Raw genomic sequence first — 70,425 nt, 5'->3', positions numbered from 1 at the left:
GCTTTCGTGGGCTAAACCCACTTCATTAGATGCAGCATCTGATGAAGTGGGTTTAGCCCACAAAAGCTTATGCCCAGATAAATTTGTTAGTCTCTAAGGTGCCACAAGTCCTCCTCGTTCTTTCTTTCTAATCCCAGTTTATGTGTCTGCATGAAGTCTCCTAGCAGGTCACAAATGCATCTTTGCTGCTGCTGGGATTCCCTGAATGGCTGGAGCACCCATGGGGAAAAATTGGAGGGTGCTCAGCACCCACCAGCAGCTCCCCACCCTGCCCCCCCACTCTAGCTCACCTCTGCCTCCACTCCGCCTCCTCCCTTGAGCACGCTGCTGGGTCCTGCTTCTCCCCCCTCCCTCCCAGCGCTTGCGCCACAAAACAGCTGTTTTGCGCGGCAAGCCTGGGCGGGAGGGGGGAGAAGCAGGACCCAGCGGCGCGTTTCGGGGAGGGATCCAATAGGGGCAGGGAGGAGCAGAGTTGGGGTGGGGGGGACACGAGCACCCACCGGGGCCGACAAAAGTTGGCACCTGTGGTCCCATGTTTCTACTGTGACTTTTAATTTGGAATTTTTAATTCTACATTTTTCTTTGTACTTTCATAGCAAATGTTTATTCTGTGGGATCATGTGACTTCCCGTCAGGCTGATTTCCTGGCCTGGTGTCAAAACTCCTTCATTTGCACCAATGGGGATTGCCGTTCTCCACTGTTATTTTGCCTTTCAGTCCAGCCCTTAGTGTTTTTTCACACGTCACTGCTTGTGTGTGGAACTTGGTTCCCAAATATTCACTAAGGGCCGTATACAATCTCTCAGTGAAACCTATCCTTGCAACAAAGCCCCTTGCCAGCTGTGTCCACATATCTATTCAGGGGACACCATCATAGGGCCTAATCACATCAGCCACACTATCAGAGCCTCATTCACCTGCACATCTGCCAATGTGATATATGCCATCATGTGCCAGCAACGCCCCTCTGCCATGTACATTGGTCAAACTGGACAGTCTCTACGTAAAAGAATAAATGGACACAAATCAGACTTCAAGAATTATAACATTCAAAAACCAGTTGGAGAACACTTCAATCTCTCTGGTCACTCGATTACAGACCTAAAAGTCACAATTCTTCAACAAAAAAACTTCAAAAACAGACTCCAACGAGAGACTGCTGAATGGGAATTAATTTGCAAACTGGACACCATTAAATTAGGCTTGAATAAAGACTGGGAGTGGATGTGTCATTACACAAAGTAAAACTATTTCCCTTGTTTATTTCCCCCCCTACTGTTCCTCACACGTTCTTGTCAACTGCTGGAAATGGCCCACCTTGATTATCACTACACAAAGTTTTTTTTCTCGCCTACTAGTAATCGCTCACCTTACCTGATCACTCTGGTTACAGTGTGTACGGTGTGACACCCATTGTTTCATGTTCTCTGTGTATATAAATCTCCCCACTGTATTTTCCACTGCATGCATCCGATGAAGTGAGCTGTAGCTCACGAAAGCTTATGCTCAAATAAATTGGTTAGTCTCTAAGGTGCCACAAGTCCTCCTTTTCTTTCTGTTACTAGAACGCCCCGGAGCTGCTGGGGGGTCCCTCCTCCAGCCTACAGTGCTGATCTAATTTGGTAGGGAAGACAAGCCCTCATAGGGAGAGGAGCAGGCAGCCATCTTTGCTTACAGGAGGTAGTGTGGCCGAGCGGTCTAAGGCGCTGGATTAAGGCTCCAGTCTCTTTGGAGGCGTGGGTTCGAATCCCACCACTGCCATCTCTTTGGCCACCTTGACCTTCCCGTGGATACAGAATGGAGCTTCAGTCCCGATTTTCAGGGCTTCTTGATCCTTTAAACCCAGACCTTCCTCATCAGTTATTTCTCTCTCCTCATTTAGGCATCCCTTTCTTTTAAAACTGACAGCCAGCACCCGAATACTGCAGCACCATTCATGTCACTAGCTAAGTCCCGCACTGGATATTCTACCTTTATTGGGATACAGACAGCTGGGCTTGAAGGGGAGTTTGACTTTTGGGGGATAGGGGATTTTTCTAGGGGGGGAGGAACAGAAAGGAAATGGTGAGAGATGGGGAGAAAAGTTCATTTCAGTTCTTGTCACTACACATGGGGCATTTATTTTCGCTGAAAAGGCCCTGCTCACTGCTCCTGTGGAGGGTCTAGGCCTGGGTGTGTCCCCTCCACCCTCCTCTCCTCTTCTCCCAGGGCCCCTTAAAAACTTCGGTGCCGTTTAGATGTTTAAGAAATGCAGGCATGAGCGGCACTCCCTGCTGCCAAGATTTTGCACTCGCACGAATCTGCTTTGAAACTGGCCTTGGAGACCCCCCGCAGCATTAGTGAGCGTTTTCAGTGTCACTTGACCGAAGGCTTTCTAGGAATCGTTGGGGGATAAACCATCGGAAAAGAAAATTAATAGAATTCCCTTCCCAGAACAGTCTTGGGGAGCTTGATATCCTGGGTGTCTGAAAACAGATGTCCCAGTACCTGGTGGCTGACAGTGGTACAAACACCTTAGATTTCACTGTCTAGATAAGATCTCCGCTTTATATCAGTGACAGACGCGCAGGACTGGACGGGATCGCCAGAGGTCACCTAGTCCAGGCCCCTGAACTCATCCAGACCAGGGGTCTCCAACATTTTTATGCCCAAGATCACTTTTTGAATTTAAGGGCAAACCAGGATCTACCCTGCCCCTTCCCCGAGGCCCCCGCCCCTTCCCTGAAACCCCACCCCGCTCACTCCATCCCCCGCTTCCATCACTCGCTCTCCCCCACCCTCACTCACTTTCACTAGGCTGGGGTCGGGGTTGGAGAGGGGGTGCGGGCTCTGTGTTGGGGCTGAGGGGTTTGCAATGTGGGAGGGGACTCCGGGCTGAGCCTGGGGCAGGGGGTTGGAGTGAGGGGGTGCAAGCTCTGGGAGGGAGTTTGAATGCAGGAGGGGGCTCCGGGCTGCAGCAGAGTCTTGGGGTGCAGGAGGGGGTAAGGGCTGGGGCAGGGGGATTCAGGGTGCAAGACGAGGTATGGGGTGATGGCTCTGGGAGGGGGGTCAGGGATGGGGCAGGGGGGTTCAGGGTGCAGGAGGAGGTATGGGGTGCTGGCTCCGGGAGGGGGGTTCAGGAATGGGGCAGAGGGTTGGGGTGCAGGAGGGGGTATGGGGTACTGGTTCCGGGAGGCGGGGGTCAGGGATGGGGAAGGGGGGTAGGGGCACAGGAGGGGGTATGGGGTGCTTGCTCCGGGGGGGGGTCGGGGCCGGGGCACGAGGGTTTGGGGCGCAGGAGGGGGTATGGGGTGCTGGCTCCCGGAGGGGGGGGTCGGGACTGGGGCTGGGGGGTTCGGGGCGCAGGAGGGGGTATGGGGTGCTGGCTCGGAGAGGAGGGGGGTCGGGGCTGGGGCAGGGGGGTTCGGGGCACAGGAGGGGGTATGGGGTGCTGGCTCTGGGAGGCGGGGGTCAGGGACAGGGAACAGATGGCCAGGATCCCCTGGGGGACTAACATGAAGGGGAAGGGAGTCCAGGAGAGCTGGCTGTATTTCAAGGAATCCCTGTTGAGGTTACAGGGACAAACCATCCCGATGAGTCGAAAGAATAGTAAATATGGCAGGCGACCAGCTTGGCTTAATGGTGAAATCCTAGCGGATCTTAAACATAAAAAAGAAGCTTACAAGAAGTGGAAGGTTGGACATATGACCAGGGAAGAGTATAAAAATATTGCTCGGGCATGTAGGAAAGATATCAGGAGGGCCAAATCGCACCTGGAGCTGCAGCTAGCAAGAGATGTCAAGAGTAACAAGAAGGGTTTCTTCAGGTATGTTGGCAAGAAGAAGAAAGCCAAGGAAAGTGTGGGCCCCTTACTGAATGAGGGAGGCAACCTAGTGACAGAGGATGTGGAAAAAGCTAATGTACTCAATGCTTTTTTTGCCTCTGTTTTCACTAACAAGGTCAGCTCCCAGACTGCTGTGCTGGGCATCACAAAATGGGGAAGAGATGGCCAGCCCTCTGTAGAGATAGAGGTGGTTAGGGACTATTTAGAAAAGCTGGACGTGCACAAGTCCATGGGGCCGGACGAATTGCATCCGAGAGTGCTGAAGGAATTGGCGGCTGTGATTGCAGAGCCCTTGGCCATTATCTTTGAAAACTCGTGGCGAACGGGGGAAGTCCCGGATGACTGGAAAAAGGCTAATGTAGTGCCCATCTTTAAAAAAGGGAAGAAGGAGGATCCTGGGAACTACAGGCCAGTCAGCCTCACCTCAGTCCCTGGAAAAATCATGGAGCAGGTCCTCAAAGAATCAATCCTGAAGCACTTAGAGGAGAGGAAAGTGATCAGGAACAGTCAGCATGGATTCACCAAGGGAAGGTCATGCCTGACTAATCTAATCGCCTTTTATGATGAGATTACTGGTTCTGTGGATGAAGGGAAGGCAGTGGATGTATTGTTTCTTGACTTTAGCAAAGCTTTTGACACGGTCTCCCACAGCATTCTTGTCAGCAAGTTAAGGAAGTATGGGCTGGATGAATGCACTATAAGGTGGCTAGAAAGCTGGCTAGATTGTCGGGCTCAACGGGTAGTGATCAATGGCTCCATGTCTAGTTGGCAGCCGGTGTCAAGTGGAGTGCCCCAGGGGTCGGTCCTGGGGCCGGTTTTGTTCAATATCTTCATAAATGATCTGGAGGATGGTGTGGATTGCACTCTCAGCAAATTTGCGGATGATACTAAACTGGGAGGAGTGGTAGATACGCTGGAGGGGAGGGATAGGATACAGAAGGACCTAGACAAATTGGAGGATTGGGCCAAAAGAAATCTAATGAGGTTCAATAAGGATAAGTGCAGGGTCCTGCACTTAGGATGGAAGAATCCAATGCACCGCTACAGACTAGGGACCGAATGGCTCGGCAGCAGTTCTGCGGAAAAGGACCTAGGGGTGACAGTAGACGAGAAGCTGGATATGAGTCAGCAGTGTGCCCTTGTTGCCAAGAAGGCCAATGGCATTTTGGGATGTATAAGTAGGGGCATAGCGAGCAGATCGAGGGACGTGATCGTTCCCCTCTATTCGACACTGGTGAGGCCTCATCTGGAGTACTGTGTCCAGTTTTGGGCCCCACACTACAAGAAGGATGTGGATAAATTGGAAAGAGTCCAGCGAAGGGCAACAAAAATGATTAGGGGTCTAGAGCACATGACTTATGAGGAGAGGCTGAGGGAGCTGGGATTATTTAGTCTGCAGAAGAGAAGAGTGAGGGGGGATTTGATAGCTGCTTTCAACTACCTGAAAGGGGGTTCCAAAGAGGATGGCTCTAGACTGTTCTCAATGGTAACAGATGACAGAACGAGGAGTAATGGTCTCAAGTTGCAATGGGGGAGGTTTAGATTGGATATTAGGAAAAACTTTTTCACTAAGAGGGTGGTGAAACACTGGAATGCGTTACCTAGGGAGGTGGTAGAATCTCCTTCCTTAGAGGTTTTTAAGGTCAGGCTTGACAAAGCCCTGGCTGGGATGATTTAACTGGGACTTGGTCCTGCTTTGAGCAGGGGGTTGGACTAGATGACCTTCTGGGGTCCCTTCCAACCCTGATATTCTATGATTCTATGATTCTATGATTCTATGACGGGGCAGGGGGGTTCGGGGCGCAGGAGGGGGTATGGGGTGCTGGCTCGGGGAGGAGGAGGGGGTCGGGGCTGGGGCAGGGGGGTTCGGGGCACAGGATGGGGTATGGGGTGCTGGCTCGGGGAGGAGGAGGGGGTCGGGGCTGGGGCAGAGGGGTTCAGGGCACAGGAGGGGGTGTGGGGTGCTGGCTCCGGGAGGGGGGGGTCGGGGCTTGGGCAGGGGGGTTCAGGACGCAGGAGGGGGTATGGGGTGCTGGCTCCGGGAGGGGGGGGTCGGGGCTTGGGCAGGGGGGTTCGGGGCGCAGGAGGGGGTATGGGGTGCTGGCTCGGGGAGGAGGAGGGGGTCAGGGCTGGGGTGGGGGGCTCAGGGCACAGGAGGGGGTATGGGGTGCTGGCTCTGGGAGGCAGGGGTCAGGGACAGGGTAGGGGGGTTCGGGGCGCAGGAGGGGGTATGGGGTGCTGGCTCGGGGAGAAGGGGGGGTCGGGGCTGGGGCAGGGGGGTTCGGGGCAGAGGAGGAGGTATGGGGTGCTGGCTCCGGGTGGGGGTCGGGGCTGGGGCAGGGGGGTTCGGTGAGCAGGAGGGGGTATGGGGTGCTAGCTCCGGGAGGGGGGGGTCGGGGCTTGGGCAGGGGGGTTCGGGGCGCAGGAGGGGGTATGGGGTGCTGGCTCGGGGAGAAGGGGGGGTCGGGGCTGGGGCAGGGGGGTTCGGGGCACAGGAGGGGGTATGGGATGCTGGCTCCGGGAGGGGGGGGTCGGGGACGGGGCAGAGGGGTTCGGGGCACAGGAGGGGGTATGGGGTGCTGGCTCGGGGAGAAGGGGGGGTCGGGGCTGGGACCGGTGGGTTCGGGGCGCAGGAGGGGGTATGGGGTGCTGGCTCCGGGAGACCAGGCAGCACTTCCCTCAGGCGACTCCAAGTCGACGGTGCAGCGAGGCTCGGCCGGGCTCCCTGCCTGCCCTGACCCCATGCCGCTCCCGGATAGGACCATTGCACCCCTGTGGGGCAGGGGCCATGTGGCTCCGCACGCTGCCCCTCTCTGCAGGCACCGCCCCCGCAGCTCCCATTGGCTAGGAATGGGGAACTGTGGCCAATGGGAGCTGTGGGGGCGGTGCCTGCAGGCAGGAGCGGCGCGCAGAGATCCCTGCCCCCACCCCCGGGCCAGTTCTGGGAGCGGCGTGAGGGGAGCCCCGCTGCCCCCCAGAGATGGCCATGGCCTGGCAGAGTCTCTCGGATCGAGCGGTTGGTGCACACTGGAGTGGACTGATCGGTACTCCTCGCCTTCCTGAATGCAAGGTGAGCTTCCACAGGGTCATGGAAAGTCAGAGCCAAAAGGACACGTTGGGTTTTTGAACATAGGCGGCGGTTCTAGTCCCCTTTGCTCCCGCCTGGGAGCCAGTGCCGCGTGCTGGACGTTCTCATCCTCGGGTCCTTCGTGATTTTGCAGCATTTAAATAAAATCTACTGAGTTCTACCCCTTCGTATGTTTCCTTTCATCGTGCTGAAGATAAACTTGGACTTTAATGGCTGTTTCATGCAAAATATAAAGGTCTAAAATGCTTGGCGGTTCCACTCGTTACCCTGTATAACCATGGTCCTAAGCGTTCAGGGCATGACCAATTTTTGTCTGTGTGAAACCATTAACACTGTCTTCGGAAGCTGTCAATTGTTCTCCCATGCTGCCGTGATTTCAGTTAGCTGAATGGCAGCCTCGGGAAGCAAACCGCCAGGCAATAGGAAATCATTTATCTCACGTAGCGACAGCTGATATTATATAAAACAGCAGAAACAGGAACGTGACAATGCATAGAGAGGAAAGTCTCAGTCCTTACCCACGGTTACTAGGTATCTAGCTGCCTCAGCTGAAGCTGAAGCTCAAATCTTTTGGCTTGGACTGATTATCCGTCCCGTTATTTGGACAGTGTCCTTTTTTAGCACTTCATTTTCCTTGAAGTTAACAAGGCTGGAAAGCATGGGGTGAGCTGGGGGTGATACGTGCAGTGAAGGGGACAGGAGCAGAAAGACAAGTCTATTAAAAACGTAAGCAGTGTCAGGATGAGCTCCACCCTGACATCTGGTGGTGTGGTGTGGCAAGTTGTGGAAAAGAACTTCAGGGGCCGATCTCATTTGCATAGGCACACTCACCCCTCCTAGAATGAGGCCATAGCTGCCCAAATGGTCACTTTGGCTGCTGTGGGATCCCCAGTGTCTCTGTTATTGGGGCAGGAAGAATAAATTGTTATTACCCTGATTATGGGAACTGTGCTTGGAACTGTACTTGGCCTTTTGTTATGATGGAGGGACTCACCATCAACTAAGTAGCACTCGCTAGGCAAGGGTCATGGGTTCCAAAACTTTGTGAATTGAGAGAGGCTGGGGACAAGTAGTAATACTTGGTGGGATGGGCTCCTGGGTGAGGGCCTTACATGCTAATTGCACTTCCTTCTTTTTCCACTGTGGAATATCAGAGCTAATTTTGATTTCATTAGGAGCCTAGTTACAGGTTGCTGAGCTCACTTTGGGCTAATAGTGCACCAGCACTGAGGCTCCCCTACTACAAGCTGAATTCACCAAAGAGCAGAACTGACTAAGAGCTGAAATCACTGAGTGTTGTGTTAAGTAGTGGGGGAGCTTGAAGATATCTTGTGGAGCAGTTTGTGGGACAGCTGGAGTGCCTTGTGGACAGGCTGGTGGAGCAGTTTGTGGGATGGCTGGAGCTGCTTGTGGGCCGCGGAGCGGAGCCAAGCGAAGCAGTTCGTGGGGCAGCTGGTGGAGCGGACCGAAGGCCTATGGACCTGTGGGGCGGTCAGCTTCCGATCATGTTAGGTGCCCCTTACCTCTCTCCCCTCCACATCTCCACCCAGGTTGGGAGGTAAAGCTCTGCAGATAAACTTTCGAACTCTGGGGCTGCCCTGACCACTGACAGAGACTTTTGGGGTCATTGGACTTTTGGGACTTTGGGTGATTTGGGGTTGCTGGACTCAAGAACCAAAGGGAAAGGGCATGCCCCAATTTGCTTGGGGTGGGTTCTTTGCTCATGGGTTGTGTTACGAATCCTGTTGGTGGTGTTTCCCCAACATAATGCCACATTGTTTCTCTCTGTTATTAAAAAGCTTTTTGCTACACTCAGACTATGTGCTTGCGAGAGGGGAAGTATTGCCTCTTGGAGGCGCCCAGCGGGGGTGGTATATATTTGTCCCAGGTCACTGGGTGGGGGCTCGAGCCGGTTTGCATTGTGTTATTGGAATGAATCCCCTAGATATTGAACCCGGCCCTTGTTGCTGCCAACTCTGACGGGCAGAAGGGTTACAAAACCATAGGGTTAAGTTAGATTCCATAGGACGTGAGAGTTTAAGTTTCAATGACAGCTTCAAGAAGGTATAGAGCAGGCTTCTGTTCCCAAACTGAAGTTAATCCCCTCGGCCTGGCCCAGACTGTATCATTCCTTACTCTCCACCCCCACTAGGTCCTGGTCACTCAGCCCTCTTCTCCTGAGTCCAATGTTTCTGCCGGCAGCCATCACTGCAGCTTCACTTCAGAACACTCCACCGATAGAATATCCCAAGCAAAAACGATGAGTTCCAGAGAAACAAAAAGGAGAAACCGCTCTGCAGTTGGGTTTTACTTTGGTATGTCTTCTGGGCACTTGGAGAATATTTGTGTGACAAAGTGGGGCTGTTCTTAATGGTTCCTCTGAATAGTGTGGGGGTGCCTCAGTTTCCCCTATGCAGTTCTTAAGTATCTAGGGGGTGGGGTAAGGGTGTATGATTCTTGCAGAGCCCTAGAGGGCAGGTGTGTGCAGGGGTCTGGACTCAGAGAATGGCCGACACCCTGTTTCCTGGCCACTGATGGCCTGGCCCTTCCCCCCTGCAAGGTGAGAGCTAAAGGGTTGGAGAACAAAGGAATCAGGTGACCTCCTGGCCCGGGAAAGGGACAAAGCCCAGAGGAGGAGGGGCTGGAGGGAGTTTCAGTTTGGGGCTGGCTGGGACATGGAGTGAAGTGCAGATGGGGTTGTCTGGCTCACTGCCCCCCAAAATGGACCCAGGTGAGGGGTCCCGTTCTCTGCACCTACAAGCTCTGTTTTACACCATGTTCCTGTCATCTAATAAACCTCTCTTTTACTGGCTGGCTGAGAGTCAGGTCTCACTGCGGAGTTGGGGTGCAGGACCCTCTGGCTTCCCCAAGACCCCGCCTGGGCGGACTCGCTGGGGGAAACGCACGGAGGGGCAGGGGATGCTGAATGCTCCGAGGTCAGACCCAGGAAGGTGGAAGCTGTGTGAGCTGTGTGTCCTGCAGACAGGCTGCTCACAGAAAGGAGACTTCCCCAGAGTCTGCCTGGCTTCATGGGGAGCAGTTCCAGAGCATCGCCCGGGGACTCCGTGACAACTGGTGGCAGTGGTGGGATGTACTGTGCCCCGTGGATGGTGCTTCCTGCAGTAAGTGACTGGGGAGCAGTAAAACGAAGGGGGATTGACGAGGACCAGGCATGCTGAAGATTCAGAGAGAGACTGTTTCAGGGGGCAGTTAACCCCTGGAAGTGTGACCAGCGAGAAGGACTGTGCAGTAATGGGGTCCCCCTGGGGACTGCGATGAGCAGTCTCAGGGGCGGAGGAGCCTGCGGCGTGGCCCTGGAAGAGAGAAGGACTTTTGCAGTAACAGGGTCCCCCCGGGGGATTGCAGTGAGCGGTCCAACAGGCGGAGGAGTCTGCAGCTCGACCCTGGCAAAGAGGTGGTGACCTCGAGAAGGGCTGGCACACTGGGGGTTCTCCCTGGAAACCATGGGGAGCTGAGAGCACACAGGCCTGTGAGTCCACAACAACTGGGGAAGAGCGGAGTGATGGCCTGTCACCGTCTCCTTAAGAAGGACATTGTAACCCTGTGCAGAAAGAGAGGGTTTCACATTGGAAAGTTCACCGAAGCACAGTTCATCGTGCAGCTGGAGGAGGATGACCGCTCTAAGGAACAGATTCCTGACCCCAAATGGGGCTATGGCAGGATCTGGGAGCAGCTGGAGTGGGAGCCAGGCATCCCCAAGACTCCTGTCCCCAACCAGACGGGGGTCTTCACGATCGGGTTCCCCATAGGGGGATCGAAGACGGACGGGATTGGAGCTGAGTGCGAGAGAGCAAGAGGACTGTGAGAGACAGCGAGATCCCGAGAAAGAGCTGCAGAAGCAGCAGCAGCATGAACTGGGGGTGGTGGAGCGGAGAGGCATAGGGGACCTCCCAGGGGTGAGTGGGGATAGACCCCGGGGGGCCAGTTCCGCAGGGAACCTCGAGACTAAATTGCTGCCCCTGGTTAAGGGGGGGGGATGTGGATGCCCACCTCACTGCCTTTAAGCAGGCTGGAGATTTGAACCAGGGGGACCCTGCGGAAAAGCCCCGGTGTCTAGCTCCCTTGCTGGGTCCCAAGGTTGTAGACTCCATCAGCCAGATGGGTGGGGAGGTGGACAGGCTCCCACTCTTGGTCCCAGCCTATATGTCTGTGTGGAGTTTCCTGGGCTCAGGCCCCTCAGACCCCCAGTGGGAGCGGAAGGTGATGGTCAATGGGGAGACATTCCTGGGGTGGCGAGATCCTGGGACAGAGAGAACTGGTGTCAGGCCCTGGGTGGTGCAGCCTCAGAGGCTGAGGGGCTGGGTGAGGGTCCCAGGGATGAAGCCCCTCGCCCTGCCTATGGCCCAGATCCCTGTGCAGACCCAGGAGGGGTGGGGCTGGCTGGCCGTTGGGGTTCTCCAGGATATCGGTTGTAAGACCCCATTGTGGGGTGACTGTGTCTCTTTGGGACAGGATCCAGGCCCTGCTCCTGTAATGGCCAAGGGTTTGAATTTGAATCCAGGGAACCAATTGGCGGAGAGGGAAATGATCAATGAAAATGCAGATGACCTGTCTGGCAGCGGGGAGGAGCTACTAGGCTTAGGCTACCTGCCTGCCTGTAACCAGACCCCTGGGGCGGGGTGGGACAGAGAGATGCACCCCACCCCCCTTGCACACTGGAGAGGGGCTCACACTGGCTCTGATGCAGTGAGGAAAGCAGCGAGCTCGCTGCCTACCCCACTGGGACAGCAAGGGCAGCACTGAGCACAGTGGGAGCTGAGACCCCAGCTGAGTGCAGGGAGACACAGGCAGGGCAGGGGATCTGTTGGGAGTGGTAAGGTGCTTGGTAAGGAAAGTTTAGATGAGCCTAGGCAGCCTTGTGAGCTGATGGCTGTGTCTAGTCAGCAGTGGGGGAAGGCGAGGAGAGTGGAAGATGAGTGTCCCTGGACCTTACCTGTTAGCTGGGTGGAGAATTGGGACAGTGAAGGAAATGTGCCTGTGTCTGTCAGGGGTATTGACTTGCCTATGGAGGGAGCTACTCTGATCTCCAAGCAGTTGTCTGTGACCAGCCTTGTGTGCTGGGACAAGGGGAATGAGATCCCAAGCTGTGTGTCTGGGAAAGGAGAAAGTGTGTCCGGCTCTTCTTTGTCTGTGGAGCAGACAGAAGGGGCCTTTCAGCCTGTGATGGTTGAGGGTAGTGCAGTTGTCTCAGAGTTGGTTCTGGATTCAGCTAAAGCCCAGGAAGGGAATGGCCCTAAGTTTGTGTCTGCTCGGGAGAATGGCACCGTAACTAGATCGAATCCAGTTAGTGTCTATGTAAAACCCCAGAGCCCAGACAATTCTGGTGCTTGTATTTTGCCTGTTGCTAGTGTGTTGTTGGGAAAGGGTGCAGCAACTCTGTCTAATCAGGGTGAGATCCTAGCCAGGGCACAAGGAGAGCAGAAAGGTGATGTGATCGTGTTACCTACTGAGGGTGTGGAAACCTGTCGCAAGAAGGAACAGATTCCTGAACTTGTGTGTGGCAAAGGGAAGGAGAATGCATCTGACATTTTATCTAGGAAGTCTGTAAGTTTGCCTGAAAGGGGATGGTGTAGGAATCCGCCTGATGGGCCAGAGGTAATTCTGGATGTAAGCGAGACCCAGAAAGAGTCCGTTGTTGCTCAGGAAAGTGTTCCTCTAGAGCAAGCCCTAGGTAAAGAGGGTAAGAGCAGAATTTCTGTGAGGGGTGAATTGTTGCATAGAAAAGCCCTAGGGAAAGGAATCCTCATGGAGTCTTTGCAAGCAGTTTACTGCAACTGAAGGGTGTGAAAGTGATTTAATCAAGAAAGTTTCAGTTCCTAACAGCCAGAAATTTTCTGTTGTCAATGGATCCAATAACTTTCCTGTTGAAAGATCCAGTGTGGATAGCTTTGAGAAGGTCTCAGATGGAGTGAACACTGTTAAGAAAGTTAAACAGTCCTATAACTAAGTGGCTGTGTTTGGCCAGCTTGTTGGGGAGAAGACCCAATCCCAGTTTGACCCCCTGGGGTTTTCGGGTGGCCAAAGGGCACGGGCCCCATAAACCTTCCCACATGCAGCCTGCGAGTTCTATCGACGACCCCCGACCTAGGGGAGGGCGTGAAACTGGAAGGGCCTGGTATAACTCCTACCAAGGAATGGGAGAGATGCTGGGGCATCCATGGGAACGTTGGTGGCTTCGAACTTCCCCAGGTCACCGGCTAAAGTGACCCCGCTCAGTTCGATCTCAAAGGGGGGAGAGATGTGACAAAGTGGGACTGTTCTTAATGGTTCCTCTGAATAGTGTGGGGGTGCCTCAGTTTCCCCTATGCAGTTCTTAAGTATCTAGGGGGTGGGGTAAGGGTGTATGATTCTTGCAGAGCCCTAGAGGGCAGGTGTGTGCAGGGGTCTGGACACAGAGAATGGCCGACACCCTGTTTCCTGGCCACTGATGGCCTGGCCCTTCCCCCCTGCAAGGTGAGAGCTAAAGGGTTGGAGAACAAAGGAATCAGGTGACCTCCTGGCCCGGGAAAGGGACAAAGCCCAGAGGAGGAGGGGCTGGAGGGAGTTTCAGTTTGGGGCTGGCTGGGACATGGAGTGAAGTGCAGATGGGGTTGTCTGGCTCACTGCCCCCCAAAATGGACCCAGGTGAGGGGTCCCGTTCTCTGCACCTACAAGCTCTGTTTTACACCATGTTCCTGTCATCTAATAAACCTCTCTTTTACTGGCTGGCTGAGAGTCAGGTCTCACTGCGGAGTTGGGGTGCAGGACCCTCTGGCTTCCCCAAGACCCCGCCTGGGTGGACTCGCTGGGGGAAACACACGGAAGGGCAGAGGAGGCTGAATGCTCCGAGGGCAGACCCAGGAAGGTGGAAGCTGTGTGAGCTGTGTGTCCTGCAGACAGGCTGCTCACAGAAAGGAGACTTCCCCAGAGTCCTGCCTGGCTTCATGGGGAGCAGTTCCAGAGCATCGCCCGGGGACTCCGTGACAATTTGTACGACCATCCTTTCACCACCCAGCCTCCTGCTCTCCATGACTTGCACCAGACCCCTCTGTTCCACTGGTTGGTTTAATGGTTTGGCAGGCCTTACCGGAAACAAGCAGTTGCTGCTTATTGTCAATAAGCCACCACCATACTGGCCTTTCTAGGGCTGGAATGTAACAAGTTATATAGCAGGCCTCATAAGCGATGGCCCCGCTTCCCGCAGCTCCCGTTGGCCGGGAACGGCGAACCGCGGCCACTGGGAGCTGCGGGGGGCCGTGCCTGCGGACGGTCAACGTCAGCAAAATTTCTCGCACCCCACAATCCGATTACCCTGATGGGCCGCAGGTTGCCCACCCCTGGTGTATAGTAGATGTTTGAAATGAGGCCTTTCAAACTTCAGTTACAATTACTGGTTCCAAAATAAGATACTGTTGTCTTGAAAATGTCTGATACTTTCTTTGGAAGAGAGTACTGTCAATAATATTAATTTTCTTAAGTTCATTTGACAACTAGATGGAGAAGTGCAAAGTACTCTACTTAGGAAGGAAAAATCAAATTCACAGCTACAAAATGGGGCATAACTGGCTAGTGGCAGTGCTGGTGGGAAGGATCTGGGTGGTATGCTGGATCACATGACTATGAATGGACAGTGCGATGCAGCTGCGAAAAAGGTGAACGTTCTGGGCTGCATTAACAGGAGTGTCATATATAAGACACAGGAGGCTCTTGCCCCACTCGGTTTGGCACTGGTGAGGCCTCAGCTGGAGTGCTGGGTCGCCACACTTTCGGAAAGGCTTTGGACAAACTGGAGAGAGTCCAGAGGAGAGCCACAAAAAGGAAAGGAGGACTTGTGGCACCTTAGAGACTAACCAATTTATTTGAGCATAAGCTTTCGTGAGCTACAGCTCATTTCATCGGATGCATCCAGTGGAAAATACAGTGGGGAGATTTATAAAACCTATCACCATTTCATCACCCAATAAGCACCATTTTTTCCAGGCATTGTGGAAAAAGTAACCAGGTAACTTTTCTAAATTGTTTAGAAAACCTGACCCGTGAGGAGTGGTTAAAAAACTGGGCATGTTTAGGCTGGGGAGAAGATGACAGAGGGGCAGGGGAACCTGTTATGTCTTCAGATTTGTTAAGGGCTGTTATAAAGGGGACAGTGATCAATTGTTCTCCATGACCACTGAAGGTTAGGACAAGAAATAATAGGCTTAATCTGCAGCAAGGGAGATATTAGGGAAAAACGCTTTGATTATAGGGATAGTTAAGCTCTGGACAAGGCTTCCCAGAGGCTGGAAATCCCCATCACTGGAGGTTTTTAAGAACAAGCATCTGTCAGGGTAGGGATGGTCTAGATCTGGTTGGTTCTGTCTCAGTGCAGGGGGCTGGACTTGATAAACTCTCCCTGCAGCAGCCCAACATTTCTAGGATTCGGAAAGCTGCTGAAGCGGACCGGTGAGAAAACGTTTACCAAATCGTTGTGGTACTAAAATGATGCTTTCTGCAGAGGTTGGCACATCTTCTAAACGGTACTCTTCAGTCTTTCATAAATTTGCAAATTATTATAGAACCTCCTTTGTAGGTAAAGGGGTAGTGCCATTCAAGGTTAAATTAACTTCAAGGTCTTGTAAGTAGCTGGTAGTGAGAATTTGGCTATGAATGTCTTAAAATGAAGGGAACATGACGGGATGTAGATTTAAAATTACTCTTTTGAGTCAGACTGATGTGTTATAATTAGGCACAAGGCACTGACAAGATGGGTCAAGCTGGAAGGAGTGAGACCAGAACTGGGGGGCAGGGATGATTTCCATCCTTGAAATGTGAAGTGAGACTTCCCAAAATAAGGCGAATCTGCCAGTGGGTAGGGAGGAGTACTGGGTATTTAAGCATCCTAGAATACAAGTTTTAATTTATTATTTGGAGGTAAATTCCTTTTGCCATTACTTACAGTAAGCAGCAGTGTATCGTTTTGTCCATTCTAAGCTGTTGATTGTCGACAGCCTCTTAGAGAGACAAATTGGGTGAGGTAAGACCTTTTACTGGGCCAACTTCTGCAGGCTCTTGTGATAGCTGGGATCTCCCTTCAAGCTGCTAACTTACAGGGCTGCATCCACTGTAAATTAGGAGGGGAAAAAAGCATCAGCAAGGTGACTTCCAGGGTATTGTCACAGCAGATGTTTCACAGGGCATGTATTAAAGTTAGTTATTCTCAATAATCGCATCACGTGTGTGTTTTCCGCAGCAGCTTTTAAGGAATTGGGCATTAGGCTGATTTACACTTTGATAGACATGAACAAGGAATGCCAGGTTGTGCTTTGTAGTACATTGTGTTCATCACATATACATCTAAGTGGCCCTACAGATTTCCTGTGCACTAATGTGGACACAAGAACAAATGGATATAAACTGGTGATCGGAAAGTTTTGACTTGAAATTAGATGAAGGTTTCTAACCATCAGAGGAGTGAAGTTCTGGAACAGCCTTCCAAGGGGAGCAGTGGGGGCAAAAGATCTATCTGGCTTTAAGATTAGACTCGATAAGTTTATGGAGGAGATGGTATGATGGGATAACATGATTTTGGTAATTAATTGATCTTTAAATATTCATGGTAAATAGGCCCAATGGCCTGTGATGGGATGTTAGATGGGGTGGGATCTGAGTTACTACAGAGAATTCTTTCCTGGGTATCTGGCTGGTGAATCTTGCCCACATGCTCAGGGTTCAGCTGATCACCATATTTGGGGTCGGAAAGAAATTTTCCTCCAGGGCAGATTGGAAGAGGCCCTGGGGGTTTTTTGCCTTCCTCTGTAGCCTGGGGCACGGGTCACTTGCTGGAGGATTCTCTGCTCCTTGAAGTCTTTAAATCACGATTTGAGGACTTCAATAGCTCAGACATAGGTGAGAGGTTTATCGCAGGAGTGGGTGGGTGAGATTCGGTGGCCTGCGTTGTGCAGGAGTTCGGACTGGACGATCATAATGGTCCCTTCTGACCTTAGTAGCTATGAAAAAAATAGTACCAGCGCACAAGTCTGTCAACACTTTGTGGTCCCTCTTTTGGAAATGCAAAATTAATGTTTAATCTGAAAACACAGTTTGGGAATTGTACGGACTAACTGCTGCACTGTAAAAGAGTAAGTGTGACCGGAGCAGAGAAGCCAAAAGGACCCATCGAGAAGGACTGCTTTGCAATAAATGAAGGTATTTCCTTGAAAAGTAGCCTGTAAAAAGGGTCTATACAATTGTCCTGGTGTTTGTTGGCGTTCTGTTCGTGGTTTGGGGTATGGTACAAGACAATATCCTACTCCTACACTCTCTTCTTTTATGGATGTGGACGGCAAAGACCAGCAAATCAGTTTCTGCTTTCCCAAAAGATGCCAACTTGAGTCGCTTAAGAAAATAAGCACCATTTTTTCCCATGCACCGTGGAAAAAGTGACCATGTAACTTTTCTAAAGTGTCTTGTTTGTATGCCTGAGGTATAAAAGAATTAGACAATGTATTTTATAATAGACCCATTCTGTGCTCTTGTATTATCTCCTTGGAATAGTTAAGATTTTGTAAAGTACATTAGCAGCAGCAGCAAAAATGATGGAGAAATGATTGCAGATGATGTTCTAGATACTAATGCTGGAGCAATGGGGTAGAACATCGTCTTTGGATTTCATGTGTTCATTCTACAGGAGAGAGAAGAAGAAATTCAGGGTATGGATGTCCTGAAGGATATGGAAATACATAACCACTAGGTGACTGTGTAAGTTGAGGACTGATATTGGAAAAATGGATAAGCAATAAGACAACATCTATTAAGTAACACTATTCTAGAGCATCAACCCTGTCTGAAAGAGTAAAGAATTGCTTGGTCAAAACACGTCAAACTCAGATTTTTAGCGACGAGTTCCTTGCAGTTATAAGCTAACACCTTAAGATAAAAAGGCAGCATGTGCAGGAAGGAAAATTTCAATTCTTACTTGAAACAGGCCAAAGGCTAGCTTTATATCCTACTATGCAAATCATTTCTTGCTTCTGTTTGAGAAGTTAATACTGTGACAAAGTTCCTCTTCTGCTTTGGTGGGTCCTGCGCTTATTGGCGGATTTGCTCGCCTCAGAGATTCACAGCAGCCCTCAGTTTGGCCACTTTTGCTAGTGGCTCAAAACTGCCATTCACTCAGCTAACCTCATCGCTGGCCAGCATGGGGAAAAGGGAGGAGAACAATACCCACAGTCTCTGCTGATCCACCTAGTGGGTCAGGGGACAGGCCAGGGACCTCCCTCTCTGGTGGGACTCACATTCTAGGTCAACTCCTCTTGTACCCAATATGGGGGGAGGGGAGGGGGAATGGGGGGAACCCAGGCCCGCCCTCTACTCCAGGTTCCAGCCCAGGGCCCTGTGGATCACAGCTGTCTACAGTGTCTCTTGTAACACCTGTGTGACAGCTACAACTCCCTGGGTTACTTCCCCATGGCCTCCTCCCAACACCTTCTTTATCCTCACCACAGGACCTTCCTCCTGATGCCAGATAGAGTTTGTACTCCTCAGCCCTCCAGCAGCACACCCTCTCACTTCCCAGTCCTTGTGCGGCCCTCACTGACAGAAGTGAGGTGCTTTTTAAACCAGGTGCCCTGATTAGCCTGCCTGTCTTAATTGGTTCCAGCAAGTTCCTGATTGTTCTGGAACCGCCCCCGTTACCTTACCCAGGAAAAAGGTACCTGCTTAATCTGGGGCTAATATATCTGCCTTCTATCACATGGATCCTCCCCTTAGGCTGGCGGGGGGGGGGGGGGGCGGAGGTCCTTTAGCAGTGGGTGGGTGGAAACTGGATCCCAATAGGATCACTCTCCTGTAGCCATCTGGCCCAACCCTGTCACAATACAGAGTTTGTTTGTTAATGATTAGAGTCATTTTAATCATTAAGATAAAGGCCTCTGGAGGATTCCTGATCACTGGGTGTTTCTAATACTCAGTTCTGTGATATTCATACTATATAGATCAGGAAGCATAATTTCAGAAATGTAATATAAAAGGCAGCTGCAGTTCTCCTAGAGAATGTGCTCCTCATTTCTCAGTTTGGGATGTTTAACCACTGGACAAGTCAGAAGCCTTGTTAACACTCAAGATGAGAATATCCTTCTTGAGTGAGTGCAGAGTAGAGTAGTTACCCATCCCCTTTTTCTTTCCTCCCTCTGGATAATTTCTGGCATGAAGGAGGGGGGCCTGGAATCAGAGATTGGGTGGAGGAGAGCAGAGGAAAGGCCCATTTGAGAGGGATTTCTGGCAACACAACACTTTATTACTTAGTGAATTAAATGCCTACAAATAAATTAAGCCTGAACACTGACTTATTTCCTTGCTATAAATCAAGTAGGCAGCAAGCTCCCTCAAGTCAACTCATTCTGTTCTGCAGCCACACAGTCAAGTTTATATTGATTTTAGTTTGAAAGCAAATGCGGTTAATTTTCCCTTGACACTTGCCCTCTAATTTCTTGTATTACAAACAAGGAAATTAACATTAACTTGTCTAAGGAAAAAAAATTGGTTAGTAATTTGTTCCCACTAGGATGACACTTATTTTTCTTTTCCCAGACACTGATCACAAAAGAAGAGACAATCCTAAATTTGAGTGTACTCTAAATATGGAACTCTACTAATCAAAGAAAAAGATGCCCAAGTGATCTTATCCAATGAAACACAGCATGGAAATGCACACTACAATTAATCCCCAAATAAAGGAGGCTTGAAAGTACTAATATTTTAAAATGAGACTCAGGTAAATGTTCCAATGAAAATATGTATTTAATGTACAAGAGTTTCTGAATAAAGTCTATGTGACCATCTTTGGAGATTAATTTCACTAACGACAAATACAAGATTTCAGGTATCACAAAATACTGCATTTAGATTTCACCTGTGAGGCACTAAATGACTTATTTCTATAAACTTATAGTAAAGCTTTGAGACATCAGGTGGACTAGCTGGTGTTCAAATATTATGGTGATCGCACACAACAAGAACAGGAAATTAAAGCAAGGACATTAACTTAAAAATTATTTATTTGCAATACAGAAAAGGAGTATAAGTCTTTACATTCTGCCTATCAATTCATGACACAATCGTTGCTTTCCTATAGTTAACTGCACATTTATTCCATTCCTTGGTTAGATAATTTTTCTTGTGGGTGTTGTAGGCCACAATATTCTTGAATCCCTGCAAAGAGGCAAAAAACAAGGTAGTAGTGAACTTATTTTATGTATGGTCAATCACTGCATGGATCTATTGCCTGCTGTGGGCATAAGTCACAAAATTTTGTCTATCATATTACCCTCACTTATATTTGAAATGGTTTAAAGAATTTTAGACCCATTTTTCTTCTGCTATTTGAATACTTTCTGCATTTTGTACATTTGCTCTTCCAGAAGTGTCAGCGTGACATATTCAAAACTTCACTCACTGGTAAGCTGCCAAATTCCATTTAAGAAATGCCTGCTAGTAAAAAATTAGCAAAACTATTTTATTTTGTTAGTAAGAGTACATGATGTATTTGCTGGAACTCAATGAAGGTCAAAATAAGCCATAGAAGACACACTTATTTTAGTTACCTGGAGTTAAATAGCTATCCTTTCAACAGAATTTAATTGTTTAAAATATAATATATATATAAAATGAAGTCATTCTTGAGACAAGTAAAGAGATAACAAATGGTGCGATTTCATGATTCTTATACTGTACATTCTGCCAAAATTACACCTCCATAACATGTTTAAGAAACTAATTGCTCAGACAAGTAATTCACACATCAGCCTTTTAACATGACATACTTACTTTGGATGATATTCCTGTAAGATGAAGTAGCTGGGGACTCAGGTATTTCAGAGAAAAAAGATTGGCCTTCATCACAACTTTTCCCTAAAAAAAGAAAAAAAATAAGCTAAAAACCTTGTGATGCAGAAAAACAAAACAAAAAAAACCTGCCTGAAAATTACCTCCCCAAAATTGCTGTACCAGTCCAGTGAACCAAGCAAGGGCTTATGTTCTTCCTGTGTCGGTAACACATGAATGAAGCATGGTAGCTATTGTCTTATAGACAGCTATTAGAACTAAGTAGCAGAACAATGTCGTTTTTCAGACTGAGGTCCTCGGCTTTCCTAGATTTAGACGTCTCTGTACATGTCCTGTCTATACCATCCTTCCATCTACACGGGATGCTGTTCCTTAATTCCATGGAAAAGTAGCACCAAGATGGCCTTGCTTTACACCCAATACTGTGTAGATTGGTGTACATGATCTACTCGTAACGTGGTATTTTACATACTAGCTCTTTTCTTTTAGTATATCTAATTATCCACTGGAAAAAACCTAACTAAATTCATACAACTAGCATTTTTTCAGTTGTTATAGAAGCTCTAACTATATCAAAACTTGATGTTACAAGATTTTATTCTTCCTTGTGGTATGGTTACATCCAGTATGCAACTGTAAGTGAGCAGTTTTTCAAAAAAATGGCACACACAAGATGAATCATGTTACTAAAGGTGAACGGCTGACATGATTACTATTTAAACCTAAGCAGGAAGTTCTCTCATCATTTTACTCATTTCAGATCAAACCATATTATCACCGTTCGACAAACTATATTTACAGGAATTTTCATTCTAAAAAAGTCAGCTATTGGACACTGTGTTTATCGCAGTGAATAAGTCTAAACCTTAGCTGATACGCCAAAAATGACCCTGAAGTAATGGCAAGCACAGTGTTGCTGTTTATTATTATGTAATTTGCCAAGCTTACCTATTTGAGGCTCTAGAGGCACTTTCCCCAGGAGAGAAATATTTAAATTTTGGCACATCTTCTCTGCTCCTCCAGTTGTTGGAGGAAAGATTTGAGATTCAATCTGTAATGTTAAAAAAAAAAAGGACTAGTATTACAAGACATCTCCACAAAAGATCATTTTGAGAACTACAGTTCTTCAGTTTTGTTTAGCGGTATTTTCAAAACATCACTAATTGAAATCCCAGTTAAAACAGGACCACATATTGTGGGCTTCTGATGGCTATGTATGGTAGTTTCCTGGCATACTATCACTGCACATTGGAGTTCTACACAATTAAAACATCTGACCTAAGCTTTCACACAAATCATTTCTGCCCATTAAGAGCATTGTAGGGGCAAATATAAATCACAAGTACCATTTCTAATACATTTGTCCTCTATTCGTCTAGTTTACGTTACTATTCCTCCAAGACATTTATTGTGGTATATACACAATCCTAATTTTAAAACTGTGGGTTAGAATTTAAATTTACAAGAGCGAGGGATTTGAAAGCAGACAGTGTGGCCAGACAAAAGCTGTCAATATTCTTTAATTCTGACCTGCAGAAACCTAATTCTTTCCAAGACCTCGGACTCGTGAGCAGAGACTGACAATTATGTCTGACTTTTCCAAGAACTCATATTGCTTTGAGGATGTGTTCAAATGGGTAACAGGTTGATGCCAAGGAACTCACCTGAAACCCATGGACCCACATTCCCAAGACAAGCTGATCGTGCATTAGTCTGCATGTTTGGATGGTCGTTACCATCCTTTAGTTCTCTCTCTAACTGGGTTAGTAACATGTAATTTGTCATCTTGTTCCCGTCCTAGCCCAATCCTCAGACTCCATGGTTATCATGACTGGCACATACAATCCAGCATGGGACTGTTTCTAGAAAATGATTACGGTACACAGTGTAGCAACCCCCCATTCCATAATGCTCCCAGTTTGTACTTTCATGTGTTGAAAATGCCAGGAAAGTTCTGAAGAAAAGCAGCACGTGTAGCTTACTTATGTAACAGGGGGATCAGGAGTTCAACATCGAAAGGAAATTGTTAGTAATGTAGAAACATCTCAATGTTTGCACACGCTTTTAGAAGCAAAACTAAACAAGAAGGGAGGCTGCAGTAGTGCTTGAACACACAGCACTTCAGAAGTTTCCTACATCACAGGAGCTGCAACATCCCACATCAGCTATTCAGAGATGCCAGCCGGTGACTCCTCTTAATAGGAGCATTTAAAACAGAGTTGTTAAACACTGCCACAAGTACTCCTTTTCTTTTTACAGGTCTTAAAGTAGGTCTATTATTCAACTATAGATGTTTAACAATGTAGCATCCTGCTGTGTAGCTGAAGCCTCCATTTCAAAATTGCTATTTTTATCCAATGTTCTGGCTCCTAAAAGAACCTACAAAACTAATCCTTGGCCTCAGGAATGCACCTTTCGTAACTATCTAAGGACAATAGTTCCTGTATAAAAGAGCTTGATACTGTTTCCACCAACAGAAACAGGATTTTTTTTTTTTTTATTCAGGAGATCAAGCAAGTTTGTGCCATGATAAGTAAATCCTTTCCCTTCCCTCATGGTCACCACAAAACATACATACATTTGGACTGCATATATTAAGACGAGTGAAAATATTAGCAATAAGTTTTAGATAGTCTTACCTTACATTTTGGGCATACAAAGCCACTCATATTTTCAACAACACCTATGATTGGCAGTTTCACCTTATGACAAAAGTTGATCTCCTTTCGAACATCCTGAAGTGATATTTCCTATTAAAAGCAAGTGTTATTTTGTCAGTCCACATACACTGGACTTTTTCCATCTATGGGTTTTCCCTACAAAGCAAACTTTCCTAGCACAGAAATCTTTCAAGCAACTGTTACAATCTTGCTGACTTCTCTTCACATTCTGAGCATGTTTTCCACCAGCAGATTAAACAAATAACCTATTATCTGATTTACTCAGTTAAGGTATCTTCTGTCTTGAGACTGACCAAAGATTATCAAGCTATTTAGATCTTTATTCAACTAATAATTTAGCTTCCAACACCTTTAAATCTGTCCAACAATTCTGGCATGGGATCAACCATCTTTATGCATATCTCCTGCATTAATGTCATATCTTCAGTGAAAAGTATTCTTTAAATAGAACGGATTATGCGAATATTGCTTTTGCATCTACTGTTAGTTTACAGAAAGACACCAAAAAACTAATCTGGTGAAGGTGTTGAGGAAGATGTGCAGGAACGGGTTTACTCACTCTTTCCAAAATCAATTCTAACACCACTCCCTAACCCTCACCCTTCTCATAAACATGCCTACATAACATAGGAATGGCCCTACTGGATCAGACCAAAGGTCCATCTAGTCCAGTATCCTGTCTTCCAACAGTGGCCAGTGCCAGGTGCCCCAGAGGGTATCAACAGAACAGGGATCCATCCCCTGTCACTCATTCCCAGCTTCTGGCAAACAGGCTAGGGACACCATCCCTGCCCATCCTGGCTAATAGCCATTGATAGACCTATCCTCCACGAATTTATCTAGTTCTTTTTTGAACCCTGTTATGGTCTTCACCTTCACAACATCCTCTGGCAAGGAGTTCCACAGGTTGACTGTGTGTTGTGTGAAAGAATACTTCCTTTTATTTGTTTTAAACCTGCTGCCTATTAATTTCATTTGGTGACCCCTAGTTCTTGTGTTATGAGTAGTAGTAAACAACACTTCCTTATCTACTTTCTCCACACCGGTCATGATTTTACAGAGCTCTATCATCTCCCCTTAGCCATCTCTTTTCCAAGCTGAAAAGTCCCAGTCTTATTAATCTCTCCTCATACGGAAGCTGTTCCATTCCCCTAATCATTTTTGTTGCCCTTTTCTGAAACCTTTTCCAATTCCCATATATCGTTTTTGAGATGGGGCGACCACATCTGCACACAGTATTCAAGATGTGGGCGTCCCATGGACTTATATAGAGGCAGCATGATATTTTCTGTCCTATTTTCTATCCCCTTCTTAATTATTCCCAGCATTCAATTTGCCTTTTTGACAGCTGCTGCACATTGAGTGGATGTTTTCAGAGAACGATCCTCAATGACTCCAAGATCTCTTTCTTGAGTGGTAACAGCTCATTCAGACCCCATCATTTTTGATGTATAGTTGAGATTAAGCTTCCCTATGTGCATTACTTTGCATTTATCAACATTCAATTTCATCTGCCATTTTGCTGCCCAGTCACCCAGTTTTGAGAGATCATAGAATCATAGAATATCAGGGTTGGAAGGGACCTCAGAAGGTCATCTAGTCCAACCCCCTGCTCGAAGCAGGACCAAGTCCCAGTTAAATCATCCCAGCCAGGGCTTTGTCAAGCCTGACCTTAAAAACCTCTAAGGAAGGAGATTCTACCACCTCCCTAGGTAACGCATTCCAGTGTTTCACCACCCTCCTAGTGAAAAAGTTTTTCCTAATATCCAGTCTAAACCTCCCCCACTGCAACTTGAGACCATTACTCCTCGTTCTGTCATCTGTTACCATTGAGAACAGTCTAGAGCCATCCTCTTTGGAACCCCCTTTCAGGTAGTTGAAAGCAGCTATCAAATCCCCCCTCATTCTTCTCTTCTGTAGACTAAACAATCCCAGCTCCCTCAGCCTAACACGGCTGCTACTCTGAAACCTGTGGCTATAAAAGTAAAGAATTCAGTTTTACTCTCAGATCCCGTCTTTTCAGCTGATCATTTTAAATATAGAAGGTTTTGGATAAACAATCCTGGATCCTTACAATATCAGTACAGAATCACTGTTTCAGAAAGATCTGCACCTTAAGTTCTACTTCCAGAGCATTCTACTCAAATTTCTCTATATTTTAACGTATGCACTGTCAAACTAGAATTGAGTGTTATCAATAAAAAGTTAGGTACATTCTATTTCAGAAAATTTAAGCAAAAAGCAATGGGATGAGGGACCAAAAGGGCTAAAACTAAGTAATTTAAAATCTACAGTAACATGGAAATCACATGTTAAGGTCTGAAAAAAGAATAAGCTGTTTTATTACATAAATTCATCAGCAAAACTGGCTCAAAAGAATATTATTGTCTATTTCCATAACCAAATAGTCTACTTCCAGTCTTCTTTTATGCACAAAAGGATAGTAAAACAAACAGTATACGTTTAAAAGGTTGAATTAACAACCAGATAAGACAGTTTTGCTACCTACATTCATTTACAAAAAAAAACCCTGAACATCAGGTAGCTTGGAAATTATGATGTTGAATATTGAGATTTCTTTCAGATATGCAATCAATTTAGGAATCTTTTTTAAAACATGATCAATATTCATGCCTATTTAGAAAGTTCAACAGACCCGTGTTAACACAGAGCAATAAACTATAGATATAAATTCTGCCCAAGTGTGAAAAAAGTATCAAATGTACATGTTAATCAGTAGTATGCATGCAATGATATTTTATCAAATATAGACTCCTTAGTTTCCATCTAGCCAGTCTAAACTAAGTTGTTCTGATTATGTTAGAGAGCTCAGTTCAATATACGATAGCATTTCCTTTCACTCTAGGATGGTTAAGAATAACGGCTTTGCCAACAAACGAAGTTTTATATGGAAAAAGGAAGTGCTGTCTAAATTGCAATAATCAACAACAGTGAAAATACTTGAGATACAGACCATTTTTTTTGGGTCCTCTCCAGATAACAGCATCATCAGGACCACTGAGCAAGAACCCCACAGACATGACACACAAGTTTTCTTCAACATATTAGAAAAGAGGAAGCATACTATTAAAATAGCCCAGAAAGAAATTTACTTACCAAAATAATATCCTTACCAGTTCTTAAAAGATTTTAATAGCTCAAAACACAGTTTAAGAAAATGGATGTTTGAAAAAATGAAGTGTCCTTACTTTTCCTCCATCAGTCAAAGGCTGCATGATTTCTGTACAACAGTCAGTAATCTGACTATATTTACATTTTAAAGAGCCTTTTACAAACTGATAATGCCAATTACTGCAATAACTCTTCACAGAATCACTACTGAGAAGGCATGTGGCGAAAATGACTTCCCTTTCTCTCTCAGCATCAGAAAAATATTTGTGTGGTGGCATGTACAAAAATTTGAACAAAATCTGAAATATTTCTATGTATTTTGTTAAAAACATCACCTCTGTTATTCCTTGGGATTTAATTATCTGCAGTGTTGTTATAACTGGAAGTGAAGTAATGTGCAAGTGCACGAGAACCAAAAATAATTGAAACTGACTAGTCTATTTTCATTGTCCAAACCAAAATAAGTGCAAAGGGAAACAGCTGAAAAGGCGAAACTTTACTTTGTTTTAAAATGTTCAGTTATAATAACCCACTGTGATGTTAGTAACAGAAGGAATTTTTTTTAAAGCTATGCTGTTTAACCTGTAGTGCATCTTTAAGAAACAGGACTTCTGTACATGGAAAAAAAAGAGTGGGTAGGAGGGAGAAAATAGTTCTAGTTTCTCTCTGGAATAGGCCCCCCTAAACTGTTTTCTTTTTTACAAAAGAACAGAAAAAAACCTCACTAACTTACCACCGGAGACCATCCAGAACCACTCTGGTGAACCTGAGGATAAAAGCAATGTTTTAAAAACCCATATATGCAGTATATACACAATGTATGTAAAATATAAGCTACACTGTAATGATACATTTCAAACCAGATGCCAAGAAATATGCTAACTGTATTGAAAGAGTCAAATGGCCATATAAGAAACTGCAAACAGGCAGAGTTACTGAATTAGTCAGCAAACAACGAATTCTGTTGATGTTGATCAAATGGCTGTTGCAGCAAACATGCTGCCTAACAATTTGCAATACAGCCCTCTTTCCCTTGCTGCAGAAAAGTTAACCCTGAAGGACACCACCCTGAGAAATATTTGAAGGAAAGAAAGAGTCAGATGCTGCTAGCCACTGCCTGTAAGTACAGGGATACCTGCTAAAAGTTTGCTACGTAGTACAAAACCAGAAAGGGGACTGGCAACCAACTCCAGAGAAACACAAGATAATACTTCCTTATGTCAATGGCATTACTTTCCTATTAATGTGTCAGCCTGATCATATATAAATGTCTTAGAGGCTGCTAATCACATGGCAAAGGCGGTTCAAATATCCTTCTAATACAAACAGTACCTACCATAACCTATAAGCAATGTTTAAAAGTAAATTCCCTGTTCAGAATGTTAAGTGTCTTTCTCCTATGCCAGTTAGCTAGTCTTTAACAAAGGTGAACCTTGCTAACACCAATGGTGTACATGATTAGTACCAACACACGGTGTGTGCCTCTACTTCTCAGAAATTGAAAAACAGAGCTATAATAGGGCTGCAGATCACTAAAACTTCAGAATTTTGTACAAAGTGATGATTCTGCAGTATTATAGTCTTCAAAAGCAATAAAGTTTATTTTATGTTTTGTTATCCTGGCATTAACTGTTACTTGAAATGTGCAACTCACTTGTACAAGCTAGCCAAACTGTACTGAATTTGGAGGGGCTCAGCTTGCTTTTTATTATGTAAGCATTTCCACACATATTCCCCCAAGAAATTCTTAAAAAAGCCCTAAATATACAAAAAAACCAAAAAAGCAAATTAAGTCAAGCAGAGCGCCCAATAAATAACCTATTAGGCCGCTTGAGACAAGTTGCTCTTACTGTTTTTAAAACAAAAACAATCATACCTGTTCTCCCTCTATACCCATTATTTTAGGGATTGATGGTCCACAAATATCTATGTCCAGCAGAGCAACCTAAGAAAAAAAAAGTTGGAAATAAGCGCACACAGTTGTTTACATGATATAAATTAGAAGCAAACACTAAAATGAGTTGAAATTTGGAGAGTGTTTAGCTCAGATTAGTAATGGGAAATGAAGCATTCTGACATTAGCCATTCTCACGTTTAGTCTATTGCAATATTCCCTCCAAAAAAGACATGCCCCCTGCAATCCAGTTAAAAACCTCACAAACCAACCAGAAAGACTTCTAAGCACATGTATTTTCATTCTTTAAACCCCTTTCTTTAAAGGGACACGAAGTTGCATTTGGGCACGGAGCTGGCACCCACCAGCTCTCAGAGCTTTATAGCTGCTGAGCACACTTAGTTCTTGCACCAAATGCCACCTGCCTTCTAAGCAAGTGATGGAAGTTACAAACTCCATAGCCCACACGAATGTAGAGCTGTAGAAGAGCTGAGAACAAATGTTCTATAACAGGTTGGCCAGCTAGTGAGCCAAAACAGGTTGCATATGCAATTACATTTAACTTTCACCATCCGAGAATTTCACTAAGAGCCCCTCTCTAGACTGAGCATTAATCCTTCAATTTTATTCTTAGTTTGCCTACAAAGACTATATTGCTTAGTCAAAAGGGCTATATAGCCACCTTAAAAGAGGTACTGAATAACAAAATGATTGGTAGTATCCTCCCAGAAGTTGGAAACCCTGTCTTTGTCTGTTTTAATCATTTACATCTAACAAATTCCACGCCCAGCTCCTCCCCACCCTCAACCCCTCTCGCTTAAGAGGCACAAATGTAACGTGATCTTCACACAATTCCTGTTGATCTTTACGTATGGTAACACAGCTCTGGGACCTGGGCGTAACTCACGCTCCCTCTAGTGACTGGTATATAAATTATACACAAATACAGAAACTGTTTCTGTATGTATTTAATGTCTCAGTAACAGAGTGGTGGATTTATAAAAAGATTTAGAACCTAGATGGCACTGCCCACGCATGTAATCTTGAGTATCAGAAATTATTGGATAATACTACAAACTGCACAGACTACCTTCAAACTGATATAATCATAGAATATCAGGGTTGGAAGGGACCTCAGGAGGTCATCTAGTCCAACCCTCTGCTCAAAGCAGGACCAATCCCCAACTAAATCATCCCAGCCAGGGCTTTGTCAAGCCTGACCTTAAAAACTTCTAAGGAAGGAGATTCCACCACCTCCCTAGGTAAAGCATTCCACTGTTTCACCACCCTCCTAGTGAAAAAGTTTTTCCTAATATCCAATCTAAACCTCCCCCACTGCAACTTGAGACCATTACTCCTCATTCTGTCATCTGCTACTACTGAGAACAGTCTAGATCCATCCTCTTTGGAACCCCCTTTCAGGTAGTTGAAAGCAGCTATCAGATGTAATTAGAATGCAACCGTCAATGGCTGATAGTGAAAGCATATGAACCAAATAAAATTTTAAGCAACTGCATTGTATGGTTGAAAAGAAGATCTAATAACTTTTAGTGCATTTTCTTAGGGGGAAAATTACCAATGTTCCGAATTTATACTGTTGCTTATGAAGACTCACCTTGTCAGGCCTCAGCAAACCTAGTTTTACTTGCACGGAGGCAACGTCAGAGACAGGTAATTTAATTTACATTGGGAAAGTGCAGACTGAACTAACTTATTTAGTAGCATGAAGGCCAAACTGTCCACATAGTCACAGATTTCACTTGCCAACAGGCAAGCAGCATACGAAAATATTTCACTTAGTTGTTACACATTGTGATTTGTCTAATGTGTCACAAAATAAAGTAACTTATTTCTCGTTTTTTTTATTTCTTTAACATGCCTGAAACACTGATTGTATATGTCAAACAATATTCTGTAGAAACCTGTTCCATATAGATATCAGTTGTGCCACACCAAGGAAAAGGGAAACGAGAGTTGATTACAATATGAAGTGTTTGTGAAAGATTTGTCTTTCTGAATGAAGTAATACTGCATGTGGAAACTTACAAGCATGGAAAAGGATTTAAAAGCTATTAATTAAAGGAAAGTTCTTTCCTGAAAAACAGAAGCGGATTTCATAGCATTAAACTGCAAGCCTATTGACAGAGATTTTAGAAAAAAAAAGTTCATAAAAATAAAATTCTATCAGTACTAAGCACATAGCACACATGTTCAAGATGTTGTTACTGAACCTATTTGCTCTATGTGTTGCAGAAAATTTCTCTTTGTGCATACTGACAAAGACAACATTTTACTGTTATCAGTATTGGAGAATCCAGACAGCATTAGAAGAGTTAGCTACATTCTAGACTACCTCATGTATGAACAACACAAATGTCTAAGCTCATATTTAAGAAAATATTGTTTATGGTGACTGAGGAAGTAGGAAGCCAAGAAGAGCTGCACACCACATAACTTGACATTGAGTCTGTTGGCAGTCAAGCTTACAAGTCAGCACAAGACTCTTAACAGATTTGATAATGGAAGCTACTGGGGAAGAATGGCACACGCCATTTTTATAGTTATTTCTGTGATCTTAACTGCACTTGAAACCACCAATGAAATTTTAAGGTTTTTTCCTGTGTATGTCAGGTTGTTTTTGTTTTTGTTTTTTTTTTAAAAGATGCATGTTAATAGCTTTCACTTTTCTGGGGTGGGAAGGAAGGTATAGGAGCAAAATAAAGCCTCCTTCTTACTCACAGAACCCCTGAGAACAACTAACAGGCACATGGAAAGACAACCACATGCCTGAGCTACCTTTACCTTCTCCCCACAGTGCCCAGGTATGTGCAAGATAAATCTAGAGCATTTCTTTTATTCATGTACTAACCACCAAGCTACTGGACTTTGACAACAGTAATGAAAATCAAGTACAATACCATAAGAACCATCTGTAACTCTAGTTTTACTTTGTCTGATAGGTAACAAAAGTCTGGTATATAATTTTTAGCATTATTCTAAAAAAAAGTGATGTAGTCTTTTCCCCTGCCACCTTCGACGTGTTAAAGTGAAGTTTCAATCAGATATTCCTGTCTATATTTTTACTCCAAGCTGTAGTCTCTGTATAGCCATACAAAGACCTACAGGAGAGGGGTTTCTCACCTGTTTAGTCTCGTCCTCTGCTAAGCCATGAGCCAAGTGGGCGCTGAAAGTGCTCTTGCCGACTCCTCCTTTCCCAGACAAAACTAGGATTTTGTGCTTCACAATTTTCATTTTCTCCTTTATTTCTTCTATAGCTGCAAAGGCAAAGGCGTTCCCAAGAGTTTGCGCCACGAGCATAAGGGACAGCACACCAGGAACCCTCAGACTCAGCCTAGGCCCCCCACCACCTGAAAGGGCTGCGGGCCAGTTTCAATTCTTCTCCCCATTCACCACCCGCTGTTGCCTCCCCATGCACCCCACCCCCTCCCCCTAGAGACATGCTCAACGCGCTCCCCAGATCCCCCCAATAGCTACCCCTCCCCCATGCACCCCACCCCCCCAAGAGACACGCGCCACGCGCCCCCCCGCGGCTCACCGGGGTCCGAGGCGGCGGGGCCGCCGGCGGCGCACAGCCGCTGGTTGGGGCAGCCCTGGCAGGCGGCGGTTTTGCCGGCCTGGGCGCTGCTGGTGCCGGGGCAGCCTGCAAGGGAAGGCGAGAGAGCGGGCGGGGGCCCGGGTCAGGGGAGCCGAGACACCCCCACGCCCCCCGCCCGCCGGCCGGCCGGCCCCAGCTCCCCTCACCGTGCGGCAGCGGCGCGGCCCCGGGCTCGGCCTCTGCCATCGCTCAGCCGCCGCCCCAGCGCCGCTTCCGGGCGGGGGCGGGGACGCCTCGCGGGGACCGTTGTGACGTCGCTGATCCGCGAGAGCACGTGCGGCTGGAGGGTCGCGCGACGTTCCCGTGTCACGTGGTTGGCCCGCTGCTGGCCGGGGAGCCGCCCCCTGCTGGCCTGTGCTGCCCACTGGAGCCTCCTGCTCGCTGTTGGGGGGGCTGACGTCAGGGTGTCCCCCTCCCCCACTCCTGTACCGGGGCCGCGGCTGCTGTCTCAACTGGTTTCAGAGTAACAGCCGTGTTAGTCTGTATTCGCAAAAAGAAAAGGAGGACTTGTGGCACCTTAGAGACTAACCAATTTATTTGAGCATGAGCTTTCGTGAGCTACAGCTCACTTCATCGGATGCATACTGTGGAAACTGCAGAAGACATTATATGCACAGAGACCATGAAACAATACCTCCTCCCACCCCACTCTCCTGCTGGTAATAGCTTATCCAAAGTGATCACTCTCCTTACAATGTGTATGATAATCAAGGTGGGACATTTCCAGCACAAATCCAGGTTTTCTCACCCTCGGCCCCCCCCTCCCCCAACTCACTCTCCTGCTGGTAATAGCCCATCCAAAGTGACCACTCTCCCTACAATGTGCATGATAATCAAGGTGGCCATTTCCAGCACAAATCCAGGTTTTCTCACCCCCCCACCCCCATACACACACAAACTCACTCTCCTGCTGGTAATAGCTCATCCAAACTGACCACTCTCCTTACAATGTGTATGATAATCAAGGTGGGCCATTTCCAGCATAAATCCAAGTTTAACCAGAACATCTGGGGGGGTGGGGGGGGGTAGGAAAAAACAAGGGGAAACAGGCTACCTTGCATAATGACTTAGCCGCTCCCAGTCTCTATTTAAGCCTAAATTAATAGTATCCAATTTGCAAATGAATTCCAATTCAGCAGTTTCTCGCTGGAGTCTGGATTTGAAGTTTTTTTGTTGTAAGATAGCGACCTTCATGTCTGTAATTGGGTGACCAGAGAGATTGAAGTGTTCTCCGACTGGTTTATGAATGTTATAATTCTTGACATCTGATTTGTGTCCATTTACTCTTTTACGTAGAGACTGTCCAGTTTGACCAATGTACATGGCAGAGGGGCATTGCTGGCACATGATGGCATATATCACATTGGTGGATGTGCAGGTGAACGAGCCTCTGATAGTGTGGCTGATGTTATTAGGCCCTGTGATGGTGTCCCCTGAATAGATATGTGGGCACAGTTGGCAAGGGGCTTTGTTGCAAAGATAGGTTCCTGGGTTAGTGGTTCTGTTGTGTGGTATGTGGTTGTTGGTGAGTATTTGCTTCAGGTTGGGGGGCTGTCTGTAGGCAAGGACTGGCCTGTCTCCCAAGATTTGTGAGAGTGTTGGGGCATCCTTCAGGATAGGTTGTAGATCCTTAATAATGCGTTGGAGGGGTTTTAGTTGGGGGCTGAAGGTGACGGGTAGTGGCGTTCTGTTATTTTCTTTGTTAGGCCTGTCCTGTAGTAGGTGACTTCTGGGAACTCTTCTGGCTCTATCAATCTGTTTCTTCACTTCCGCAGGTGGGTATTGTAGTTGTAAGAATGCTTGATAGAGATCTTGTAGGTGTTTGTCTGTGTCTGAGGGGTTGGAGCAAATGCGGTTGTATCGCAGAGCTTGGCTGTAGACGATGGATCATGTGGTGTGGTCAGGGTGAAAGCTGGAGGCATGTAGGTAGGAATAGCGGTCAGTAGGCTAATCTACTTAAAAGGGCAAGTCCTTAGAGTGGGGCCCTCATCCTTAAAGAGGCAATGCTCGTCTCTCTCTCTCTGACACCCACGGGGTGTGTGTGTGTCTCTCTCTCACATGCACACATATGGTGTCTCACTCATGCACACACAGTATGTGTCTTTGTCACTCTCACACTGGGTGTCACTCATGCACACACAGTATGTATCTTTGTCACTCTCACAGTGGGTGTCACTCATGCACACACACACACACAGAGTGTGTCTTTGTCACTGTCACAGTGGGTGTCACTCATGCACACACAGAGTGTGTCTTTGTCACTCTCACAGTGGGTGTCACTCATGCACACACACACACACAGTGTGTCTTTGTAACTCTCACAGTGGGTGTCACTCATGCACACACAGTATGTGTCTTTGTCACTCTCACAGTGGGTGTCACTCATGCACACACAGAGTGTGTCTTTGTCACTCTCACAGTGGGTGTCACTCACGCACACACAATATGTGTCTTTGTCACTCTCACAGTGGGTGTCACTCATGCACACACAGTATGTGTCTTTGTCACTCTCACAGTGGGTGTCACTCATGCACACACAGAGTGTGTCTTTGTCACTCTCACAGTGGGTTTCACTCATGCACACACAATATGTGTCTTTGTCACTGTCACAGTGGGTGTCACTCATGCACACACACACACAGAGTGTGTCTTTGTCACTCTCACAGTAGGTATCACTCATGCACACACAATATGTGTCTTTGTCACTCTCACAGTGGGTGTCACTCATGCACACACAATATGTGTCTTTGTCACTCTCACAGTGGGTGTCACTCATGCACACACACACACACAGAGTGTGTCTTTGTCACTGTCACAGTGGGTGTCACTCATGCACAGAGTGTGTCTTTGTAACTCTCACAGTAGCTGTCACTCATGCACACACAGTATGTGTCTTTGTCACTCTCACAGTGGGTGTCACTCATGCACACACAGTATGTGTCTTTGTCACTCTCACAGTGGGTGTCACTCATGCACACACACACACACAGAGTGTGTCTTTGTCACTGTCACAGTGGGTGTCACTCAGGCACACACAGAGTGTGTCTTTGTCACTCTCACAGTGGGTGTCACTCATGCACACACACACACACACACAGTATGTGTCTTTTTCTCTCTCACAGTGGGTTTCACTCATGCACACACAGTATGTGTCTTTGTAACTCTCACAGTGGGTGTCACTCATGCACACACAGTATGTGTCTTTGTCACTCTCACAGTGGGTGTCACTCATGCACACACAGTATGTGTCTTTTTCTCTCTCACAGTGGGTTTCACTCATGCACACACAGTATGTGTCTTTGTCACTCTCACAGTGGGTGTCACTCATTCACACACAGTATGTGTCTTTGTCACTCTCACAGTAGGTGTCACTCATGCACACACAATATGTGTCTTTGTCACTCTCACAGTGGGTGTCACTCATGCACACACAGTATGTATCTTTGTCACTCTCACAGTGGGTGTCACTCATGCACACACATATGTGTCTTTGTCACTCCCACAGTGGGTGTCACTCATGCACACACACACACAGAGTGTGTCTTTGTCACTGTCACAGTGGGTGTCACTCATGCACACACAGAGTGTGTCTTTGTCACTCTCACAGTGGGTGTCACTCATGCACACACACACACAGAGTGTGTCTTTGTCACTGTCACAGTGGGTGTCACTCATGCACACACAGAGTGTGTCTTTGTAACTCTCACAGTGGGTGTCACTCATGCACACACACACACAGAGTGTGTCTTTGTCACTGTCACAGTGGGTGTCACTCATGCACACACAATATGTGTCTTTGTAACTCTCACAGTGGGTGTCACTCATGCACACACAGTATGTGTCTTTGTCACTCTCACAGTGGGTGTCACTCATGCACACACAATATGTGTCTTTGTCACTCTCACAGTGGGTGTCACTCATGCACACACAGTATGTGTCTTTGTCACTCTCACAGTGGGTGTCACTCATGCACACACACACACACACAGAGTGTGTCTTTGTCACTGTCACAGTGGGTGTCACTCATGCACACACACACAGAGTGTGTCTTTGTAACTCTCACAGTAGGTGTCACTCATGCACACACAGTATGTGTCTTTGTCACTCTCACAGTGGGTGTCACTCATGCACACACACACACAGAGTGTGTCTTTGTCACTGTCACAGTGGGTGTCACTCATGCACACACACACACACACAGAGTGTGTCTTTGTCACACACACGGTGTGTGTCTCACGTACACGTTGCCGGCACAGAGTGCCCGAGGCAAGCCACAGTTGGGTTTGTTGTGTGTCTCTGCCATGCGGCGTCTCCTCCCTCCATGGTTGCTGCCTTGTAGAGTGGGGGGCTACATTAACAACGCCGTGTTAACCCCCGAGGGCTCAGCCCAGCGCTAGTTCATCATTGAGCAGCAAGACATCCGGGGAAATAGCCCACCCCCTCCCTCCACCACCCCAACCAAGCGAAAAAAATGTCCCTGGAACCTAACACCCTCCCCCCACCCCCCATTTACATTAACTCTTTTGGGGAAATTGGATTCACTTAACATCATTTTGCTTAACGGAGCATGTTTCAGGAACGTAACTACCACGTTGAGGGAGGAGTTACTGTACAGTTCTGCTGCCCTCGATTCACACAACAAGGATAACAACCCTTTATTACTCCTGCCCCAATAAGAGGGAAACTGGGGATCCAACACCAGCCAAAAGTGATCATTTGGGCAAGCAGTCCCATCATGCTGAGCACCTAGGCAGGGTGGCTGTGAGATCAGCTCCTGAAATCCTCTTCCACAGCTCATCAAGATGCCAGGGGAGGACTCATTCAGACTCCGCTTTCGTATGCAAGGCCTAGCTCTGAATACTTGCTGCAGCTGTGGTTTGATTCTGGTGGCTTCCAATAAAACACAGGGAATGCTCCTAGAGCAGCAGTTCTCAACAAGGGGGCCGTGGGGCCCTGCAGCTAAAACCCAGAGCCCAAGCCCCAACACTTCCCATGGGGCTGAAGCCAGGAGCTGGGGGGTTGAAGCCCCTATCCTCAGCACCCCCCACGGGGCTAAAGCCAGGAACAGCAGGCTGAATTCCAGAGCCCCGAGCCCCAGTACTCCCCACAGGGCAGAAGCTGATAGCCCATGGGCAGAGTTGGGGGGCACAGGGGGCGTTGCTCCCCCCCAATCTACAGGGCAAGAGCAGGGCAGTCTTGGGGCAGCTCCACCCCCCCCCCACCTCCTTCTCTCCCCACCCCCTGGCCAGGTCAGAGGCGGGAAGCCGGGGGGGGGGGGGTTCCCTGGTCTTCTGCTGCTGTAGGGGGTTGAAGCTGCACCACAGCTCCCAGCCCCCCATTTAGAGCTACCACGGCGGGGGACCCAGCTCCGTGGCTGGCAGAGCCCTCAAGGAAACAGGGACTGCAGAGGAGCCCTCCTGGCACACAGCCCCTGCCTGCACACAGACCCAGCTACCCCGCCCACACACAGCCCCTACCCACTCCCTCCCTGCACCCTGAGCTACCTCCTGCCCACACAAAGCCCCTAGCTACCCCCTCCCTGCCCCCTGAGCTGTTTTCAAACTTTTTGAGCTGAGCCCCCCACCTTTGAGTTATAATTTTTGGTTGCACCCCCCCACACACCTTTGTTTGGCTGTTTGTGTTTTTCTTTTTCTTTCAGGTTATTTCAGTTACAGGGTCAAATTTGTTAGTCTCTAAGGTGCCACAAGTATTCCTTTTCTAATTGGGATTGTATGTTTGGGGACAGTTTGAGCCGTTGTTCCCTTGATCAGCCTCGTGATCACCCTCCCCCTGTGCGATTAACAAGGGGGTAGGGCTGACCTCGGAGGGAAGGCCTTAAACGCCAGAGGCTAAGCAACCCATGGGAGCTAGCAAACAGGGGCGTTTGAGAGATGGAGTTTTTGTAGGAGGGAGTCATGACATTATCATTGTGGTTAGGACGGGCAGCGTCGCCGTGCCAGTGCTGCTCCCGTCTCCTCCACCTGCGCCCAGGGCCAGTGCAACCACTAGCCAACTAGGCAGCCGCCTGGGTACCAAGTTGTTGGGGGCAGCCAAAAGCGCGCTCCGGGGAGGTGGTGGAGCGGACGTGAGCTGGGGCAGGGGGGCACGGAGAGGGCTGCCTGGAGCAAGTAGCAGGGGGGGACAGCGCACAGGGGAACCACTCCCCAGCTCACCTCTGCTCTGCTTCTCTCCCTCCCAGGCTTGCGGTGCCAAACAGCTGATTGGCGCCGCAAGCCTGGGAGGCGGGAGAAGTGGGGTGGCAGCGGCGTGCTCGGGGAGGAGGCGGAGTAGAGATGAGCTGGGGTGGGGAGCTGCCGCATGGCTCCCCGGGCCGGGGGGGGTCGGGAAGCTGCCGGGGGGCAGGTCTCAGGGTGGAGGGGGGGCGGGGAGCTGCCGCAGGGCTCCCGGGGAGGGGGGGGAGGCACAAGGTGGAAGTTTCACCTAGGCCACGAAACATCCTTGCACAGGCCCTGCCTGCGGCTGTATCCAGACAGAGACCCTAACCATGGATGCCTCTGCCCAGATCCTGGTGTGGGTTTGTAGAGACTGTGGCCTGCATTTCCCACTCACGGGAAGCTAGACTGGGGGGGGCCATCCAGTGTGAAAGGTGCCTGCTGGTGAAATCTCTCAGAAAGCAGGTGGGAGAGCTACAGGAAGAGGTGGCTAGGCTGAGGAGCATCGGTACGTATGAGGAATTCCTTGAGAGTATTCATGTGGAGACATCCAAGGTTGAGGACACTATCCAGCTAGAGAGGACTGCTGTCATACCACTAGAGGAGGAGGACATGGCTCTGTCACAGGGAGGACACTGGCTGCTGGTTACTTCTGGCAGCAGGCAGTGCTCTCCCCCTACTCCCTACCCACCCACCATGGTGACGGAGAATAGTTATGCTGCCTTGGCAACGAGTGAGGAATCACCCCCAAAGGTTGAAGAGGAGAAGCCATGTACCCCCAAGGCTGGGAGGATCACAGCCACCACTCCCAGGAGGGAACATAGGGTAGTGGTGGTTGGAGACTCTCTCTGAGGGGGACGGAGGCACCCATCTGTCGCCCTGACATGGCATCCCTGGAGGTATGCTGCCTGCCAGGGGCCCATATCCGAGATGTGAGGGATTGTTGAGGATCATCCAGCCGTCTGACTACTACCCCATGCTACTCATCCATGTGGGCTACTCATCCAAGGGTGAGGGAGTTGGGAGCACAGGGACTGGTCTCTTCAGTCCTTCCAGTCAAGGCTAGGGGCCTCGGCAGAGACAGATGCATCCTGGAGGTGAATGCCTGGCTGCGAGGATGGTGTTGCCAGGAGAAGGGCTTCGGCTTCGGCTCCCTTGACCACAGGATGCTGTTCCAGGAAGAAGGATGCTAAACAGAGATGGGGGCCCACCTACACAGGGAGGGGAAGAGCATATCTGCACTAACAATTCATCTGCACTAACAATTCATCTGCATTGGTGGTTCAGTGGTAGAATTCTCGCCTGCCATGCGGGAGGCCTGGGTTCGATTCCCGGCCAATGCAACAATGGATTTTTTGGCTCTGTGATGCAACTGATTGCATACTAGCAACGTGTCTGCGCGCAGAGGTCAGGACCAGGAGTCCTGAGCAACGTTTCAGTCCAGTGCTGAGTCTTGGGTGCTCCTGGTCGTCTTCGGCGCCAGTGAACTTTCCCCAACAAACCCTTCGGTGCCCTCTTCCGCCGCTCTCTGCAAAGCTACACAGAGCGACAGCCTCCCCACTTAACTCACTAGCAGCCTTCCTCCGTATTCCCAATGCAGAGTCACGAGCCCCAGTACTCACGGCCCCGTGCAGCTCTGGGCAGCAGTGGTACTGGGTCCAGCTCCGGCCTGTCCTCCTCAGGCGATTCCCCCCGGCACAGTGCTCCTCCTGCCTCACCCTGTCCTTCCCTGGCTTCAGGCAGGTTCTCTCTCCTTCACTTTGTCAGGGCCTCCTTGCTGCAGCCCTTCTTCCCCCCTCCCCCCAGAGCCACACCCCCAAGTTTCCTTCCTTTCTCTCACTGCTCCCCCTCCCCAGTAGGAAAAAGATTTAAAGGGGCCATGCTCTCTAAACCCCAAGGGGTTACCTGTACACGCACTGCTACTGTTCCAGGCCGGGGCTCTGCCGATGCCCCTCGAGCCCCGGTGAGGGAATGCAGTTTTACTTTGGTGCAGGAACCGAAAAGGCCTTGAGAGTCTAACCTGGGCCTTGGAGCCCTGCAGACTGAGGTCCTGCTTTCACAGGGAGCCGAATAGACTCTGAGTCACCTTGTTCCTCAGGATTAGACTGCCTGCTAGAAACCCGGATGAGATGAGCCCTTGGATTTTCACTTTGGGGTCTGAGTTTCTTCTCTCCCCCTGGTGATTGCTTTGCAGGATGGGTCTGAGCAAGCGCAATCGAACCTCCGATTCCTTTCCATCCTGAAAGAGCCGTTCCAGGAGCTGTCCACACTGCAGCCTAAAGACATCCCTGACAAGCCTCCCCACCTCATCAGCCTGGTCCGCATCATATGGGTCAACTCCCCATACTACAATACCAGAGAGAGAATCACAGCCCTCTTCCGAAAGGTGGGGGGCTAGTGGGTCAGAGCAAGGCGGGGCTGGGAGCCAGGACTCCCGGTTCTATTCCTAGCTCTGGGTGGAGAGTGGGGTCTACTTGGTTAGAGCAGGGATGCGATATAGCTCACCTTGGTACCTTTGCCGAGACTGTCAAAAGGTGGGCCAGAGACATCCAGCCCACTAGGGACAAACTGAAACACGCTCAGTGGCTGGGAGATGGGAATGAGTGGAACTAGTGAGCCGGATGGGAAAGGCCCTGTGTCCCAGTCCCCTAAACCAGCCAGTCCCTTCTGCCTGGCTCCAGCCTCCCTTCCCTGATTCTCCTGAGCTGTAAAAACCATAATCTATCATTATGATTAGGGATGTCAGGTTTAAGTGGGTGCCTCGTCCTTGAAAATTAAGTCTAAATGTTACTCGTCTGCTTCAGATTCAGATTTGTAGAGCTGGATCAATATTTTGTAAGACAAAGACATTAACGCGCAAGCCAGGCAAATACAGCTGAGTGAGGATTATGTACTTGAGCTTTGCTCTCGGGGTCTGTGATCTCCCCAGAGCTCCTGGATAGGATAATCCCCCCGTGTCTTCCTACAGCCCTGTCTCCCTGTCCGTGGGAAGAGATTCTGGGGCATCTCAAAGGCTGTGAGCTCTTCCAGTCTTTCCTGGGGCTCTCTTGGGAGGGGGAGCAGAGAGAGGGTCTGCAGGCTTGATGTGCCCTTTGGGGGCTGATTCTCAATTCAAATAACGTGCATTTGCGAAATCCTGCCCTGGGATTCATGTCCCAGACCCCAGAATCTGAGGTCTGTGAGCAAGGAAACTCTGTGAGCAAGGATGTTCTTACCCCTTGTGCCAGCAGGGCACTACCTTCTGTCCCCAGACGGTGCTCTGCCTTTTCTGCAAGGCCTGGACGATAAACATGCGGCTGACTCTGCGAAGCAACGGAGCTAACATGCCCACCTAGGAGAGTCTACTCCCCATCTCGGTGCCTGCCTCTGAGGCGGCCGTTGGGCACGACAAACATTTTCTCCTTCCGCACTTCTAACAGGCTCTCCGGGAAAGGCTGGGTCCTGGACCAGACTAGCATCTTTGCCCAAGTGGATGCCTTTGTTCAGCGCTGCAAAGACCTCCTGGAGGTACGTGGAAGTGGCACGTGATTCCCCCTTCGCAGTGACAGGACTAGGGCATGGCCTGGCATTGCCCTGCGGGATGATACTCTCACTGCAGCATTGGCATCCTGGCATCGTTGTGAGAGGAGGCTGCATCTCAGCCTCACAATTATTGGTGTCCATTTACTTCGAGCCAACGGCTGCTCTCAGGTGCACCAGGACAAATCCAGCTGTTTCCGTGACAGAGCAGTTTGGCGCTCAGCGTTTTGTACCGTGCCTGAGACAAGTAGCAGGTGCTGTGTAGTGATCGTTAACAGCTCAGTGCCTGGCATCAAACACTCCCCACACCGAAAGCACAATAGCCTTCAGCCCAATGTGCTGTGGGGAGCTGCGCGGGCGGTACACAGCCCTGTGTGACAGTGGGGAGCCCCACCAAGGAGGTAGACAGCCCTGGGTGGTGGTGGGAACGCAGCCTTCTGCATCAGCTGGAGTTTTCAGAGTGTCTGATCGTCCCTGCTGGTGTAGGTAGATTTCGTTACAGTGCCCCATTCTGGCGGCGATGTGTGGAGAACTGGCAGATGCTCCTTCCCTGCAACGCATGCAACATCGTCACATCATGCCATGCTGCCCTGCGTGGGTTGTTGTGAGCTGTGGGAGGGCTGCTCCCAGACTGGTTAGCTGGGCAGTACGGGGGTGTTGACAGCCCCCAGGTTATGTCAACGAGTGCATCCCCCAGATGAAGTGGGGAGACCAGCCCCTGGATGGGCAGTGGGTTGCTGGTGCAGCTGCTGCATTGCATGGGCTCAGCTGGCCTCTTTCCTCCCCTAGGCCATCAAGCGCACCTTTGACAAGAAAGCCGTGGATGTCTACATGCTGTTCAACAGAGAGCTCGCCCTGGTCAACAAAGAGCTGAGCAAGAAGCTGCCATTCCTGCCGGCACACATGTGCCATTATGCGGGCCTGGCGCACTGGCTGCGGGCTCTGCGCCGGCGCATCGACAGACCCCTAAAGGTGAGTATCCCACATCCATGGCAAGACCCCGTTCCAGCGTCCATCTCTCCCTGTCTCATGCCGCCGTGTCAGGGGCCCTTTCTATCTCTGTCGAATGGGACAGAGCTCTCCTTGGGGGCCTGTTAGCACTGCCCCATAGTCAGCTGCAGAGGTGGCTCTTGGAGAGACATAAGAAAGCTCCTTCACCCCAAAGTCTGCCTGTCAGAGAGAGAGGGCAGGACTGACAACCCAGCCGACTCCTGGGCACTAGTTAGACCAATGTACCCATCTCGCCCAGTAGCCCTGCCTTCCTGATGCATCGGGTCAGATCACTGGTCCGTGTAGTGTGCTATCCCTGCCTTCACACAGCACCGACCCAGACAAATGGTTCATCTCGTCGGATATCCCTGCCTCCGACAGGGGCCAACACCTACTGCTTCCAGGAGTAACATGCCACCCCCTTTCAGACCAGCGCTATTCTGTGTTGCTTGGGGGAGTGCGTGTGTGCGCGCAGACACGTGTATGTTTGAAGCCATCCTGACGCTCAGCCGGGGACCCCCTTCCTTCGGGTATCTTGAAGACTTGGAATTTCTGCCCAAGCAATTGTCGTGGCAGATGTTGTTTTTATTCATCTAACTACCTCATTTGTTTTTGACTCTTTGCCTCAATAACATTCTCTGTCAGTGACTTCCTTTGACAGGTTTAATTCTACATTGTGTAACAACAAAACAACATTTCCAGCATCAATCACAAAACTTCCAGTATGTGCAGGCTTGCAACTGCCAAATCTAGGTCTGAAAATCACCTCTGCCTTTCCTACCTGCCCAGCCCAGGGCTCGGCATTCTGGGGCTCACCTCTCTTCTGTCTGGCAAACACCTCATGGCTCACGCTTCTCTGCCCTGCATTAGGGGTTAGTCATACAATCACGGACTGTGCCAGCCCCAGAACATCGCTCTTGTGGGTATGCAGGAACTGATTGTAGGAATAACGCCGTTTGTTTTATTGGATGAATGAGCGGCTCCATGTGTGCGCGCGTTGGTTTCTTTATCACGCTGGTCTGAAAGAGCTGAATGTCCAGTGTGAATTTTATCTTCAGATTTCACTTGTTCTCCAAGCGGTCAGCTAATGACCTAGCCGTGTTTGGGGAGTGCAGGGCTGGGACAGCAAGGGGCTGTGAGTGGGGACTGAGGGGCATCAGCAGAGGTAGGGGTGTGTGTGTGAGTGTGTGTGTGTAGTCCAGAGTTGCAATAGCCAGGGGGTGGGGAGGAGACCCTGCTGCACGTACCTATCAAGGACCAGATCCATGGAGCCAGACTGATCGCACCAGCATGTGCCACAGCCATCCCTTTTACAGACCGAGCATGGCCACGCCTCTGTGCCTTGCTTTGTCGACCTGTTTTCCCAGCCTCGTATCCCTTTTGGGGACTCACCGTTGACCTGTCTGGAGACAGGCCCGTTCTGTGGGTTGGTGGGAGGAATGCACTACATAGATCTGAATTGCTGATGGGGCTGGAAGCCTTACTCGTCTCGCCCTCCGTGCCCCCTTAGGATCATTGCTATGCTGTCCCCAGAGGAGAGGGCCTTGTTCAAGGAGCGGATCCGATACCTGGACAGGAAGATCCAGCCCTGCTTGAAGAAGCTGCACTGGTCACTGAAAGGGGACAGTGCTGCCTTCTTCAGTGAGTGCTGACTGCACGCCAGCAAGGTGAGCTTTCCTCTGACCTCCGTGGCCCCCACGCCCGACTAGCCGGCCCCAAGGCTCCGTCCTTCCTCCACAGAGATCTCAATTAGCAGATGGTTAAGGGGTCTCCAGCTGCTGGCATCCCATTGATCTGTACTCTGCTCAGTCTGCCTAGGCTTAGGTGTAGCGGGAGAAACTCCGAACATGGGTGTTCTCTGCTTAATACGCATCTCTGGAGGTAGGGACCAGAGAACCCAGCCTGGCAGACAACACCCCCCGTTAGGGAGTGAGGAAGAAGTAGAGACAGGGAACCCTCTCTGCCCCCAGGATCCAGGTGGGGAGCAAAGGGAGAGCCTCCCACCCCTCAGCCTCATGCCTGCCTCGCCCAGGTGGAGCCGTAGCTGGTCAGTTTTACTTCGGTCAAACCCTGGGGCCCTAAGGTCCCTGATCAGAGTGCTCCCTGCCCTGAGCCTGCCTTGCGGCCACTGGCCCTCAGGTGCAGACCATTGTGAACGAATACAAGGCAGCCACCCTGGCCATCGCTCGCAGTGCCCAGCAGATCAGCGAGGCACTGCTGGTGCGGATCACCAGCAAGCGGGTCTACAATGACTTGGAGTTTGAGGAGGACCAGAAGGAGCACCGTGCCTGGGTCCAGCAGAAGCTGATGGATATCCACGAGGAGGTCACCAGCATCATGCGGCAAACCTATGAAGTCTTCAAACACGATAGCGCCGAGGTAAGGCCAGGCCCAGGCCAGGCAGCTCCCAGCAGGCCATGCTCTGTCTGCCTCCTGGCGCAGGTCCCAGCATGCAGTGCTTGGTTTTGATTCTGTCAGGAGACCTGTGTGTAAGGACCTGTGTTCTCAGAGACCTTCTTCTGCCACCTGCAACTTCTCCCTCTTCTCCAACAGCTGTCCCTGCCCACCTACCTATTTACCTGACTCCATTCACTTGCCTCCCTCCCACACCACCGCCTCCCCAGCAGCACTGAAGGGTCAGGGCCCAGGTCATAGAGGTATTCTGGGTTCTTTTTCTGCCTTCTTCTGAAGCGTCAGAGCTCGGCCACAGCCAGAGATGGGACACAGGGCCAATGCTTTCTGGTGGTCCAGAGAATCCTCTCTCTAGCTGCCTGGCTGGTGGGTTTAACTCACCTGCTCAGTGCCCCACCAATCACCGGATTTGGGTCAGGAAGGAATTTCCTCCCCAGGTCAGATTGGCAAGGACCTTGGCATTTTTAGCATCCTCGGCAGGATGGGGCATGGATTGCCTGCTGAGATCATCTGGGCATGCCTCACCTAGTCAGTTCCCGGTCGTCGCAGGGGCTTTGGACATGGTTGGCTCGTTGGTCTTGCCCGTTTTCTCCCTGTAGGGCCCAACAGTTTAGTCTTACGAAGACTGAGGTACTTTAGTCTAACTCTGTATAAGGGCACTGGGTGAAATGTAATGATCTGTGATATACAGCAGGCCCTTAGGGCTTAAATTCTGTGGCCCTCAGTTTCTTTCTGCAGCAAGTTGTGGGCATACGGCCTGTCATAAATATAAAGGGAAGGGTAAACCCCTTTAAAATCCCTCCTGGCCAGACGAAAAATCCTCTCACCTGTAAAGGGTTAAGAAGCTAGAATAACCTCCCTGGCACCTGACCAAAATGACCAATGAGGAGACAAGATACTTTCAAAAGCTGGGGGGAGGAAAAAACAAAGAGTCTGTCTGTATGATGCTTTTGCCGGGGACAGAACAGGAACGGAGTCTTAGAACTTAGTAAGTAATCTAGCTAGATATGCGTTAGATTATGATTTCTTTAAATGGCTGAGAAATTAAGCTGTGCTGAATAGAATGGATATTCCTGTCTGTGTGTCTTTTTATAACTTAAGGTTTTGCCGAGAGGGATTCTCTATGTTTTGAATCTAATTACCCTGTGAGGTATTTACCATCCTGATTTTACAGAGGTGATTCTTTTTTACTTTTTACTTCTATTAAAATCCTTCTTTTCAGAAACTGAATGCTTTTTCATTGTTCTTAAGATCTAAGGGTTTGGGTCTGTGGTCACCTATGCAAATTGGTGAGGATTTTTGCCAAACCTTCCCCAGGAAGTGGGGTGCAAGGGTTGGAAGGATTTTGGGGGGAAAGATGTTTCCAAACAATGCTTTCCTAATAAATAAACCCAGATAAATGTTTGGTGGTGGCAGTGGAAGTCCAAAGGCAAAGGGTAAAATAGTTTGTACCTTGGGGAAGTTTTAACCTAAGCTGGTAAAAGTAAGCTTAGGGGGTCTTTCATGCAGGTCCCCACATCCGTACCCTAGAGTTCAGAGTGGGGAAGTAACCTTGACACGGCCCCTCTGGGCATGGCATGAGGTGACATTAGATTAGGGAGGAGGAGGTTGAGTTGCCCAGCAAATTGTGCCAGCATCCCACTGCTCTATTTTACCCTGCCCCAGTGCCCCAGCATCTGGCACTACTTCCGACAACAGAGTAGGACATTCCCTGGTTGCTTCTACCCAAATGAGTGGCAGTGAAACAGTTAAATCTGGTGTCATTTAATTTAGCACTAGCCTTTGGTGCTAACCCCCACTGAGATGAATGGGAGCAGTTCCCACCTTTCCAAGGTGGGCAGACCGAGGAGCTACTTGGGTCACGTAGCAAAGGTCACCTTTGCAGCCAGAAGGGCCAGTGGCCAGAGTCAGGAGCACAGTTCTGCAGCATTCACTGTCTTTTATCCTGGCTGCCCCTTGCTCTGGTGGCTCCTCCTTGTCTACGCTGGCTTTCTCAGCTGGCTTGTCTCTCCCCTTAGGTGCAGCAGTACTGGATGGCCTTCACCATCAAGATGAACAGAATGATGGAAGAGGCCTTCAGGCTCAGTGTCAAATGGTCCCTACTGGAACTTTCCAAGGCCATCAGTGGAGATGGCAAGACTACGCCTAACCCCCTGTTCAGGGTCAAGGTGATCCTGCAGGACAACTACCCGGCGCCATCTGCACAGGTGAGCCCTTCCACTACAGCTTCCAATCCACTGCAGCCCTCAGACACTCAGCTGAGCCCTGCCCCAAGGTCCCAGCCAGGAATTAGCCGCATGTCGGGGAGGGGTTAAGGCAGGAATTGAAACTGGATCTAGGTCAAGATATTTGACCTTAAAATCCCGGCTGTCTGATTACCTTCTTGCTTTTCTTTCTCCCTCAACGGGCAGCTGCGTGGGCTAATCCCACCCCCCCAGGACCCTGGGTAAATCCACAGGTGACAGCTGCCTGCGCTGTCATAGCTTCCCTGCTGTTGTTACCCGAGCTAGCTGGAGCGATCAAAGCTAGCTCGGGTCTGTCTACACGTGCTGCAGTCAGACCTCTCCACTGCAGTGTAGACAGACCCTCAGAGCTGGGCAAGCTGACCTTAGTGCCAGAGCAGCACCAAGCAGCTGCAGAAGGGCTTCTGCTGCATGGGGGGTGGCCAGGGGACAAGGGAGCGTAGCCCGATCATCCCTGTGGCCTGTCCTAGCTCTTCCTGGCTGGCAGCACGGGCCTGTGGTGCCTTTGACCACTACTGTGGCTTTGTTGAGTCTTGTGTTGGAAATACGAGTTGTCATAAATATAAAGGGAAGGGTAACCACCTTTCTGTATACAGTGCTATAAAATCCCTCCTGGCCAGAGGCAAAGTCCTTTTACCTGTAAAGGGTTGAGAAGCTCAGGTAACCTGGCTGGCACCTGACCCAAAATGACCAATGAGGGGACAAGATACTTTCAAATCTGGAGGGGGGGAAAGGCTTTTGTCTGTCTGTGTGATACCTTTGCCGGGAACAGATCAAGGATGCAAGCCCACCAACTCCTGTAAAGTTAGTAAGTAATCTAGCTAGAAAATGCATTAGGTTTTCTTTGTTTTGGCTTGTGAAATTCGCTGTGCTGCAGGAAATGTGTATTCCTGGTTTTGTGCCTTTTTGTAACTTAAGGTTCTGCCTAGAGGGATTCTCTATGTTTTGAATCTGACTGCCTGTAAGATTATCTTCCATTCAGATCTTACAGAGTTGTTCTCTCTTATCTTTTTTTTTTTGTTCTTCTAATAAAGTTCTGTTTTTTAAGAATCTGACTGGGTTTTTTGGGTCTTAAAAATCCAAGGCTGGTTTGTGCTCATCTTGTTTATTCTCAAGCCTCCCCAGGATAGGGGGTGTAAGGGCTTGGGGGGATATTTTGGGGAAATAGGAACTCCAAGTGGTCCTTTCCCTGTTCTTTGTCTAAATCACTTGGTGGTGGCAGCATACTGTTCAAGGACAAGGTGAAATTTCTGCCTTGGGAAAGTTTTTAACCTAAGGTGGTAAAAATAAGCTTAGGGGGTCTTTCATGAGGGTCCCCACATCTGTACCCCAGAGTTCAGAGTGGGGAGGGAATCCTGACATGAGCCAGTGCAGATCATCCCCAGGAACAAGAGACCCATAAAGGTAGCTTTAAGCCACCTTTGCCCTCGTCTTGCCCCAAGCAGAGCTGTTGGACTGGGGGATTTGGCCTGTAACCTCTAGCTGCTGTGTGTGGGAGCGAGGTGAGGAAGGGGGTAGCAAGATGGAAATCGGAAAGGTGGGATTTTCAGGTCCAGGATCTTGCAGCCTGCCACTGCAAGGGCTTTTGCAGATGTGGGAATGGAATAGATTTTCCAGTGCTCACCCCATGGATCGGTTTGGGTTCGCTGAGCAGTTGTTGCCTCTCTTCTGGGTTGGGTTCCTCTCTCTACTGAACCCGCTGTTTTGTATTTCCAGGTGGAGTTTTCCCCAAGTCTGTCACAGCTCGTGAATATGGTCAATGACATCAGCAGCCACCTCATCACCAGCATCTCTGTCTTCCGCCACCTGCCAGAGATCCTGACCAAACGCAGATTCCTCCGCGATCCCATCTCGGTTCTCGTGGGTAAGGAGACCTCCCCTGCACTCACACGCTCCCTGTGGGGGCCCTGCAGCTCAGTCTAAAGGAGTCTGCAGCTGCCTTGCCGAGTTGTGCATCCACACGTCTTGTTCCCTGCAGCCCCATGTTCAGGCACTTCCTGGGTAGACCCGGGCTCTGAGTCTCGCCGCTGTGGGATTGAAAACCCAGTGTAGTGATACCCTCTGTGTTCAGACCACAACGAACCGGCTGCGGTAACTTGGCTGGATCCTTTCTCCCACCCTATCCCTGGAGGAGACGATTCCCCAGCCTGGTATTCAGCTGTCATTCCCCCTTAGCTCAGTTTCCTTGCCACTAACACTGTGGCACTTGGTAGCTGGCTTAGCAGCTACTGCGAGTCACATGTTGAGTCTAGACAGACATTGCCTGAATATAGCCTACATCTGTCATGGAACGAGTTCCTGCCTGTGTACACCCAACCCCCTAGAAGTCATTTCTGTGCCTCAGTTTCTTCACCTTCTAACATAGGGACAATATTTCCCAGGGGACTGGTGAGGCTTTGCAAAACCAGCACGGAAGAGAAGCAAGGGGTTCTGATTGACTAGGACTGGCTGTTTGGGCACTGAAACAACTGGTCACTGTTCTGTTTATCCTCCCTCCGCACTCAGAGCGTGATGAAGATATCAAGAAAATCCAGGCACTGATCAGTGGTGGCATGCAAGCAAACGCCATGCACCCCCAGGCATACCTGAAGACCTGGGATGTGTACCATGAGATCTGGGAGGTCAACAAGGACTCCTTCATTAACCGCTACCGGCACCTCAACCCACTCTTCCTTCGATGCGGACACTGCTCGGTAAGGGAGGACCTGTGTCCATGGATGCTCGAATCCTGCAATGCCCTTCATTGAACAGACGGGTCTCTTGTACCAGTAACGATGAGGGCCAAGACCCTTCAGATTCAGGGAAGTCCGCCCTCTTACCCTTCTGAAATGGACAGAGTTCACAAGCTAAGTCGGGCCCGGCCTGTTTAATATTGAATGTGAGACCCCAAGGAAAATCAGAGTCCTGCCGAGCAGGGTGGGTGGGTCGGTAGGGGGCCCCTTGAGGTGCCAGGGAGCAGTGTGGGTGGGTCGGTAGGGGGCGCTCTCCCCACAGACAGCACTGATCCCAGTGAGGTGCCAGGGAGCAGTGTGGGTGGGTCAGTAGGGGGCCCACCCTGTTTCTTCCCACCCAACTCCTTTAGTATGAAGAGTCTCGGAGAAAGGGCTGTAGGAGGCGGAATTGGGCGGGAAGAAACAGGGCGGGCGTGGGGACGTGGGGGAAGGAGTCGGGGCGGGGCCAGAGGCAGAGTGGGGGGGCTGCGCACCCCCTGGGCCTGGAGGAATCCGGCACCTATGGCTGTACTCGCCTTCCCAGTTCCAGGTCTCAGCTCAGGAGGGAATGCTCCTCCCTAACCTCGGAGATCAGCTGCACCCAGAACAATTGGAAATCTTTTATTAGAGACCAAACCCAGTTAAAGGGGTGCACCAGTCTGCACCCCAGCCATTCGGGGCGTTCATCTGTCCTGGAGCAGCAGAGACACCTGGTGGCCAGTCGAGGTAAGGCACGGACGGTTTCCCCTAGAGCGGCAGTGACACCTGGTGGCCAGTCGAGGTAAGGCACGGACGGTTTCCCCTAGGGCTGCAGTGACACTTGGTGGCCAGTCGGGGTACGGCACGGACGGTTTCCCCTAGAGCGGCAGTGACACCTGGTGGCCAGTCGGGGTAAGGCACAGAGGGTTTCCCCTAGAGCCGCAGTGACACCTGGTGGCCAGTCGGGGTAAGGCACGGACGGTTTCCCCTAGAGCTGCAGTGACACCTGCTGGCCAGTCGGGGTACGGCACGGACGGTTTCCCCTAGAGCTGCAGTGACACCTGCTGGCCAGTCGGGGTATGGCACGGACGGTTTCCCCTAGAGCTGCAGTGACACCTGCTGGCCAGTCTGGGTATGGCACGGATGGTTTCCCCTAGAGCTGCAGTGACACCTGCTGGCCAGTCTGGGTACGGCATGGACGGTTTCCCCTAGAGCCGCAGTGACACCTGCTGGCCAGTTGGGGTAAGGCAGAAAGAGCGTTTCCAGGAGATGAGTAGTGACAAGCTGTGGGCAGCAGGGGGCAGCGGCAGCCTATTCCCAGTGGGGCGGGGGAGGGGCTTAAGCAGCTGCTGTGTCAGCCACATTGTGGCTGCTGAGTCCCTGTCACTCTCCGTGGCCCCATCTCCTGTGGCTCTTCCGTGAAGTGTCAGCCACGCCAGCTCCCCTCTGAGGCCTCCCCCGCCCAGGCCACAGGCCAGAAGGCAGAGCTGGACAGGGCGGATGGGGTGGTGCCAGGGATGCCAGGGGTGCTGGGATAAAGGAGGAGCAGGTGTCAATTTCAGAAAGAGGAGCGCATATCAGGACAACGTAACTTCCGGTCACTGTTCCCAGTTGGACTATAAAGGAGAGCTTACCAGGAAAACGTAACTTCCGTTTCCTGTTCCCGGTCACGCAGAGCCCATTGGCCGCCTGGGCTGTGGCCTGGACCCCCTCATTGAGTCTGCAGCTCAAAGCGATTAGGGTTGTGTCCTGACCCTCTGCCACGGGATGGTCGTGCCTAGTGACTCGTGCCTAGTGACTCGTGCCTGCTCCTGAGGGATTTCTCATGGAGTCTTCAAATAAAAGAAGTTCGGATTCTGGCCTTATCATTTAAAACAAGGCGGGTCATAAAAATTACAAATAGTAACTCATTCCTGATAAGTGCAGGTGATAAATTTCTCACGAATTTTTCACCTTAAAGCCATTAGGATTCTGTCTTGTTAATTTGGTAGATATCAGTACATGATGTTACAAACAAAAACCTCATTAAAATTACAGTTACAGAAAAGCAAAACTCATTACTGACCATTGCAGGTGGGAAATTTCTCATAGAATCTTCTTTATAAAGCAGTTAGAATGATGTCTGGAGAATTTGGGCTACATTGGTCCATGGAAATTACAAAAAAGAGAAGGTCATTACTGATGAGTGTTTGTGACCATTTTCTCATGGAAACTTCACCAGGATTCTGACCTGATCATTTGAAACAGATGAGTTCGTGAAAATTATAAGCTAAGAACACAATTCTTTCTCTTTGTTTGTAGTTTCCTCACTGCTTTAAAAAGATTCGTCGAGAAATTTCTCACTCGCAATGGTCAGTAATGAGTTTTGCTTTTGTCTGTAATTGTAATGTTCTCTACCAAATGACCAGGACAGGGAAGCTGCAAATTATTAATCAATTGTTTATAAAACACATTTCATATTGAACTTGCTTTCAGGCAAAAACCAAAGCTCTCTCAGCTTTCTGCATTTCAAACATTAATTATCCTATGTTTACCTAGCTTCCAATATGGGGCTTAAAATAGATCTTTGAATTAAAAAATGTGTCTTAACAATTGTGTAACTGTGTCAAATATTTTTCTCTTTAGAGGAGGATTAACCTTTTGATCTAGGGAGATCATAGAATATCAGGCAACATAACGGCCCCTGCGCGCCCTCTGCCCGCCCGCCCGCCCGCCGGCCCCTGCGCGCCCTCTGCAAATAACACTTCCTTGTCTACTTTCTTCACACCAGTCGTGCATTTATAGACCTCTATTATATTCCCACTTAGTCGTCTCTTTTCCAAGCTGAAAAGTCCCAGTCTTATTAATCTCTGCTTATACGGAAGCCGTTCTATACCCCTCATCATTTTTGTTGCCCTTTTCTGTACCTTTTCCAATTCCAATAGATCTTTTTTGAGGTGGGGTGACCACACCTGCTTGCAGTATACAAGATGTGGACGTACCATGGATTTATATAGAGGCAATAGGATATTTTCGGTCTTATTATCTATCCCTTTCTTAATGATTCCAAACATTCTGTTCACTTTTTTGACGCTGCTGCACATTGAGTGGATATTTTCAGAGAACTCTCCACAGCGACTCCAAGATCTCTTTCTTCAGTGGTATCAACTAAGTTTTAGGTGTATAGTTGGGATTATGTTTCCAATGTGCATTACTTTGCATTTATCAACATTGAATTTCATCTGCCATTTTGTTGCCCAGTTTTTGAGAGATCCTTTTGTGGCTCTTTGTAGTCTGCCTCTTCTGCAGATTTGCCATCACTTGGAGAATTTACCCAGCCCTGGTTGCTAAATACTTCTTTTCTCCCCAGGGAAAATTTGGATGGAAATTAGCTTTGGATTTTTTGGAGGTTGGTTTTTTTTGGGGGGGGGGGGGGGGGTAGGGGAAGTTTGGTCAAATTTTTAGTGGAAGTTGTTGTCCTCAAACTGTAATCCGAAGGTTTTTTGGCCAACAATCTTTGAAAAACCACAACATTTTTAGCTGCAAACTGAGCAAATGAGAACGGTTTTGGCCCAAATTGTCCAAACCCAGAAAATCTTCTGAGGAAAACTGCTCAGAACCAGACATTTCTGGGAAAAAAATGAAAAATGTTCTCTTTTCAGATTCTAATTTTCAAAATGAAAACAGAAAACAAAAAGCAATGTTTTTAGAAGAAAGCTAACATGTCCCACAAACTTTCATTTTGTTGAAAACAAATTTAAAAAAAAAAAGTTTGAATGGAAAATGTCCAGCCAGGCATAGCCTTTCCATTGGATTTGGATGTCTCTTTTAAAAAACAACTCTTTAGCTCAGGTACAACTTTTTGGGCTCAGTTCAGGACTTTCTGGGTGAGAGTTTGATGTGTGGGTTGGGCAGGGGGACAGAGTAGGTGATTGTAGGGGTGTTAACTTCCAGGAATCACTGAAATCACATCAGTGCTGTTAGCAGCATCCTGCCACTGATACAAATATCTTTGTGTGGAATCAATGTGTGTGGCAAATGCTGGGCACATCTGGGGCACAGATGTCATTGGGCACAGCTGGCACACGGCTGTTTGCTGGCCAAAGGTGCACGAAGGATATGAGAGTCGTACCCCAGCTTCTCCCAGGAGCCCGTGCATAAGGAGAAACCCTTCAGCTTCAGCTCCAGTTTCCTTGGGACAAGAGAGCCACTTAGAGGAGAGACTGGCCAGTAAAGACGAAGGGGGCATGGCCAGAGCGCCATCCCCAGGCAGGCATGCGCAACCAGATACCCAATTGAAGGAAGGGCATTGCAAGGGCCCCATTGTGACAGCGCACTCCATATATGTGAAAATATGCTAATGAGGGTGAATATTATGTAACTGGAATATTCTTCATGCAAAAGGTCTCTTGTAAGGTATCATTACAAAGTTTATAATCTACTGAGCGTGGTCATCCTATTTGTATAAATGTATCACTCTTGTATCTGAAACTAGAAATATGAACTATAACTCTGAGGTCCCATTGCAAATATGCAAAGTGTGGGCCATTAATGGTGGCTTGGAATCTTGATGTTTCCCATTAACCAGGACAATTGACTGTAGATGGCTCTGTGTACTTGTAAGTCTTCCTGTATACCTGTGTGATGGCAAGTGGGTAACGAAGTCTTACAGTGACCTGTGATCATGTCACCGGAACTGGAATCCATCTTTAACCTGGTGCTTTTCCACCTAGAGGGAGGGGTGGAAACCCAGAGAGGGACAAAGAATTCCCGCCTTGTGCAAAAGCTATATAAGGGGGTGGAACAGAACAACAGGGGCTGGAGTCATGAGAAATCCCCTAGCTACCACCTGAGCTGGAACAAAGACTGGAGCAGGGGAAAGGACTGGGCCCAGACTAGGAAGGCATCCAGTCTGTGAAAGAAGCTTATTGAAACATCTCTAAGGGTGAGATTTTATCTGTATTCAGCTTCTTACTGTATTAGGCTTAGACTTGCGTGTTTTATTTTATTTTGCTTGATAATTTACAGTACTTTGTTCTGTCTGTTATTACGTGAGGTAGAAAATTAACCACGGGTTGTGTTTGGATCAGAACAGCCTGAGACTCCTTTATTGTAATAGAAGCATGCAGGGAGACACAGCTAGCCAGGAGCTGCTCTGCCTGATTCAGGAAAATTTAACAACGTATAAAGGCTTATGTTCATGCTCAAAGCAAGCATACTTCCCCATTAGTATTTTTCCTACTTAGCAATACAGCAAAGATCATCTTTTCCTTACATGGCAAACACAGGCTTTTCCTGTTCTTAACAGTGGGTTCTTTTGTGGTTAGTGGTTGCAATACGGCTAGCTGTTGCAGCTACATGTTGCAATTGCATTACTCCGAGCCCCTTCCCCCCCCTCCTGTCCTCTTGTCACATACACAGTCAGACTGGTGAAAGTTTGGCTAGCTTGACCAAAATCTAGGCCCATGCAATTTTGCCTCCACAATCCCCACTTTTGTTCTTTTTATAGCACAACTATTACTCTTAAACCTTTATTTTTATTAAATCTTGTATTTCTGGTTCTAAATGAAAGGGATCGACCTTATAAATCTTAGCTGGATACATTAATGATGCATGTTTAGTACGAACATGAAAGGCGTTCCCATTATTACAGTTTTCACAACAACAACACATTCTCAAACTACACAACAAAAATACAAGCATTAATGCTCCATTGTAACACTACACTGGGGTTATTTTATAGCCTTAGTTACATGATGCAACACATTATAATCAGTACCTAAGGTAGACACTTTATAGGCTGTATGAAAAGCATGTTTTTCAATTTGATATATATTTTGAAGGACATGAATTTGACCTTGCAATTCAAAAACTTTTCAGATCTTTGGTAGGAGCAAAAGTAGATTTTGAAATCGATCAGGTACTAAAATGGTCCAGTTAAAAGATATTTTAAATTTAAAAGCTACCTGCCGAAACTTGTCTGCAGGCCAATAAATAATGTGATTTCCCGCAGCAGTGGAGAGATTGAAATGCAGGTCTTACAAGGTGGTGGCCTTAAGATTTACACAGCTATTATTAGCTTGAAAAAGCAGGTGTCCTATCAGGGTAGTTTCTTGTCCTATACCTTCCCAACAAACACTGTCATAAACAGTGGTAACTTCCCCTGGCTTCAGCTTTTGTATACACAAAAGGGCCAAAATGTTCATTGATTTCCTATTCTTATTTAAACATTGGGTGTTATTCCAGGAGCACTGACAACAAATTGGCCAGGCATACCAGGTGGTTTAATTTCCCAGATGTCACGGTGAATAATCCAGTCCCACATGCATCCTCCCCACAGACCTGTCAGGATTTGGTATGTGGGAACCCACACCCCTCCGACTGGCCCATTTGCTTGGAAGGAGCACTGCAGGTACTTGCAACTCCACCCTGAAAATTTTCAAGTATGTCTCCATGGCCACAGATTAGATGGTCCTCCTGAAGCACTAGTAAGGGCGGTGGGCCAAGCCCGATGCTCAAGATGACTCCGAATGGCCATGAGCTGGTCGTCCAGGAAATCCTGAATTTCTGAACATGCCAGATCCCACTGCAATTCCTTTCCCGCCTTAGTGACATTTAACACCATCTTTGTTAGCAATTCCTGGGTCATCGAACTAAGGGTGGAAATAACATGTAATTTACCAAATTCAGCCTGCACCTGGGTTAACTGAGCTCCAGTAATAAGACTCGTAGCCTTTTCCAGCTGCCCTAATTTCTCATCATGTTATTGACCTTTATAAATATTCCAAATGGCTGCTGCACTATTTGCACCAGCCCATAGGCGTCCAGCCAAATTTCTTTTCCTTCTAGAGGAAACCCATGCCCTCTGCTGTGCTAACTGAAGAGCAGCCCCCTGGGGAGCACTTTGGATACATGGAAGTAATTTGAAAGCTGGATAAAGGCAGGGTAAATTTTACAGTTCCTAGGGTAGCATTAATTTCTGTTAGCTGGTATCCTGAATAGTACTGTACCACATCTGTTGGTGAAAAATTTTTTATATACTTTTGTGAGGCATTAATATTAAGAGCATAGGAAGGGGTATATTGCAATATGGTACAGGTTAAATTATTTCAATACAGATAAAATTTCCGGTGACAGAGCACACTTTTTTTTGAGTATGAGTTTGATTATTTACGAACTGGGTGAATAAACAACAATAAGGGCCCATTGCCGCTGATACACTGCAAACCCCCGGAACGGCCATCCTATCAGCTCCCTCATAGAACCCATCAACCTCAAATTCAGAGTCCTGGGGCTTGTGTGTTGGGGTATTGTACACTTCTATTTTTACTGACCCATTTGTTCTCCACTTAATTGTTTGCTCATATGACATTTTATACCTGGGAAAATAAATGTTTCGAACAATATTTAAAGAGATCACTAAGATGTGAAGGTCTTGGGCTTTCTTGGTCTGAACCTTGGTCTGGGTTTCATCAGAATGTATGGTGCTCTCAGTATCTGGATATATTGGAGGGGACATAGTGGTGATGGGGGAAATGGCAGGGGTAATGGCAGCAAAATGCTTTTGATATTTATCATCTGAAAGCCAAGTAGGGAGAGCAGGACACGCAGAAGGTACTTGTTCGAAAATACAAGGCACATCCTGTGGAATAAACCCCAATACCCAATCAGTACCACATTCCCAAGAGGGGGACCCACAATTTCCTCCCTGCCAGTGTATAATGCTTCCTTTCTTTCACCAGGGCCAGTTTTTAATGTCCTTTTAGTCAGGAACTCCTGGGCCTTGGCAGGTTCAGCGGAGCGAGCATTTCTTTCCTCTTTCCTGGAACAGTCGTGGTTCAGTGTCATACAGGGAAGAGGTTGCCAGCACATCACCCTGTAGTGCTTTGGTTTCTGTAGCAAATGCTGAAGGCCCGATAATTCTATCAGTGGACAAGGGAGAGGTAACTAGCACTTCACCTTGTCCTTTCCCTCCTGCGGGCCTTGTTGTTTTGCAGAAGCTGTGAGCAGTGTCCTTGGGCAGGGGCCAGCATTTTCTCTTCGGACTGAGCTTGCCAGCTACAGTGTTGAGTTTACTCGTTCTTGATTCTTTTCTTCTTCTTTTCCCCTTCTCAGCCTTTTGTAACCTACAAAGGAAACTTCCATTCTCCACTCACACACCTTTTCCCAAAAAATAACATATGCACATTACATTGCCCATTATACAGCACTTTAGTCTTATTATTTAATTCATGCCACATACACCCTTCCGTGAAATGTCTTTATTACAGAGCTTTGGAGCAACAGTTCAGGACAAGCACGCCCACTTTTGAGGAATCCACTCGGTACAACCTCTGGTGTCTAATAGCTTTCCTCCCTCCCCAGCCCTCTGGCTTGAGATCGGGGGTAGCCAGAAGGATCGCATCTGCAATACAGGGAGTGGGCTAACTTTTCATGTCTTTGCTTCCAAAGTCTGTTGGTTTGCAATTTTAACAACAATTTTCCCAATTAAAAGGTCGGGCCATACTATGCTACCAACATACTGTACCCAATTTGTACTGATAAGTCTCAAGTAATTTTTCTTTTCCCTTGCTTTAGCCCGTGCACTAAACCCCTAGTATTTCGTGATAGTCGCCAAAACGTTTTGTATTGCAAGTTGAATAAAACAAGTATCTGCGTTTTTGGTCTGACCCTTCCATTTGGTTTTGAACTAGACTGTCCTGTGGAAAATTAAACACAACAGTCCTAGCCATGCCGCAAAACAAAACACCACACGACAGGACATAAAACATAAAACACAATTTTCATCATGCCAGTAAATTCATGATATGTTGGATTGTTCCTCAGCTGAAATTAGCTTTTTCTGATTTTCTGAAAGACAAAAGAACATATTTCTACCCCTTTTGGGGCAACTAGTTATTGCTTAAAATATTTCTTTCTTTTATACAAATACCCATTCTGATTGCAGGCTAAACAGAGGAATGACCCCTATTTTTCCTGTGTTTGTTTCATAGGCAGGCTAGTTTCAGTAGCTTTTATCAGTTAGGTAACTTGCATGAGCACACACATGCTTTTTTGCTTGCTTTTGGATCCAGAACCATTTACAATTAAAAACTTTTACTTAATTTTTTTTAGCATTCTGATTGCCTTTTACTTTTAACGCTTGCTTTCAAAATACACAGTGATCTAAAGAGAAACCAGCACCTATTATAGCCCCTTGGAGCCTAATCGGATTTTAACTAAGTAGCACTGTGTAATTGCATTCTTTTTATACATTTGGGGTGGTTAAGTTGATGTTCTTTTAGCTAATTTGACTAAATTGTTCGTAGTCAAATGATTTCAATTAGATAGCCTTTTGCCTGGACCATTTACAGACACTCCTTTGGAAAATGGCCCATTTTGCCTTCAGAGTGGCTGCAAAGAAACCAAGACTTCTTTTACAAAATTCAACTGCTTAAATCCCTCCAGCAACTACAGAGTTAACATTTCACTTTCTTTCCTGTTTCTTTAGCTGTTGCCTGCCTGCTGGCCTGGGTCTGATCTTGCTTTTCTCGCTGAACCATTGCTTCTGCTTTTTAGATCATGTTGTCACACTCCTGCACAGTTCGTTAATATAACTTTTAAGATCTTTTAATCACTTGAAATTTCACGTTACCCAAACCAGCACTGGATCACATGCGTGGAGTGAGACTCCCCGAGTCCTCCCCTCCACCAACCTGGACTTCTACAACTGGGGGTATGTCTACACTACGGAATTAGATTGAATTTATAGAAGTCGGTTTTTTAGAAATCGGTTTTATATATTTGAGTGTGTGTGTCCCCACAGAAAATGCTCTAAGTGCATTAAGTGCATTAACTCGGCAGAGTGCTTCCATAGTACCGAGGCTAGAGTCGACTTCCGGAGTGTTGCACTGTGGGTAGCTATCCCACAGTTCCCGCAGTCTCCGCTGCCCATTGGAATTCTGGGTTGAGATCCCAATGCCTGATGGGGCTAAAACATTGTGGCGGGTGGTTCTGGGTACATATCGTCAGGCCCCCCTTCCCTCCCTCCCTCCCTCCGTGAAAGCAAGGGCAGACAATCGTTTCGCGCCTTTTTTCCTGAGTTACCTGTGCAGACGCCATACCACGGCAAGCATGGAGCCTGCTCAGCTCACCGTCACCCTACGTCTCCTGGGTGCTGGCAGACGCGGGACTGCATTGCTACACAGTAGCAGCAACCCATTGCCTTCTGGCAGCAGACTGTGCAATACGACTGGTAGCCGTCCTCGTCATGTCAGAAGTGCTCCTGGCCTCGTCGGCTGGGAGCGCCTGGGCAGACATGGGCGCAGAGACTACATTAGAAGTGACTTGACCAGGTCATTCTCTTTAGTCCTGCAGTCAGTCCTATTGAACCGTCTTATGGTGAGCAGGCAGGCGATACGGATTGCTAGCAGTCCTATTGTACCATCTTCTGCCGGGCAGCCATGAGATGTGGATGGCATGCAGTCCTTCTGCACCGTCTGCTGCCAGCCAAAGATGTAAAAGATAGATGGAGTGGATCAAAACAAGAAATAGACCAGATTTGTTTTGTACTCATTTGCCTCCTTCCCCATCTAGGGGACTCATTCCTCTAGGTCACATTGCAGTCACTCACAGAGAAAGTGCAGCGAGGTAAATCTAGCCATGTATCAATCAGAGGCCAGACTAACCTCCTTGTTCAAATAAGAACAATAACTTAGGTGCACCATTTCTTATTGGAACCCTCCGTGAAGTCCTGCCTGAAATACTCCTTGATGTAAAGCCACCCCCTTTGTTGATTTTAATTCCCTGTAAGCCAACCCTGTAAGCCATGTCGTCAGTCGCCCCTCCCTCCATCAGAGCAACGGCAGACAATCGTTCCGTGCCTTTTTTCTGTGCGGACGCCATACCAAGGCAAGCATGGAGCCCGCTCAGCTCACTTTGGCAATTAGGAGCACATTAAACACCACACGCATTATCCAGCAGTATATGCAGCACCAGAACCTGGCAGAGCGATACCGGGCGAGGAGGCGACATCAGCGCGGTCACGTGAGTGATCAGGACATGGACACAGATTTCTCTGAAAGCATGGGCCCTGCCAATGCATGCATCATGGTGCTAATGGGGCAGATTCATGCTGTGGAACGCCGATTCTGGGCTTGGGAAACAAGCACAGACTGGTGGGACCGCATAGTGTTGCAGGTCTGGGACGATTCCCAGTGGCTGCGAAACTTTCACATGCGTAAGGGCACTTTCATGGAACTTTGTGACTTGCTTTCCCCTGCCCTGAAGCGCATGAATACCAAGGTGAGAGCAGCCCTCACAGTTGAGAAGCGAGTGGTGATAGCCCTGTGGAAGCTTGCAATGCCAGACAGCTAGCGGTCAGTCGGGAATCAATTTGGAGTGGGCAAATCTACTGTTGGGGCTGCTGTGATGCAAGTAGCCCACGCAATCAAAGATCTGCTGATATCAAGGGTAGTGACCCTGGGAAATATGCAGGTCATAGTGGATGGCTTTGCTGCAATGGGATTCCCTAACAGTGGTGGGGCCATAGACAGAACACATATCCCTATTTTGGCACCGGAGCACCAAGCCGCCGAGTACATAAACCACAAGGGGTACTTTTCAATAGTGCTGCAAGCTCTGGTGGATCACAAGGGACGTTTCACCAACATCAACATGGGATGGCCGGGAAAGGTACATGACGCTCGCATCTTCAGGAACTCTGGTCTGTTTCAAAAGCTGCAGGAAGGAACTTTATTCCCAGACCAGAAAATAACTGTTGGGGACGTTGAACTGCCCATATGTATCTTTGGGGACCCAGCCTACCCCTTAATGCCATGGCTCATGAAGCCGTACACAGGCAGCCTGGACAGCTGTCAGGAGCTGTTCAACTACAGGCTGAGCAAGTGCAGAATGGTGGTAGAATGTGCATTTGGACGTTTAAAGGCGCGCTGGCGCAGTTTACTGACTCGCTTAGACCTCAGCGAAACCAATATTCCCACTGTTATTACTGCTTGCTGTGCGCTCCGCAATACCTGTGAGAGTAAGGGGGAGACGTTTATGGCGGGGTGGGAGGTTGAGGCAAATCGCCTGGCTGCTGGTTACGCGCAGCCGGACACCAGGGCGGTTAGAAGAGCACAGGAGGGTGCGGTACGCATCAGAGAAGCTTTGAAAACCAGTTTCATGACCGGCCAGGCTATGGTGTGAAAGTTCTCTTTGTTTCTCCTTGATGAAACCCCCCGCCCCTTCGTTCACTCTACTTCCCTGCAAGCTAACCACCCTCCCCTCCTCCCTTTAATCATTGCTTGCAGAGGCAATAAAGTCATTGTTGCTTCACATTCATGCATTCTTTATTCATTCATCACACAAATAGGGGGATGACTACCAAGGTAGCCCAGGAGGGGTGGTGGAGGAGGGAAGGAAAATGCCACACAGCACTTTAAAAGTTTACAACTTTAAAATTTATTGAATGCCAGCCTTCTTTTTTTGGGGCAATCCTCTGTGGCGGAGTGGCTGGTTGGCTGGAGGCCCCCCCACCGCATTCTTGGGCGTCTGGGTGTGGAGGCTATGGAACTTGGGGAGGAGGGCGGTTGGTTACACAGGGGCTGTAGTGGCAGTCTGTGCTCCAGCTGCCTTTGCTGCAGCTCAACCATACACTGGAGCATACTGGTTTGGTCCTCCAGCAGCCTCAGCATTGAATCCTGCCTCCTCTCATCACGCTGCCGCCACATTCGAGCTTCAGCCCTGTCTTCAGCCTGCCACTTACTCTCTTCAGCCCGCCACCTCTCCTCCCGGTCATTTTGTGTTTTCCTGCACTCTGACATTATTTGCCTCCACGCATTCGTCTGTGCTCTGTCAGTGTGGGAGGACTGCATGAGCTCAGAGAACATTTCATCACGAGTGCATTTTTTTTCTTTCTAATCTTCACTAGCCTCTGGGAAGGAGAAGATCTTGTGATCATTGAAACACATGCAGCTGGTGGAGAAAAAAAAAGGGACAGCGGTATTTAAAAAGACACATTTTATAAAACAGTGGCTACACTCTTTCAGGGTAAACCTTGCTGTTAACATTACATACATAGCACATGTGCTTTCGTTACAAGGTCGCATTTTGCCTCCCCCCACCGCGTGGCTACCCCCTCAACCCTCCCCCCTCCCCATGGCTAACAGCGGGGAACATTTCTGTTCAGCCGCAGGCAAACAGCTCAGCAGGAACGGGCTCCTCTGAATGTCCCCTGAAGAAAAGCACCCTATTTCAACCAGGTGACCATGGATTATATCTCACTCTCCTGAGGATAACACAGAGAGATAAAGAACGGATGTTGTGTGAAAGCCAGCAAACATACACTGCAATGCTTTGTTGTACAATGATTCCCGAGTACGTGTTACTGGCCTGGAGTGGTAAAGTGTCCTACCATGAAGGAAGCAATAAGGCTGCCCTCCCCAGAAACCTTTTGCAAAGGCTTTGGGAGTACATCCAGGAGAGCCGCGAATGCCAGGGCAAATTAATCCTTTCACATGCTTGCTTTTAAACCATGTATAGTATTTTAAAAGGTACATTCACTGGAGGTCCCTTCTCCGCCTGCCGGGTCCAGGACGCAGCCTTGGATGGGTTCTGGGGGTACTGGCTCCAGGTCCAGGGTGAGAAACAGTTCCTGGCTGTCGGGAAAACCGGTTTCTCCTCTTTCTTGCTGTGAGCTATCTACAAGCTCATCATCATCATCATCATCTTCTTCGTCCCCGAAACCTGCTTCCGTGTTGCCTCCATCTCCATTGAAGGAGTCAAACGACACGGCTGGGGTAGTGGTGGCTGAACCCCCTAAAATGGCATGCAGCTCATCATAGAAGCAGCATGTTTGGGGCTCTGACCTGGAGCGGCCGTTCGCCCCTCTGGTTTTCTGGTAGGCTTGCCTCAGCTCCTTAATTTTCACGCGGCACTGCTTCGGATCCCTGTTATGGCCTCTGTCCTTCATGCCCTGGGAGATTTTGACAAAGGTTTTGGCATTTCGAAAACTGGAACAGAGTTCTGATAGCATGGATTCCTCTCCCCATACAGCGATCAGATCCCGTACCTCCCGTTCAGTCCATGCTGGAGCTCTTTTGCGATTCTGGGACTCCATCATGGTCACCTCTGCTGATGAGCTCTGCATGGTCACCTGCAGCTTGCCACGCTGCCCAAATAGGAAATGAGATTCAAAAGTTCGCAGTTCTTTTCCTGTCTACCTGGCCAGTGCATCTGAGTTGAGAGTGCTGTTCAGAGCAGTCACAATGGAGCACTCTGGGATAGCTCCCGGAGGCCAATACCATCGAATTGTGTCCACAGTACCCCAAATTCGACCCTGCAAGGCCGATTTAAGTGTTAATCCACTTGTCGGGGTGGAGTACGGAAATCGATTTTAAGAGCCCTTTGAGTCAAAATAAAGGGCTTCATTGTGTGGACGGGTGCAGGTTTACATCGATTTAATGGTGCTAAATTTGACCTAAAGTCCTAGTGTAGACCAGGGCCCCTGGGAGTATACCCACTTGCTCCCGAGCCCGGAACCTTGCTAAACCTTTCCCCGGTTCTCAGACCTACTGCGGCTGAGGGTGGGCACACATTCATTCAATCCTTAACATGTAATACCAACCGTGCCAGACCAAGCAAATCTGAAATACCAAGGGCAAATACCAACTGTGCCTCAGTTGATCAGGCTCAGACCTCAGGATCGTAAGGGCAGAGATGAAGGGAACACACCATGTAATTAAACTTTAAAGCTTATTAATAAAATAATAAAAGGAACAGCCACTTCACGCAAAGAAAAAAGAAAGGTACCTTCCAGTGGGAATTGTTTAGATGGATCATCATGCTTGTAAGAATTCCAATTCTCTAAGTACTTACAAGTCCCAGGACTATAATACACATACATAGAATAAGCAGGTGTGCCCTTCGGCAGAGCGGGAATAGTTCTGGACTGATTTCCCCCATTTTCCAATCACATAGGGTGCCCTGTCCACTGGGATTAGCGGCTTATAAAGCTAAAATTACCAGACCCTTCAGGGAAAGGTTGTCACTCTTTTTCATTCTTGCTGGGTCTTGAGGTTGGGCTCAACCCCCCATGGCGTTCAGGACTCCCTCACTCAGAAAGTGAGGGCCCTGGTGCAGCTGAAGCTAGCTCAAGCCTCAGACCCAGTCAGCAGCATTCACCTTTCATACATCACTCGCATTTATTCATTCCCATAGCTACATAAAGCTTCATTCAGACTGGAATGGCTCTTTGTAATTTTGGGTCATCTTTGGTACGCCAATCCCATTTTTCGAAGAACATGCAAGTAACAGGACTGTAATTTAAGTACATGTAATGCGTAGGCATGCCTTTTGGCAGGACAGGGAGCCTTTTTGAGTCGCGGGCCCCCATCCTTCCCCTTGTGGCGAGTTGTGCCGGTCTCCCACGTGGGTCACGCACTTGGGGACACTCACACCGGGAAGGTTTTGTTAAGGATATCCACGATCCTCCTGCACCTCCCTTCAGCAAAGAGCATCAGCTAGTCTCAGAGAGAATGGCGCCGCTTACTCTGTTGCTTCGGGCAAGCTGATCAGACCAGTCAGTGGCTCGTGGTCCACCGTTAGATGGGGAGGGGAGCGGAAAGAGGTTACGGGGTCGTCCTAAGACAGAGAAGAGTAGGTCACACGCTCACCGGGGCCCCCCGGACCACGCTGGATCCACCAATTGAGGTGGAAAATTAACCACACATTGTGTTTGAATTAGAACAGCCTGAGACTCTTTTATTGTAATACAAGCATGCAGGGAGACACAGCTAGCCAGGAGCTGCTCTGCCTGATACAGGAAAATTTAACAATGTATAAAGGCTTATGTTCATGCTCAAAGCAAGCATACTTCCCCATTAGTATTTTTCCTACTTAACAATACAGCAAAGATCATCTTTTCCTTACATGGCAAACACAGGCTTTTCCTGTTCTTAACAGTGGGTTCTTTTGCGGTTAGTGGTTGCAATACGGTTAGCTGTTGCAGCTACATGTTGCAATTGCATTACTCAGAGCCCCTTCCGCCCCCTCCTGTCCTCTTGTCACATACACAGTCAGACTGTTGAAAGTTTGGCTAGCTTGACCAAAGTCTAGGCCCACGCAATTTTGCCTCCATACTTGGAACCACTTAAATCCTACTTTTTGTATTTAATAAAATCACTTTTTACTTATTAATTAACCCAGAGTAAGTATTAATACCTGGCAGGGGGGCAACTGTGCATCTCTCTCTAACAGTGTTATAGAGGGCGAACAATGTAGGAGTTTACCCTGTATAAACTTTATACAGGGTAAAACTGATTTATTTGGGGTTTGGATTCCATTGGGAGCTGGGTGTCTGAGTGCTGGAGACAGGAGCACTTCTTAAACTGGTTTCAGTTAAGCCTGCAGCTTTTGGGGGACATGGTTCAGACGTGGGTCTGTGTTTGCAGCAGGCTAGTGTGTCTGGCTCTGTCATAAATATAAAGGGAAGGGTAAACCCCTTTAAAATCCCTCCTGGCAAGAGGAAAAATCCTCTCACCTGTAAAGGGTTAAGAAGCTAAAGGTAACCTCGCTGGCACCTGACCAAAATGACCAATGAGGAGACAAGATACTTTCAAAAGCTGGGAGGAGGGAGAGAAACAAAGGGTCTGTGTCTGTCTATATGCTGCTTTTGCCGGGGATAGACCAGGAATGGAGTCTTAGAACTTTTAGTAAGTAATCTAGCTAGGTATGTGTTAGATTATGATTTCTTTAAATGGCTGAGAAAAGAATTGTGCTGAATAGAATGACTATTTCTGTCTGTGTGTCTTTTTTGTAACTTAAGGTTTTGCCTAGAGGGATTCTTTATGTTTTGAATCTAATTACCCTGTAAGGTATCTACCATCCTGATTTTACAGAGGTGATTCCTTTACTTCTATTTACTTCTATTTCTATTAAAAGTCTTCTTGTAAGAAAACTGAATGCTTTTTCATTGTTCTCAGATCCAAGGGTTTGGGTCTGTGGTCACCTATGCAAATTGGTGAGGATTTTTACCAAACCTTTCGCAGGAAGTGGGGTGCAAGGGTTGGGAGGATTTTGGGGGGAAAGATGTGTCCAAACTACATTTCCCAGTAAACCCAGTTAGAGTTTGGTGGTGGCAGTGGATATTCCAAGGACAAAGGATAAAATTAATTTGTACCTTGGGGAAGTTTTAACCTAAGCTGGTAAAAGTAAGTTTAGGAGGTTTTCATGCAGGTCCTCACATCTGTACCCTAGAGTTCAGAGTGGGGGAGGAACCTTGACAGGCTCAAACAAGGCAAGGTTCTGAAGTCCCAAGCTGGCAGGGAAAACGGTCTCAGAGGTAGTCTAGGCACATCAGGTGGCAGTCCCAAAGGGGTTTCTGTGATCCAACCCGTCACCCATAACCACAGCACAGTGTGTCCCAGCCATGGCCACGATGCACCCCCTCTGTGCCCTGGGGGGCAGGAAATAGCCACAGTGCAGAGCTCTCTCACCAGGCCCCCAATCTTCCACATAGCGAGATAGCTAGATCATACACTTGGTGGGGAAGTTTACATGACTGGAGCACTGTCATGGATGGGTATAAACTATTCAGGAAGGACAGGTACGGGAGGAAAGGTGGGGGTCTTGCATTGTATGTGAGAGAGCGGTATGCTTGCTCAGAGCTCCGGTATGAAACTGGAGAAAAGCCTGTTGAGAGTCTTTGGGTTAAGTTTAGAGGTGAGAGCAACCAGGGTGATGTCGCAGTGGGCATCTGCTATCACCAGATCAGAAGGAAGAGGTAGACAAGGCTTTCTTCGGAAGCCTAGTGACAGACTTTTTTGCCTCAGTCTTCACAGACAAGGGCAGCTCCCAGACTGCTGCACTGGGCAACACAGTATGGGGAGGGGGTGAGCAGCCCTCAGTGGCGAAAGAACAGGTTAAGGGCTATTTAGAAAAGCTGGACGTGCACAAGTCCATGGGGGTAGGTGCTGAGGGAGTTTACTAATGTGATTGCAGAGCCATTGGCAATTGTCTTTGAAAATTCATGGCAATTGAGGGAGGTCCCGGAGGATTGGAAAAAGGCAAATGTAGTGCCCATCTTTTTGAAAGGAAAGAAAGAGAACCCGGGGAACTACAGCCTCACTTCAGTCCCCAGCAAAATCATGGAGCAGGTCCTCAAGGAATCCATTTTAAAGCACTTGGAGGAGAGGAAGGTGTCACGGAGTGTGGGGGAGTCCGGGGCCTGCACCCCTCTTCCTGGGAATGACTGTGACTCTCAGCCAGCCAGTAAAGCAGAAGGTTTATTGGACAACAGGAACACAGTCTAAAACAGAGCTTGTGGGTACAACCAGGACCTCTCAGTCAAGTCCTTCTGGGGGGCAGGGAGCTCAGACCCCAGCCCTGGGGTTCCCTGCGTTCCACCACCCAGCACCAAACTGAAACCAAAACCCCCCCAGCAGGCTCCCTCCTGCAGCCTTTGTCCAGTTTCCTGGGGAGAGGTGTTACTTCCCCCTCCCCCTCCTGGCTCAGGTGACAGGCTCTCAGGTCTCCCATCCCCAGTGAAACTCCCCTGCCACACTCCCAGGTCAACACTCCCCCTCCCTGCTGCGTCACATCTCTCCCCCCCTTCAAGACTGAGCTGAGCGGGGTCACTCTGACCAGTGACCTGGGGAAGTTCGGGGCCCCCTCTCCGGGACAGCGCATCCGCTATCATGTTGGCACTTCCCTTCACGTGGACCACGTCCATGTCATAATCCTGCAGGAGCAGGCTCCACCTCAGGAGCTTGGCATTAGCTCCTTTCATCTGGTGCAGCCAGGTCAGGGGAGAGTGGTCGGTGTACACGGTGAAGTGTCGCCCGAAGAGATAGGGCTCTAGTTTCTTGAGGGCCCACACCATGGCCAGGCACTCCTTCTCGATGGCCACGTAGTTCTGCTCCCTGGGTAGCAACTTCTTGCTCAGGTACACGATGGGGTGTCTCTCACACTTTTCATCCTCCTGCATTAACACCGCCCCCAAGTCCCGTGTCTGAGGCATTGGTGAACACCACAAAGGGCTTGTCAAAGTCTGGGTTTGCCAGAAGTGGGCCACTGACCAGAGCCTCCTTCAGTGCCCGGAAAGCCTCCTGGCACTGCTCGGTCCAGACCACCTTGTCTGGCTTCCCCTTCTTGCATAGCTCAGTGATGGGGGAGGCTATGACGCTAAAGCTGGGCACAAACCTTCGATAGTATCCTGCCAACCCAATAAAGGCTTGAACCTGCTTTTTGGTGTGGGGAGTGAGCCAGTCTCTGATCACCCCCACCTTAGCTGGTTCCGGCTTTAGGCGGCCGCTCCCCACCCGATGGCCCAGGTAAGATACTTCCGCCATCCCCACCTTGCACTTCTCAGCTTTTATGGTCAGCTCAGCCTCCTGGAGTAGGTCCAGCACTTGTCTAACCTGGGACACGTGGTCCTCCCAGGTCTGGCTAAAGACACAGATGTCATCAATATACGCCATGGCAAAACTCTCCATCCCCCTCAGTAGCTGATCCACCAGATTCTCCCTGGCCAGGCCCATGAGCTCAGCAAGTCTCTCTCGGAAGATCAGGACATACTCCACCACTGACTCTCCACTGGGAGTGGCCTTCCCCTCCCATTCGTCTCTCATAAGGTCCAGGGGGCCCCTTACCCTCCTTCCATATAACAGTTCAAAAGGCAAAAATCCGGTAGAAACTCCTGGGGTACCTCCCTATACGCGAACAGCAGGTGAGGTAAGTACTTGTCCCAGTCCTTTGGGTGCTGGTTCATAAAGGTTTTCAGCATCATCTTTAGCATTGGACTGGGGGTGATAAGCTGAGGCCCAGTTGTGCCGGACCCCACATTTCTCCCACAAGCACCGGAGCAGGGCCGACATGACATTGGATCCTTGGTCTGTCAAGACTTCCTTGGGGAACCCCACTCGGCTGAAAATGGTCAGCAGCGCATCTGCCACGGTGTCTGCTTCAATGGAAGCTAAGGGCACTGCCTCGGGGTAGCGGGTGGTGAAATCTACCACCACCAGAATGTATTTCTTCCCTGACCGGGTCGTCTTGCTGAGAGGTCCTACTATGTCCATGGCCTCCTTCTGGAAAGGTTCCTCTATGATGGGCAAAGGTTTCAAAGCCGCTTTCTCCTTGTCCCAGGCCTTCCCCACCCTCTGACAGGGGTCGCAGGATCGGCAATATTGCCGGACAGTAATAAACATCCCAGGCCAGTAAAAGTTCTGTAGCAACCTCTGCCGGGTGCGCCGGATTCCCTGGTGCCCTGAGAGGGGGATGTCATGGGCCAGGTACAGTAGCTTGCGGTGATACTTCTGGGGGACCACCAGCTGCTTCCTGATCCCACAGGACTCCACTTCCCCCTGGGGGAGCCCATTCTCGGTACAG

General features: G+C 48.6%; 2 protein-coding genes and 2 non-coding genes across 5 annotated transcripts; 3 read left to right on the top strand and 1 right to left on the bottom strand.

Moving 5' to 3' along the window:
• The first annotated feature begins 1,679 nt into the window (after positions 1-1,679).
• Positions 1,680-1,761, top strand: TRNAL-AAG. Its single transcript has one exon. It is a non-coding gene; the product is annotated as a tRNA-Leu (tRNA).
• Positions 1,762-19,927: 18,166 nt separating this feature from the next.
• On the bottom strand, positions 19,928-32,475 carry LOC102937933 (cytosolic Fe-S cluster assembly factor nubp1). Of its 2 annotated transcripts, XM_037887550.2 has the most exons (10): positions 32,202-32,475; positions 31,996-32,100; positions 31,581-31,714; positions 28,422-28,490; positions 27,279-27,311; positions 26,388-26,468; positions 23,372-23,482; positions 21,681-21,783; positions 20,715-20,798; positions 19,928-20,099 (listed from the first exon to the last, which is right to left on the bottom strand). In XM_037887550.2, the coding sequence occupies exons 1-10, from the start codon at positions 32,239-32,241 to the stop codon at positions 20,035-20,037; spliced, it is 825 nt and encodes a 274-aa protein (XP_037743478.1). In that variant the 5' UTR covers positions 32,242-32,475; the 3' UTR covers positions 19,928-20,034. The 2 variants fall into 2 exon arrangements, with proteins under 2 accessions (XP_037743478.1, XP_037743479.1); XM_037887551.2 differs by lacking the exon at positions 26,388-26,468 and having other exon boundaries at positions 32,202-32,455.
• Positions 32,476-39,500: 7,025 nt separating this feature from the next.
• TRNAG-GCC lies at positions 39,501-39,571 on the top strand. The gene has a single exon. It is a non-coding gene; the product is annotated as a tRNA-Gly (tRNA).
• Positions 39,572-41,640: 2,069 nt separating this feature from the next.
• On the top strand, positions 41,641-56,988 carry LOC119564569 (dynein axonemal heavy chain 2). The gene is made up of 7 exons (XM_037887266.2): positions 41,641-41,735; positions 42,537-42,719; positions 44,248-44,404; positions 47,168-47,356; positions 49,109-49,256; positions 49,898-50,085; positions 56,911-56,988. Exons 4-7 carry the CDS (start codon positions 47,183-47,185, stop codon positions 56,986-56,988), a joined length of 588 nt encoding a protein of 195 aa, XP_037743194.1. The 5' UTR covers positions 41,641-41,735; positions 42,537-42,719; positions 44,248-44,404; positions 47,168-47,182.
• The last annotated feature ends 13,437 nt before the right edge of the window (positions 56,989-70,425 follow it).

This window comes from Chelonia mydas, chromosome 28, assembly GCF_015237465.2.
Source record: "Chelonia mydas isolate rCheMyd1 chromosome 28, rCheMyd1.pri.v2, whole genome shotgun sequence".
In the NCBI taxonomy this organism is placed as follows: domain Eukaryota; kingdom Metazoa; phylum Chordata; order Testudines; family Cheloniidae; genus Chelonia; species Chelonia mydas.
The sequence above is the reverse complement of the archived record's forward strand: the minus strand, read 5'-3'. Positions and strand labels throughout refer to the sequence as shown.

Coding starts and splice junctions, on each gene's coding strand:
- LOC102937933 (XM_037887550.2), bottom strand. CDS start 32,241: ATGGCAGAGGCCGAGCCCGGGGCCGCGCCGCTGCCGCACG. Junction 27,312..28,421: donor TGGGTATAGAGGGAGAACAG/GTATGATTGTTT, acceptor TTTTATCCTCAG/GTTCACCAGAGTGGTTCTGG. Junction 26,469..27,278: donor GTTCTGGATGGTCTCCGGTG/GTAAGTTAGTGA, acceptor AATATGTTGAAG/AAAACTTGTGTGTCATGTCT.
- LOC119564569 (XM_037887266.2), top strand. CDS start 47,183: ATGGCCTTCACCATCAAGATGAACAGAATGATGGAAGAGGCCTTCAGG. Junction 47,357..49,108: donor ACCCGGCGCCATCTGCACAG/GTGAGCCCTTCC, acceptor TTGTATTTCCAG/GTGGAGTTTTCCCCAAGTCT. Junction 49,257..49,897: donor TCCCATCTCGGTTCTCGTGG/GTAAGGAGACCT, acceptor CTCCGCACTCAG/AGCGTGATGAAGATATCAAG.